We start from the raw sequence: 51,645 nt of genomic DNA, 5'->3' as shown, positions 1-51,645 counted from the left end.
GCCAACATGTAAATGAATGGCTCTGGCTACATTCCAATAAAGCAGGATTTATGGACACTGAAATTTGAACTTCATACTGTTTTCAAGCATCATGAAACTTTATTATCCTCTTTCATTTTTTTCAACTATTCAGAAAATATAAAAACCATGCTGAGCTTTTGGACCATACAAAAAAAGGCAGTGTGCAGGATTTAGCCAGCAGGCCATAGTTTGCCATCCCCTGCTGTAATAACATGCATGGGGAAAGAACGTGGTGATACAGGCAATCCAGGATTGGCAGAACACCCCTCTGGGATTTTCACTGGTTGGTTGGTTTTTGTTCATTTTTTGTGCTGTTTTAATCTGCCATTCTCCTAAGGGCTTTCTTTCACTGCAAACCAGGGATCCTGTTCCATCCCAGGCATCGGGCCACTAGGTTTAAGCATAGCTAAGGCAAGCCTGACACCTTGAGGTCGCGCTGCAAGTGGCAGGTTGCCGCTCTGGAAGTACTGGCAAGCCCATCTCCTGGGAAGTACGAATCCAGGAGGGGGCAGCCATGCAGGCCACACCCCACAGCGAGCCAGCCCACAGCTGTTTATTCTTGTTTTCGGAATGGGGCAGGATGAAGTCCAGAGACCACTAACCTGACTTCGCTCTTAAAAGGAACTTCCAAAAGGCTGTCTTTGGGGGCATTTCATCCTGTTAAAAAAAAACAAGCAACAAACAGAGCTTTCCCAGCTGAACCTAGAGGGCTCCAAAGACATTCAAGACTTTCCTGGTCGGGTTAAGTCTGCCACTTGCGGCCATTAATACATATCTAAGAGGAGAGGTGGGGGATCTGGACACAACCTCTCCACCCACTCCTCTCAGATGCTTATGAGAAAGGAAAGAAAACCTGCAAGATCCAACTGCAACTCACAATCAGATGTTCTACTCTGGGTGCCTAAATAGTGCCTAAAGAGCTTAAGAAGCGAAAACCAATAATCAAAATGTTACAACAGGCCTGAAGCAAAAGAGGATTACTCACTGCCTGCCCAGGTCAGACGCTCCCGGGGCTATTATACGGCTGTGCTGGGATGCAATGTTTTGTTAATTTTGGGAAAAGGATTACAGGGGCCATTCTTTCCATTCCCATGCCTCAGAAGTGTTTTTCTGAAACACCTGAGACTCAAGTTATTCCTATTTTGTAACTTATCCAGGGAAGATGATCGCAGCATGCTGGGTTGAGAAGTTCATCCTCTTCCTGGTCCGATTCAAAGCCATCCTTTCGTGTTTCTGAGAAAGCAGACAGATAGATGGGACACTGACTGGGAGGGAATTTGGCAGGGCTTCCCCCAGGTTCTGTGGTCACAAAAGGACTTTTGTGCCTGTGAGAGCCTCCTGTTTGGGGGTAACATACCCTGAGAAACTTGCACTCATGCTGAACCTCCACAGCTGGTGAAAGGCTTTCCATGGGCTCAGAAGAAGCAGGGATGACCTTAAGGGTCAGTACTCCCAACGCAGGCAGAGAGCTGGGCAGCTGCGAGTAAGCCAGCCAGCCAAAGACTTAAAGATCCTGATTGCAGTGAATCTCCCACACTAACAACTCAGAGTACTGGCAGAGAGGGGGGCGATGCTAGAACCTGTCCTTACGCTACAGGACCCTGAATGCAGTCCAGACCTGTACAGCTGAGACCAGGGTGTCATTAAGTGCTGCGTTTTGTGGTCTTGAGAGAGCACTGTAGACTGAGCCATTCCTCTCTTTTGGTTCAGTTCCCTCTCATCCCAGCGGATGTGGCAGTGTGGGACGTCCAGTCTGGTACAGGCAGCGGGCCTTGCAGTGAAGGGGGCTTGCCACCTATCATGAAGTCCCTTAGGCAGCTGAGCAGTACTCAGGTGGTTTTCAAGGCCAAACATGCAGTTCCTAGAGATCTGCTGCCCTCCCAGGGAGGCGCTTACCTCTCAGCTGGGGTGATTCCACTTTGCTGCCAACCTCCCCTCCACAATTTACCACTGTGCTTCGCTCTGCCCCCAAGTCTCTGGACCAGGCAGGTTGAGTCCTGGTCCAGAGAGTCCTTAGTTGAATTAACCAGGTGGTATTTTTCCCCCATCCCTAGAGTGGGGTGAAACTGTGGTTTTTAATAGAGAGCACGATTTTAGTATGACCTTTCCCACCCATTTCCTTTGCGTTGCAAAGAAAAGCTCCGGAACCTTCTCCAAGGGCCTCTTTTCTACACAGAAGGATCCCCGAGTGACTGCAGGGATCCGAACACTGTCGCTGGGCCAGTGCAGGAGCCTCTTCGGAGGATGTGCCCTGGGACTTGAACTGAGAGGCGAGCGAGACCCGGGAGTCCTGGGGACTCCGCCCCAAGGGCCCGCCCGGCATTGCAGGAGTTAATGCGGGACAGCGCGGAAAGGGAAGGGGAAAGAAGTCGGAGTTGACACTTAAGGGGGGGTCGAGGGGGGGCGAGTCTCACTGACTCCTGATTGGTTTTACATTTCATCCAAAAAAATTTTTTTTCTCTCCTCTCCTGCTCCCTCTTTGCAGTTTCTGCCTCTGATCCCAGGGGAGGGGAAGCGGGAATAGTGAGAGATCAAAAATAAACCTCTTATGTCAAAGCCGGGAAGGAAGTATAAATACGGAGGGCCCGGCAGCCCACTCGCTGCTTCCCGGGTTGGGGAGGAGGCTGCAGGCGGCTGCGCGGGGCCGGCGCGCGGGGCAGGGGCACCAGCTGCTCGCGCTCGGCCGGGCGCCCGGCGACCTCGCGGACGTCCCCTCCCGCGGAGAGAGCGGCCGGCCGCGCGCGCCGCCAGCACCTGCCCGGGCCCCTCGCCGCCGCCGGAGCCCCCATGCCCCGCGCCGCCCCCCGGTGGCCGCCGCTGCTGTTCCTGCTCCTGCTGCGGCCGCTCGCGCTCGGCGCCCCGGCCGCGCCCGGCGCCCGGCGGCGGGCCTCGGAGCCGGTGGGGGGACCCACGCGGTTGCCGGGCAGCGCGGGCGAGCTCGCGCTCCACCTGTCCGCCTTCGGCCGGGGCTTCGTGCTGCGCCTGGCGCCCGACGCCAGCTTCCTGGCGCCCGAGTTCAAGATCGAGCGCCTCGGGGGCTCGGGCCGAGCGGCCGGGGGCGAGCGGGCGCTGCGCGGCTGCTTCTTCTCGGGCACGGTGAATGGGGAGCCCGAGTCGCTGGCGGCCGTCAGCCTGTGCCGCGGGCTGAGCGGCTCCTTCCTGCTGGACGGCGAGGGCTTCACCATCCGGCCGCAGGGCGCGGGGCGCTCCCTGCGCCAGCCGCACCGCCTGCAGCGCTGGGAGCCCGGGGCCCGCCGCGGGACCCCCGGGCTCGCCGCCGCCTCCGAGGCCCACGCCCTCCCTCGAGCACCCGAGTGGGAGGTGGAGACGGGAGCGGGTCTGAGGCAGGAGAGAGGAGGCCAAGGGCAGGAGGAGGAGGAGGAGGAGGCGGGCAAGGAAGAGGAGGCAGAAAGCGCCAGCGAGCTGCCCCCGCCCTTGGGGGCCACGAGTAGGACCAAGCGGTTTGTGTCTGAGGCTCGCTTCGTGGAAACGCTGCTGGTGGCCGATGCGTCGATGGCTGCCTTCTACGGAGACGACCTGCAGGTAGGACTTTTTGCCTGGAGGCCCCCCGTCACCTCCCAGGGTGTCCACTCCCTCTGAGAAAACCCTTCACCCTCCTCATCCTGCCAAGACCCGTCCCGAACGAGGTCCGTTCCTTCCTTCCTTCCTGAGAAAGTTCAGTGATTCTTCTTAACCTCAGATGCCCGGGCTGCCTATGGCCCCTCCCCCACGCCCCTTCCAGTCTAGGTTGGGGATCCTGGCCTTCCTCCTCGCTGCTGCTCGCCCCGTCCCTGCAGCCTGAATCTCCTGCAGCACTTGGCAAACTGAACCGACAGTGGGTTTTAAAGGCCCCCTCCCACCTCCAAGCACCTGCCTCACCCAGTAGAGATCAAAATTGGACATGTTGGAAGAGCATCCACCCCAGCCCCCATTTCTCAGTCCCCTGCTGGTACCAGATGTGAGAGGCTCTCAAGGAAAGGCAGCTGGAATGGAAAGATGTGGCCATCTCATTCCCTTTGGGTACTGAACTGAGGTTGCCATAAGTGAAAGACATCGCTTGGAGGGAGTTGAACCTAGAAAGGGGCTGCCCAACTTCTGTGTGCCCAGCTGGTTCTGATCATGGGCTACCTTGCCAACCTGGCGCTGCGCCCTGGTGGAACTTGGCACTGCCAGCATCAGCACCAGAAGGGAGGGGAACAGAATTTCTGCCTAGGGGCTCAGTCAGGGAAACTGAAGCTTCAGTGGAAAAGGGAGGGGAAATGGGAGTGGAGATGTGAGCTTTCAGCTAATGTTCCTGGTGGGGCCAGAACCCTACTTGGTCCAGCCCAGCTGCCCTCAGCCCAGACAGCGATCTGGTGAGCTGGGACAGGAAAATTGTGTCCCGGGGACAGCTCCTATCTCCAGACTATTTCTAACTAGATTCAAAGACGGTGCAGGCTCAGGAGGAATATCTCCTGTCGCCTGATGCCCCAACACCTCCTGCAAAGACCAGGTGACAGGTAAGGGTTCCAGCAGCAGACTGCATCTTCTCTTCCCCTGGAGAGCCCAGACCAGAGATGGGCCAGGTAGAGAACCGACCTGCCCAGAGGTCACAGTGCCCTGAAAAAGGGATCTTGGCCACTGCAGCAGCTCAGTTAACACTTTTATTTTTGTGAGGACAATCTTGCCCAGGGATCCTATTCTAGGTTCAGCCTGTGCCCCACTGTTTGGGTCACCCAATGCTTCCACATCACCTGTGCAGAATAGTCTAGATAAGGCACAGTCAGCCCTTTTGTTTCTCACCCCATCATTCTCATGCTACAATCACTGGGAAATGCATTCTAGATGGAGTGAGGGGTCCGTGTGATTGCTTCTCGGGCTACTGCAGGGCCTGGGCAAACCCTGGGCAGGCTCCCCTGTACAGTATTGGGGATTTGCTTCTCCCACAGCATAGGAAGACAGCTTTGAGCCATCAGTGCAGTCTTCCCAACAGCTTTAGGTCTCTGCTGATTTAATAACTGTTTCCCTGCTTCCCTAAGAGCAAGGGGAGTCACCAGCTGCCTTCTCTCACTCTGTTCCCCAAGCAAGTCCTCCCATCTTAGGTTAAGCTTCTCCCATCTCAGGTTAAGACCATCACACTTGGCTACTAGGGGGCTCCACCAGAAAGAGAATGGAATACCTTCATTGCAACCCCAGAGGTGAGATGCTGAGCCCTCCCCATGCATGGACCAGTTTCCAACATCTGCCTGAGAACCAAAAGATAGGAAAGCCAACAAGAACATGGAGCAGAAACAGTAATTGCTTTTCAGTCTTCAGAATCATTATGTCCCCCTAATGCCTTCCTACCATCTCACTCTCTCAGCTCATCACCTAGACACTTAAGATACTGAGTATTGCCTCAAGGACACATGTGGCATCTCCAGACATCAGAGCTATCTAGAGCAACATGCTTTGGTTCTAGACTCGAGGACTCCCAGGCTGCTAAAGCAGGAGGCCAGGCTGGGTTTTGTCCCAGGTTTGCAGCACCAGACAGGTTGGCTTTTCTTCACAGAAGCTGCTCAGGAGCATTTCTAGTCTTGCGTGACTCCTGGCTGATGACCTAGTGCATGCTAGTCCCATTTCCTCCTGCTGCACATGCACAGGTTTCTGAACCTTTCATAGACATGCACCTCCACACCCAGCCAGCCCACATGGTTCCAGACCACACATCAGACTAGGCATTAGGGACCTGTGAAGGCTGAGTTCCTCTCCCTAGGAGGCCTGCTTTAGGTCTTACACCTGAAACAAAAGTCCTCTCTCGGCTAGACCAACCCTGTTATCACTCCCTCGGTCTCATTATGTCACAGCCCACCTGTACTCCTGCTGTCACTGTGCAGGAATGGAGTGGGGGCTGAGGCACAGCTGTTTCTATGACAACCCACCAGCCCCTCTTCCCTGGATGTTCCCCAGCTGTGGAGATGCCAGAGGATAGACTTGACCTTCTCAGTTCAGTCCCCTGGGCTTCCTAAACAGTCTGTGAGCTCAGCCAAAACAAGAATGAATATCAAGTTCTGGTTCCCCAAGACCTTGCCTGCCCAGACCCATCTCCCCAAAATAGAATCCAATTCCTTATAACTAACTCCCCAAGGAGTCTCATGCAGACTGCACTCACACAGACAGAAGGCACTTTGGGGTGTCCTAGCAACCTGGGGTGTGATGAGGAAGAAAAGACTTTACCCCCTCAAGGGCTTGAATTTCCTCATCTGTGAAGTGAGACACCTGGACTAGTCTAAGCATCTGTGAGGCTGCTTCATGATGAGTCTTCTGGAAAATTCAGCACTATGTGGGAAAGCCACTCCCTGAGTGCATTTGATTTGGAAGTGGTTTACACCCATCACCTCAGTGGAAATACCTGTGAGGGAGGCAGAGGAAGAAGGTGCGGCTCACAGAGGAAATATGACTTTCTCAAGGTCACACAGCTAGTAAGCCAGCAGGGCTGGGTCTGCAACCCACATCCCCTGCACCTGAGTCAGTGCTCTTTTTTACTGTGCCGTGCTGCTGCTGTAGCATGAGGAGGGTCTGTGACTGGCTCCGCTTACATCTCGACACCAGTCTATGTTGTGAGAATGGGTCATTAAATACAGCAGTCCAAAGATGCCCAGCCAAAGCGGGAGGCCTGAGAAGAAACCACCTTCAAGGCCAAGAGATTTATCCATGCCTGAGGCTGGTCTCACTGCTAAGTGATGATGAAGTTTTCCAGAACTCTGTGCACTTGGGTTCACTTAATCCTGTGACAGAAGGGGCCTCTGCCTGCCACCTTCTTATCTGGTTTCAGAGTTAAGGAGCACGGACAAAGGGGGTTTTCTGAAAGGAGGGACCCCCTCAGAAGAGACCATTAACTCTGTCTGTCTCTGGCCACTGATGATTGTGCCCTGGATGAAACTGGAACAGGAAGGCAGTGAGTGGCAGCTGAGCATTGCCCCACACTCCATCGGGGAAATCTATCTTGCCGGTGCATCAGTTGCGGGTGAGCTTCTGATTCTCTGCTTAGCAGAGACAGCCCTAGGAATGGCACCCATCTTCTGCACAGAAGACCAGAAGATACCCAAGATGTCAGGCTGCTAGCAAGCGATTTCAAGGAAGAGTTAAGCCACAGCCAGTTCATCTCACCCTGACAGTTCATCTCTGGGGAAGATGCCTTCCACAAGCCCTAATACGCAAGTGACCGTATTTCCCAGTTTGTCCGGCACAGTCCCGGTTTAGGCCTATTCTCGCATAATTAATCATAGCATCACCTCTCACTCTCAAAAGCCTCCTGGTTTGGATAACAACAGACACAGATCTGTGCCCCACTCACTCTGGAGCTACCCAAGTCTTCATGTGAATCATGCATACTCTCTGGCAAAAGAATGAGTCTTTTCTATCTCTTTGGTCTGCTGCACTCAGAATGATCAAGAACATGAAGTATTTCTCAAAGAAAATGTCCTAATATTCAAAATCTTTGCTTCACCACCTCTGCCTCCCGTGGTAGGAGGGAGGGGAGCATAGACAAGGTCAGGGGCAAGCTTTCTTGCATGCTTTAGGTCTGGTTGGGGTATGCTGTAGTTCTCCTTGCAGCAGCAAAGATGGGGGCAGTCAGTGCAATGATTTGGAGCACAGAGTTTGATGAGTAACAGAAATAATGGAGTGTGGAGTCTTGGGGAGCAAGTTACCAATTTATCTGCATGCCAATTTCTTTGGCAAAACAGAAACAGTTATACCAATGCCTTACCATTGTCTTGAAGATACAATAAAATATAGAAAGCAACTGACCTGGTGCCTGACACCTAGTAGGTGCCCCACAAAGTGTAGCTAATACTACAGCTGCCTTTGGAAATGGCTTCTGTCAGAATAGGAGGGCAGTGTGGTGACACACCATCACAGCCAGCCACGGGGTCATCTCTGTTGTCTCACATGGCTGAGAGGCCTTCGTTTTCAGCTTGCTTGGCTCAGAGTATTCAAGCTCGACTCCTTGTGGCTCCAGTAAGTGTGTGCTTTGGAGAGACGGCATCACTCTGTGCTGTTTTGAGAATGGGGCAAGATGAAAGACATCGGTACAGGCCCCTGCCTTTTCTCCTGTAACTTCTTCCTTCCTCCTTTGCTTCTCCCCCTCCTCCTCAGCACAGTCTCAGCCCCAGAGGGACGCTCAGGAGGAAAAGGAACAGCATGCATTGCTGAGGCAGAGGGTTTCCATGTTACCACTCTCCGTCTTGCCTCTCCCAGGTGCTCTGCAAGAAGTGGTAGGACCAAAGCATGAAGAGCCAATGAGCAGAGTGTAATGATGATGTTCTGAGCAGACAGAGCTGCTGGAAGTGTATCTGGCCCAGACCCGGCTTTTCCCTAGCCTCCCACCGTAGTTGGCCTTGGCTGACACAGGAGCTCTGTGGGAGGAATCTCCTTGTTTGTATCTCAAAGAATCAAAGAAGGCTCTGTCCCAGCCCAGCTGGCTGGGGTGTTGTTCTCTTTTCCAGGTCCTGGGGGCACCAATGGAGAAGGAGGCTCCCTGAGAAATGTCCCACCTCTTCCTAATGAGAATTAAGGGTAGGAGACACACACACACAAAGTCATTGATTCAAGATCAGGGTTGTTTGCCCACCCCTGGGGGCCAGTCCTGGGCTCCCACCTACCTGTTGTGGGTGTCAAAGGTTGTCTGCGGTGCTGGGGCCCCCACTCCACCAGGCATGGTCTTGTTCACATTCTTCAGAAAGCAGCCTGCACTTGTATGGTGTAGGGAGGTATAAATAGACACCAGGTGGTGGAGCAAGTTATCTGACCTTCTCTTTGGCCCCCGAGCCCGCTGTCTGTGGGACTGTAAGTCAGACCTGTCCCTTTGGCCAAGAATCAGAAGCTCACAGACTCATGGCCACCCGACTCCCAGATCCAGTGGTCTGTCCCCCTAGGGAACTATAGGGCGCACTACAAATGTCAGCCCCTACTGCCACCATTTCTCAGGGGAGCTCACAGTGGGGATGGCAGCCCTTCCATCTACAAAAGCTCAATGAGATAAGAGATGGGGAGGTAAGTGGGACCAGAACTTAAAATTTTAACAGAAACCCTGGCCCACATAGTCCTTGCAGCCCTTTTGCAATGGAAACTATCCTCTGAGATGGCAGCTGGATGGATATCAAATACCCTCAAATCTAACCCACCACCTTGAAGGAAAGTAGTTTGATCCAACTCAGCCTGACAGTTATTTGGTTTCTGTAGAAGATGCTTTGCACACCCTGAACTGCAAAGAAGACTCCCAGAAAACCTCAGTGCTGGGAAGTCCCCCATGCCTCACTTCATCCTTTGTGCAGCAGTTGATACCCATGTGTCTCTGGTTTCCCCTGGGAATGTGGCCATTGCATGGTCTCTGCTCAGCTGCGTTGCCTGAGAGCCTAGTCTGATTGGGTCAGCCTGGGAACAGAGGCCCTACCTAAACCTCCAATCTTCTGTTCCTCATGACTGGCCTTCTGAGACCAATGCTGAGCAGTGGGCATTTCTTATCTTGACACCTTCTTTGTAAGGTGTCATCACCCTGATTTTGTGGTTATGAAGCTGAGGCTTGAAAGGAAGAAATCTTGTGAGAGGAGCTGCAGATAGCCTCAGAAGAAATTCCAGGAATTGGTCCCTGGCCCATTGATCTCTGGCCCTTCCTGGGGCAAGAGAGCAGGACGCTATGCCCCTGGCAGCAGAGGGGACCTGGCAGGAAGTAGCCTCAGCAAGCTACCATTCCTCAGCCCTCACCCCCTGTTGCATAATGATATGATTGCTTTTTTCCCTTAGGAATCCAAGTCCAGGAGCAAGTGCCAAGTTTCAGCTTTGCTGATAAGATGTTTACATCAGCCTAAGCATAGCTGGAGTGCTTGACACACTAAGTAACCTAGGAGCCCATTTGTAGGGCTTACAAATACCTGGCTTATTGCCAGAGAGGTGAACAGACAGATCCCATTCACAAATAAAGGGATTCGTCTGCAACTCCTACACATGGCCTCCACTGATGGAATGTTCCTTTCTGGCCTTTCACCCTCCTTTCCCCTCCTTCTACTCCCACCTTCCAGAGCACAGGAAAGGAGGAAGAGGGGTTCATGGGCGATGGCATCCCAGGGAACAGGTAGCAGGGCAGGTGAGTGGCAGTTCAGCCGGTCACACTCTTGACCCTTTTGTCTCTTCTGCAAAATAGTCCAAGAGGACTGGGCTTCTGGAGGTCCCTGAGGCAGGAGAGTAAACCCTAATCTGGCCTCCTCCAGAGTTTAACAAGCAGTTAGCAGCCCAGGGACAGGACAGAGGCCAACCAGTCATGTGGACTCCTTCAGCTGGGCTGGGTGAAACTGAAAACAGGTGTGCTCCTAAATGTCCAGGTCTCACTGGGCTCACTGGGTTCTCTCAGGCCCCAGGCAGAAGGGAATATACCCTTCAGGGCTGTCCAGGCAGGAATCAGGAGGCTATTCACTGGGAAACTTAATGAGAAGACTGTAGGCTACAGAGACAGACATGCCTGGGCTGGCATTCTGGCTTTAAGAGCTGTGTGGCCTTAGACAATTATTTGACTTGTGTGAACCTCCACTTCCTCATTCATAAGGCGGGGTTATAATACCTACTTCACAGTTGTTGTGAGCAGTTAATGCAGTGACATACATAGTGCGGGCCCTGTGACCGCTGCAGAGAAGCTATTGTTAGAAGTGATTATTAGAGCAGTTTTCAAGGTCTACAGTTCCCACCCTGAAGAGGAGAGGTTACCCCAACAGACATCAGGAAAATGCCCCCCAGGATGCCAAGAAGGAAATTACACCAAACTTGAGTACTCAGGTAATTGCTTCTGCGCTGAAAACCAAGAGGAGATGCAGGTGGCTGACAGGGAGATGGTTGGTGTCTGGGTTAATACAGAATAACCAGCACAGTCCTGTAGAACTTTCTGTGACCATGGAAATGTTCTGTCTGCTCCATCCAGTCCCGTCACCCACTTGAAATGTGGCCAGCATGACAGAGGAACTTTGTTTTTAATTTCTTGAATTTTAACTAATTTAGATTTACATAGCCACATGTGGTAGGCCAAGATGTTAAATGCACATGCTTTAGAGCCAGGCCATCCAGGTTCAAATGCTGCCTCTGTACTCATTAGCTCAGTGCTCCTGGGCCAGTTTCTGAGCCTCAATTTTCTCATATGTAAAATGAAGCAAAATAATGCCAGAGCCTCTGGGGTTTTGTGAGCCTCCAGCAGGCTGCTGTCTATCAAATGCTCGGCACGGAGCCTGGCATGTGGGGCATAACAAGGGCAGGTGGCAGCAGCTGGCAGTGGCCTGGGGGCTTTACTCTTCACTCTTCCCTGCAGAACCACATCCTGACGCTGATGTCTGTGGCGGCCAGCATCTACAAACATCCCAGCATCGGCAACGCCATCAACCTGATGGTGGTCAAAGTGCTGATAGTGGAGGATGAGAAACAGGGCCCGGAAGTGTCCGACAACGGCGGGCTCACGCTTCGCAACTTCTGCAGCTGGCAACGGCATTTCAACCAGCCCAGTGACCGGCATCCTGAGCACTTCGACACTGCCATTCTGCTCACCAGACAGGTCTGTGGGCCAGCTCCCAAAGCCGGGGAGGCAGGGAGGCGGGCTGGCAGGTCAGAGGGCCATGAGGCCTGCCAAACTTGGGAGACATCTCCCTGCTGGCCCCAGTGGGACACCACGGAGCCGCGTGTGTGCAGTGAGGAGGAGGAGGTCAGGAGCCCAAGTGTGAGGCGTTTACAAGAGAAGGAGAAGAATCTCATGAGGGCTCTTGTCCAACCGTTTGTGACCAGCTGTCTGTTGAGGTCATAACAAGAGGAAACGGGCTCAGACTGCCTGGTGAGAGGTCTGGAGTTGGACTGAGAGGCAATCCAGCTGCAGTTGTTGATAAACATAGGGGCAGGTAGCCAGGGGGTTATACTCAAGATCACCCCCAAATCAGAAGGCCTGTCCACCTGTCTGGTGCAATTTAAGCAGATGTCTTCCTGTGGACTGGGCAGGGTAATAGCGTGTGCCAGGCCCTTGTCACTCTGTCAGACCTACCACACCCCTAGGGGGCAGGGACTGTTCTTAGGCCCATTTTACAGGTGAGGAAACTGAGGCACAGAGCAGCCACACAGCAGGGTCAGCAGTCCTAAGCACAATGCCCTCCTGCCTCCCAGAACAAGCTTTCAAAGGCCCAGCACACCCTGGGGCATGCCAGCACAGGAAAGAAATGCACTTCCTCACTCGTGGCCTTTGTGAGGAAGTGGGGCTTTGGGCTTAAAGTCTTTCCTTCAACTCAGGAAGAGCGGGAACAGGAAGATCTCCTGTCCCAGGCCCTCACACTTTGCTCTCTCCACCAAGCAGAACTTCTGTGGGAAGGAAGGGCTCTGTGACACCCTGGGTGTGGCAGACATTGGCACCATCTGCGACCCCAACAAGAGCTGCTCCGTGATCGAGGATGAGGGGCTCCAGGCGGCCTACACTCTAGCCCACGAGCTGGGTAAGACACGCCACACCAAAGCCTGCTTTGCTATGCCAGAGGGAACTGCCTCTCCCAAGGCAAGGCTGGCCCAGGTTCTGAGGAATATGACCAGTTTCCCCTAACAATTCAGACAGCGTGCTGATACGCAGTTAGATACTGTGCTTTCTCCATTCCCACCCTGAGAGTCAGGCCAAAATACTAAAATAACATCCCAAACCATCATCAGAGGTTGCCAGGAAGATGCCAGAACATGCAACAAATGCTCAGGGAAGGTTGTGACGCTGTGTCCAAGCTGAGCTGTAGGAATTCTAGGAAGATGGGTTGTAAGTGAGCAAATAATGGAGGTGAATATGAATTTAGGACAGGCTGAGGCAGAATGTGAGGAGCACCACTGCTCCTTATTCCTCTGAGAAAGTTTCTGGGAAGAGAAAAGCCCAGAGTGAAGCCTGAACCAGAAATCTTTAGGGAATAAGGGATGGCAGATCCCATGAGAAGCTGGTGACTGGTCAGCCCTTCAGCCCCTTCTCCTGCCAGTGGAGAGGGATGGGGTGCTGGGCCCTGTGGGAGCCCTCGGGGTAGGGCGGATGCTGGAGAGCAGGGAGGCCCTATAGGGTGAACTCAAGTCTCTGTCCATCCCCAGGGCACGTGCTCAGCATGCCCCATGACGACTCCAAGCCCTGTACCAGGCTCTTCGGGCCCATGGGCAAGCACCACATGATGGCGCCCCTCTTCGTCCACCTAAACAAGACCCTGCCCTGGTCTCCCTGCAGTGCCATGTACCTCACAGAGCTCCTGGACGGTGGGCATGGTAGGTGTCCCTCAGGCTGAGCTCTGCCAGGCCGGCCCACTTGCACTGCTGTTGGCACCTGCACTGTTTCAGCTGAGCTCCATCACAAAGCGCCGGGGACATTTTGGGTCAGAAGAGCCTTCTTCGGCAAAGTGTCCCTCCCCCAAGCCCCGTGCTGTGGTGGGCTAACCAGCCCCAAATCTTGCTCTCCTTGCCTCCTCTTCCCGCAGCCAGAGTTTTGGGCTAATTTAGATGATTAGTCACCAAGTGGGTAGAATGGGACCTAGAAGATTCTCTGGATGAGGAGGGTTTAAACAGAGCTTGAAGGAATGACGGAGGAATGTTTGTAATACAGCAGAGAGAAGAGAGCATTCCAGGCTGGAGGGACAGATCACAGTATAGCCTAGGGATAGCAGGGAGGCGGGGAATAAGTCACGTGAGAGTGACGAGTAAGGGTGAGGCGGGGGGGGTGGGGGGCCAGGTTATAGGAGTTTGACTTGTGTAAAGCACTGAGAACAGTTTATTCTTAATTTTTCTCACTAAAAAGCAGGGGCACATATGAAATAAAAAATAACAGATTATCCAAAACGTCAGTCCTTTGGCTGTATTTTGTATGCCATGGCCTTTGCGAGCCCATTTCTATCCAGTTAATAGTGACGGGGATTAGTATTACAATTAAGTGGTATTCCCTAGGTACACACTGAATGCGTATAAGGTGTTCTAAGGAAATTCAGTCCTAAAAAAATTTTGCTACTGATAGTCAAAAACTGGACCAGCTCCATATAGATGACTGTTAACAGTTTTTATTTATTTATTTTATTAAGGTACCATTGATATACAATCTTATGAAGATTTCACATGAACAACATTGTGGTTACTACATTCACCCATATTATCAAGTCCCCTCACACACCCCTTTGCAGTCACTATCCATCACTACAGTAGTAAGATGCTATATAGAGTCACCACTTGTCTTCTCTGTGCTTTACTGCCTTCCCCGTGAAGATTGAGGTCAAGGACACCGTGATGTCTAGCCTTTAAGCCCATCGGTAGGAATGGAGCTGTAATGTGGGAGGATGTGGAGGTCTGGGAGATGGAAACGCCTGTCCTTATTCTTGTTCCTCTGCTTCCTCCGTCTCTCAGGAGACTGTCTCCTAGATGCCCCCACCTCAGCCCTGCCCCTCCCGACAGACCTCCCAGGCCGTAGGGCCCTCTACGAGCTGGACCGACAGTGCAAGCAGATCTTTGGGCTGGGTTTCCGCCACTGCCCCAACACTTCTGTGCAGGACATCTGCGCCCAACTCTGGTGCCACATGGATGGCGCTGAGCCCCTTTGCCACACAAAGAATGGCAGCCTGCCCTGGGCTGATGGGACGCCCTGTGGGCCTGGGCACCTCTGCTGGGATGGCAGCTGTCTGCCTGAGGAGGACGTGGAGAGACCAAAGGTGAGGGTCGGCCACCTGGGGCTGGGGAGAGGGCTGGGGAAGGGCTGTTTTCAAGGAGGAACCCCACCTGAGGGTCATGAAGAGACTCTGGGCCAGGCTGCAACTATGACTTCCCATCTTTTAACAAACAAAGCAAAGCATATTTATCCACATGCGGGAGGAGCCCTCGGAGGCTGTCCTCATAGCGGACAGATGACGCTACCAGTGTTCCGGGCACCTTGGGAACGCCCCCTTTGGACGTGCTTTGGAGCTGACTTGAAGGCTTGTGAGGCTTTGCGAGAGGTGTGAGACACTCCAGCACAAAGACAGAAGGCGGCCACCCAATAAACGGAAGTCGTTATGAATTCTACTGTAAACACATGGAGTGGCAGCAGAAGGGGAACATTCCGTCAAGAACCGAGGGCAGAGTACTCAGGTCCTACCCGTGTCTGAGCTGAGCTCCCGCTGAGAGGTCCGGAGAATGAGGGTAGTCGGGGAATTCCACACTTAAAGGGGAGGAGGGGGCAGAAATCAGAACCGCCTCCAAACCAGGCAGAGAGAACTTGGCCCAGGATGCAGTAAACTTACAAGAAAAACTGAAGCAATGCCAGTGAGCGTTTTTAAACAATTTGCTTCTTTGCCCTGCCCTTAATGCTTCCAAACCAAGAGGCCGATCACGTTTCTTTTACTGCAAGTCACTGAGCCTTTATGAAACAGCGGCTGCCGAGTTTTGCAGCCTGGTCGGGGCCTAGCACTGAACCAACGGGGTGGCCTGAGCACCCATTCTCCAGAGGGCCGTCCTCACAGGCATGTCCTTTGCCCTGAGCCTCAGGCACCAGCTTGTCCAGGAAAGCCACACTCTCTTTCCAAGCCTGAGCTGGAGCAGGTTTCACAGATTCCTCCTTAGCCACCCCCACCCTCCCAATTCAGACATGAGCTTCTCTTCTAGATACCCACCCTCGCCTATACTGAGTGCTTCACAGAGTACTGGGGGCAGGGGACTGTCCAGTGTCCCCCAGCACAGGGCCAAGCTCAAGGCAGGGAGGGGTGACATGGAATGATCATGGAATGATGTTCATCATCTATTTTTAAGGGGAAAAGACAGATTACAAAATACTATGTATACATATATGACAGAATCATATCTGTGTCAAATAAAAACATATTTATGATCATATAGTCAGAGGAAAAGAATGAAAGGATATTGATGAAAACCACGTCAATGGTTTTACCTGGGTAGTTGGCATGTTTTTTAAGGTGTTACTTTCTATTTTACACTTGTTTATATTTTTCATTTTTTGTATAATCATGTATTTTGTAATTATTCAAAAATTACTTCCACTTTGAAAACTCTGAATCCATCAAGGACAAAGCTTTGTTCTCCTGGGGTCTATTGTAAAGTTGGAAGCTATTCTTGGCTTCCCAGGCATTCTCTTGCCACCCTGGAACTGGTAGCTGGCAGACCAATGACAACACCTCCCAGCGATTGTTCCTTTAGACCAGACTTCCCAACCTCGGCACCAGTGCCACGTGGGCTGCATAAGTCTTGGCTGTGGGACTGTTTAGCAGCACCTCTGTTCTAGAGGCCAGAACAGAACATATGCCCTCCCCTGTTGTGACAACCAGGATGTCTCCAAACATTGCCAGATGTCCCCAGAGGATGAGATTGGCCCCAGTGGAAAACCACAGCATTAGATCCAACCTTATTCCCATATAAGAGTTTCATTCAACAACTAATATTGAACACCTTACTAAGGCTGGGCCCTGTTTAGACACTGCAGAGTCAGCCATAAGCAGGCCCAGCATGGTCATTATACAAATGAAGAGGGCGATTTGCCAAACTCCATGCACCAGGCTGAGCATAAAGAGAGGAGTCAGGGCCGGGATGCCCTGGCCCGCCCCTGGCACACCAGGAACTGAGGCCATCCCAACTCTGCTCCTGACTTGTGTGTTTCAGGCTATGGTGGATGGAAGCTGGGCCCCATGGGGACCCTGGGGAGAATGTTCTCGGACCTGTGGAGGAGGAGTGCAGTTTTCACACCGCGAGTGCAAGGACCCTGAGCCTCAGAATGGAGGAAGGTACTGCCTGGGTCGGAGAGCCAAGTACCAGTCGTGCCACACGGAGGAATGTCCCCCTGACGGTGAGCGCCACTTAGGGCCCTGCCTGCAAGAGCAGCTGATCCCCAGCAGTGGGGGGGCAGGGGGAGGTCTCCCAGGATGCAGAGCTATCCTGTGACCCAGACAAAAATGGACTCTGCAAGGCCCCAAGTTTCAGAGCAGCCCTTAGCAACCCAGGACAGCTCTCATTGTGCTGGAAGAGGGTTCTGAAGTCAGAAACAGAAAATGCTCTGGTCTTCCAAGCTACAGAGATAGAGGACGTCCCTCCCAACCACACTTAGGGTACACAGGGGGCCTCTGAAGGGGGCTAGTGTCTAGGATTATAATCCTCATGGAGGCATCTGAACCCTCATCTGTGTGCAGAATAGAAGCGTTTCCAAAGCAAGTGTCAGAGCCAAACCTCCAATGTCTTTCCATCCAACATTCAGCCCAGGGCAGGGGGGGATTTCTGAATCTGATTCTGCTGCACATTCCTCTGGAGAAGAGTTGTTCGTTTTCCCTTGGGGCTATGGCAACTGCCTGATGGAACCTTCCCAGGAAGCAACACCACCTCTACCTCCCCTGACACATTCCTACTCCAGTACAGGCTAGAAAGCACACACATTCACTCAGAGGCACTCAGGGGCATCTCACATCTAGTGAAGGGGGAGTTTTTTTCCCACCATCCCATGCAACTCCCTTTAGTGCCTCCCCTTCGTGCAGCTCCAGGAAGTACTGGCAGGCAGCAGAGTTTAAGAGAGATTCACCCAAGTGCAAAGATGCACTAGCACTGAGGTAGTGGGTAATGGGGGAAACTGTAGACTTTGCAGTTTTGCAAGACAGTTAGGATCCACAGTGGTGTGGGGCTCTAGAAACTTTGCCCTGGAATTGTGAGAGTTTGCCTAGCATACAGGGTGAAGGGTTCCTGGGGGAGCGAAAGGTGACAGGGATGAATAAAAGGTACAAGGTAGGCATGGACAATAGGTGATGTCATGATCTCAAATGCACCGGGATCAGCCCTCTTAATCAGCAAGTGTTTTTTAGTGCCTCTGTGTGGCTAAAACTGTGATGGATGTTATAAATGACATAAAAGATGCACAAAGCATGGTCTCCATCCCCAAGGAACTTGCAGTCTAGTTAGAGATCCAACTAAACCTTTTACAACTAAAATTTAATTTATGTGGCCTGGGTCCCAGACTTACGAGAAATTCAGACCAGGGAAAAGCCTGGGCTAGTCAGCAGCTTCATGGGAGTTTAGGCTGAGCGGGGCCTGGAGGACTGAGATGGTAAGGAGGTGCGGGGGGATGTCCAGGAAGGGGGCTCTGAAAGGGGCTGAGATTCACTCCGGCAGAGTCAAGCAGAATGTACTAGCGTTTTAAGGCCAGACCACAAAGGTCCATGGGAGCTAAAACGGCACCTGGAGGTCATCTGTGTCAGCTGGCCTGTCAGGTCACCTGGAAAGCTTTTTCAAGCACAGGGGCCCAGATCCCCCAGATGTTCTGAATCAGAATCTCAGGAGTAGGGCCTGACCATCTGTTTTGAAAAGTCTCCAAAGGCCATGCAGATGTACAGCTAGGGTAGAGAGTCTCAGTGGGAAGAGCAGGTTTAATTTCAGGATCGTGAGGGGGGGAAGCCCTATGTCTTACTTCAGATGGATTGTTCTAGAAGTAGCATGCAACAGGAGGAGAGGGGAGGCAGACTGTGTAGGAGGCTGGGCAGCAGGTCTCCCATGAAACCACAAGGCCCGGGCTTGTGGGAGGATGACAGAGACTGTGGGTGTGTAATGGAGACATTTGGAGTCACAGATTGTCCTGAGAAGAGGGTAGGACGAATAACAGATTAGAAATAGTGGATGCAGATGCTCAGATGCTCAGAAGAGAGCAGATTCCACTCTCAGGCTGGAATATGGTGGCGTCACCAAATGAAAATCAAACCAGCTCATGGAGGAACCGCATGGAACTGGGCCTTGCAGAGCTGGAGTGCTGGAGGTCATTGCAGTACCACCAATGGAGTCCCCCACCCACCAGACACCTAGAATTACAGCAAGTTGGGGGTACAGGCAAGCTCAGAAGTAGAGATGTAGCCCTGGGAGTCTTTGGCCACATGTTCAGCATCACCATGGAAGTGAAGATAGAGCACAATTAGCAGAGGCCCAAAAATATAACTCCATGTGTGATCCTATGCCCTCCAAGCTTACCAAAGTGTCACTTGTTCCTAAGTTTATTCATCTTTAAAAGAGAAGCAATAGGGGAAAGATATTTATCCCAGGAAGCCCAGCTGAGGCTGCATGTTCCTTTCCTTGCTGCTATGAGCAAGGGTCATGCGTGAATCTCTGTTGGATGTGGCTAGGAGCATTGGGCTCAGATGGCACTGAATCTGTGTTCTGAGGTTGGGTCAGAACCAGGAGGAAGAAAGGTGCCCTGAGTCAAGCTTTCTCCAGCTGAGTCCTCCCGGCTTTAGCTCAGCATGTTAGCTCCATGCTGTTTCTTCCTCTTTTCAGGGAAGAGCTTCAGGGAGCAGCAATGTGAGAAATATAATGCCTACAATTACACTGACATGGATGGGAACCTCCTGCAGTGGGTCCCCAAGTACACGGGAGTGTCCCCCCGGGACCGCTGCAAGTTGTTCTGCCGAGCCCGGGGGAGGAGTGAGTTCAAAGTGTTCGAGGCCAAGGTGAGAATCCTTCTGCAGCTCAGATCCACACAGATGGGAAGGAAGGCCACCTGGCCCCCCTGCAAGCTGCCTCTCTGACCTCTCCTTTACCTGCTGCAGGTGATCGATGGCACCCTATGTGGGCCGGAGACTCTAGCCATCTGTGTCCGAGGCCAGTGTGTCAAGGCTGGCTGTGACCACGTGGTGGACTCACCTAGGAGGCTGGACAAATGTGGGGTGTGTGGGGGCAAAGGCAACTCATGCAGGAAGGTGTCCGGTTCTCTCAGCCCCTCCAGGTGAGCTTCCCCGGTAGTTCTGTACCAGGTAAAAGAGCAGAACAGGCTTTGGAATCACATCTGCCTATGTTTAATTGTGGCTGCTACTTAATAACCACGAAGTACTGAGCTTCCATTCCTTTAGAAAATATCTGTCCTCTCCATCTCAGAGTCATCGTAAGGAGTGCTGAGGTGGGCGGAGCACTGGACACAGGGTCTGGCCCATAAAAAGGGCAGGGGAGGCCACATGGACAGGGATGTGTCATCTCTGATTCAGCAGAGCTGCACTGAGTAACCAGGACCTTTGCCAGAAAGCAGTCCTTCCAGGCCTGTTTTGGGAAAGACATCTCCCCCGACACCTGGCAAGTGCCATCCTTTCTGCAGGTGGCTCTTCACAGAGGGGGACCTTGGCAGCCTCAGTGCTTTCATGAGTGTAAGAATTCCAGATGCTTTTTCTCATCGTAAAGCCACACATTCATAAAGCTCTTAGTGTTTGTCTAAGTGCTTTCACTTCTGTGGCCTCATCTGATTCCTAAAATAAGTCTATCACGTAGGCAGGGCCATTGCAATTATTGCCCACTTACAGATGAAGAAATTAAGGCACAAAAAGATTACCTGACTCTTCTGTGGTCACCTTGCTAGCTGATGACAGCCAGGAAGAGAGCCCAGGTTTCTTCATTCCTGGGCTGTCATTCTCCCGCCATCACATGCATTGCCAGAGAGGAGGGGAAGCATATATGCTGTATGGCCACACTGTACCCCGCTCTATCTGTCTGTCTCTCTCTCTCTCTCTCTCTCATCTCATCAGGCTCAGAGAACAACAGTTCACCACAGACAACTTGGGAGCCTTTTCAAACTTTAAAAATATAGAAACAAGAAGTGCTGGACATGGGATATTCAGATACAGGGTCCCTCAGCCAGCTTCCTCCTAGGCATTGGGCATATGGGCCTGTGGACACTGTGACAACTGCCTTACACTAGGCAGCCAGCCTCCCCTGGGTGTAAGGCAAGAATGGCAAAAAACCCACTGACTGTCCTCAATCCTCCTCACCTTCCTCCTGGCCTAGCTAACCCGAACATTAATCCCCGAAGAGAAGAATAAGAACTAAAGTTTCTCCATCTCACATAAAGCCCAGATCTACAGTAGAGTTGGGACATTTTCCCCAACAGCATGCTGTGCTCCAAACAGCACACAGCCCATGGTGCCTGGGCACGTCCAGAAGAGGGCTCCTCAGAAGCAGCTTTACCACCCTGCTTCCTGCCCAAGAGCCATAGCAACCAAACACGGGGACTTGATTGACTTTAAGAGGCGGAGTGAGATGTCTGTCCTGGTCGGGGGCCGGAGTGAATGTGTGGAATAGATTTTTCCACATGGGTTTGAGCTCTGTGTGTGAAAGTGGCCAAGTGGAGTTTCATGCCAGGGCAAGGAGCTAAATGTGTTTGGGATCTTGCTGGAGCCACACGCCACCAGCTTTGGCAGCACCAGTGTGGTTCTTCAGACCCCTCTGGGCTGCCTTCCTCTCTGTGCTGTTGTCAAGACCCACAAGTCTAAACTCCAAACATTTAAAATAGAGTTGCCAGGCAGAGCAAAAACCCTTGACAATCCCAATGTACGAAACATTCCTGGTGGCCTCGGCAGCTAATTTATTTGGAACTTCGGGGCGACTAGTTTATTACTTGCTGGTGGTTTTTTCTGCCCACCGCAGTCCAGCACGCTAACCTCCTGAGGCACCAGTCTGGGTAGCCACTGGTCCTGAGGGTGTTTTTCTGTTCCTATCATAGTTATGGCTACAACGACATCGTCACCATCCCAGCTGGTGCCACTAACATTGATGTGAAACAACGGAGCCACCCAGGGGTCCAGAATGATGGCAACTACCTGGCATTGAAGACGGCTGATGGGCAGTACCTGCTCAATGGCAACCTCGCCATTTCTGCCATAGAACAGGACATCTTGGTGAAGGGGACCATCCTTAAGTACAGCGGTTCCATTGCCACCCTGGAGCGGCTACAGAGCTTCCGGCCCCTGCCCGAGCCTCTGACCGTGCAGCTCCTGACAGTCCCTGGTGAAGTCTTTCCCCCCAAAGTCAAATATACCTTCTTTGTTCCGAACGACATGAACTTCAGCATACAGAACAGCAAAGAGAGAGCAACCACTAACGTCATCCAGCCCCTGCTCAATGCGCAGTGGGTCCTGGGGGACTGGTCTGAGTGCTCGAGCAGCTGTGGAGCCGGCTGGCAGCGGCGGACTGTGGAGTGCCAGGATGCCAGTGGCCAGGCCTCCGCTGCCTGCAGCAAAGCTTTGAAACCTGAGGATGCCAAGCCCTGTGGAAGCCAGCCGTGCTCCCCATGATCCCATCTTGTGCTCATAGACTCGGGGTGCTGGGGTGCAGACAAGGGTCCCCATAGTGGGACCTAGGGAGATGGTATGGCCTACCCAGGCCTCCCATTGCCACAGCCCCTCCAATTTGGCATGCACTCATAGCAGGGAGGAAAAGAGAGGATACGGATGACAGATCCCAAAGTCAACTACCTAGTGGACTGGACCTTGCTTGAGTTAAAGGGTAGAAACTGCACTTATTGACCCAAACAGGAGACTCAGTCAGCCCATCTGCAAAAAGGACTGGCAGTGTTAAATGAAAAATAATTTTCTATTTGGTTTCTACCTCAAAGGGGACAAAATTAGGAAAAGAGTAGCATGGCATGGGGGGTGGATGATGAAAGTTAAAGCAAGATCCATAACTGCATCCCAAGCTCTCTTGAGAATGGATTGTGCCTCTCATCAGTATCCAAGTCCATCTCCTAAGGGGCTGTGGAGCTCCAGGATTACGGAAAGCCATGTGCTCTCGGGCTTCCACCAGCAAGGTGGATCCATTTCAAGTATTTATGCAAATGTGTCTCTGAACTAAAGTGTGATCTTGTGCCAAAGCAGTGGTCTGATCTAGTTCAGTATTTCTTTGGAAAGGGCAGTGGACCGAGGGCCCCAGGACAGCGGCTAACACTAGGTCACCTTACCTTAGGGTAACACACATGGGGAAGCCGGCACCTTGCCTGAAGCTTCCGTGGGCCTGCTGACTGCAGCTTATTCAGGCAACTCTGCATTTGCATAATCTAGACCAGTGGTTCTCAAGCTATCGTGGGCATCATGATCATCTAGAGGTCTTCTTACAAACAAGTTCCCAGGTGACGTGGAGGCTGTTGGTTTGGGAGCCACACTTTGAGAACCACTGCTCTGGTGGAAACTTCCAGCTCGGAGGTTACAGTGGTTGTGTGATGCCTCTGAACTTGTTATTCCTGAGAAAGACTATCCCGTTACACTCCACATACCTCCCCACCCTCACTTTTACATACCGACCAGCTGGAGATACAAGGCTCCCTGAGGTCCCAAGACATGCTGAACCCGTATCTAAGCAATGCCATCCCAGTGACCTCAGATCCTCTCTCCACACCAAACTTCATGCCCAGTTGTCACCATCAGCCCCGTACCCAGAATGGCATTCCCCTCAGCCACCTGCAACCCACCTGAGAGCCCCCAAGATCCCCTTCTGCTCCATGACTCCCCACCCCTTCCTGGCCCAGAGGAAGTCTCTGGCTCAGTCTTCCATGTGGTCTGGTGTAGAGGGACCTTAGTTCTTGGTCATAAGTGGATGAGATGAAACAAGTGACATCAGGAAATGACATTCCAGTGAAAAGAAGGAATATATCTCAATTTGCATCTTCTCTTTTTCATCACCTTTGTTCTTCCCTTTCTCTTTCCTCTCAAGACCCCTTCAAATAAATGCTGACAAGGGCAGAGAGGATGCTCTCTGGAACCCTTGTATGGATGAGGTACAGATGCCCTCTGGAACGACTCAGGCCCTTGGGGCACCAGTCAAGGCAAATGTGGTTTCAGCCCCTGCCCTGTCCTCAGCCGGTCACCTGTGCGTGCTGCACAGCTCTGCATGGCGGCCATCGACAGAGAGTTGACAACTCTTTCCTGTCTGCTGGCACTTCAGCAAGTGGGAGGTCAGGCGTACCTAAACCTAAACAGGACACACAAAGGCATGTCGACGACGACAAGTAAAACCAGACTTTTCTTGCTGCGCACCAGTTTTGTTGAGGCTGACGTATGTTTCTGCAACTCTTCATCTCCTTCCCCTTCTCACTCTCCCCAGAATAATCAAGGCCAAGTGTGTGCCCCATTAACTGCCCATGCCAGTCCAGCTGTCTCATGCCTGCTGCCTGCATTGTTAGCAGGCACAGTGTTTGCCCTGGAGTTCAACTGGCAGCTGAGCTGCTGATGCACAAAGCAGAATGGAATCCAGCTTGGCTCAAGCTTGCTGTGTGGGCTCAGCGAGGCTCACAGAATACATACTTGTTTGTGTCTGGAAATTCAGCAGCTGCAGCTCAGGGACTCAGAAAACAGATCTGCAGAGACAGACCACATCATTATTTCCCCCAGCCAACCATGACCACCCTTTTAGCCCAAGGAAGGGAAGACTGCATTTCCTCTGCCAAGACTTTGCATTTTCTAGCTCATGTTAATGGAAACTGGCCCTGGTACCTCCATGGAATCCCCTAAGGCCCTGACTCAGCAGGTAACTTGGTCATTCACTTGGATCCTCCAAGCATCTGCCAGAACAATTTCAAAGGGGGCACTTTAGCATCAGAGTTCATTTCCAACTTTTCATTCTTAAGATAAGTGAGTCCTTATCTGGGGTTTATTCTCTGCCCTTTATTCCCTTATAGATGACCAGAGGGTTTTATGAATTCATTTTTTAAAAAATGCAACATCACTGTTCCCTGACCCACAGTAGCAAACCACCCTTTCTCCCAGGAATATTTTCCAGGAGTGATGAGACCGTCTTCACACTAGTTCCACATCTTGCTCTCTGGTGATATCCACTGGGTTCTAGGTCCGTTGTGCTTTGGCTTTTTAACCATATGGTCTGTCTTCATGAGGATTGTTCCTCCTTCCAGGCCTCCAAACATGTAGTTCTTCTTGCTTTCCCCTGAAGCCTTCTTCATTTTTTCCGTGCCTCCCCCCACAATCAAAATAAATGACAAGAACTATAGGAAAGTTATTACGAGTATGTTGGCTTTTGCTTTGTCTTGATATTTTCTACTTGTGGTCCAGGGCAAGTAAAGAGAAAGGCTTTGCCACCACTGCATTCTTGAAAAGCGGTGAGGCAGCACTGCCACGTGCCAGCCTTCCACACAAGCCCAGACCCAGGGCCTGACCGCCCCTGGTCATTGGAAGGGCAGCATGTGAGCCCACAGTGATCTCTGCCCCACATGCTCCGCCCCAGATCACCGAGCTTCCCGGGAGCAGCACCAGCCCCTCTGCTGTTTGGAAATTAGGAATGGTTGGTCATTAAGAGTAAACAGAAATGTTCAATTTACCAAAGAGAATCAGAGGTAATATTAGCCATGGATTTCCAGCTTTCAGCTGCCACAGCCTTATCACTTCCATTCACCTCTAAGGTGAGTTGAGGTGTAATTACTGAATATGTAGCCAAAAACAAAAACACAAACAAAACCATGAGGCGCAGTGAACACGAGGAAGACAGAGAAGGTAGAACTGTAGGCACGGTTAAGTTCCTGGGCCTGACCCCTGACCTCCTTCACCCCAGCTCTGCTCTTCATAGAGTGAGAGGGGATTCCCTGAGTAGAGGGAAGATCATCCCTGCAGCATTCCCCACCCCTAATCCCACCGCCCACCAGACAGTCAGCCACCCCACGGCCCCGAGCCAGCACTGCCATGAGTGATGGGAGGCCGAGAAAGGAAGCTGCACATTGGCACCCCTGTGCTTGAGAGACGTAAACAAGAGTGTGCTGGTGTTCCCTGGCTGAAGCTCAGTGTGTCTGGATGAGCGAGTGGCCTTCGCTGAAGGACAACGTCTGGCCCTGCCCGCTTCCCTGGGCTGCTCTGCCTGAGCTTGCGGCTTCAAGAAAGCTGCAGGCAGAATGGGAGAGAGAAGTCTGCCATATAAGCAAACCGCTTTTGCTGGTTCAATCTAGATAATCACTCAAGTGACCGATTGTGGTCATATCGAGCTTACGTGTGAACAAATTCTAAACAATACAAAATAACACACTACAGGGGAACTGAAAGTTGGGGCACTGATGGAGCAAGCAGAGTGGCCGGCTGTGACCCCCGTGCTCTCCCTGCCTTGCCAGCACCACGTGAGCCCCTCCCAAGCACCTGTCTGCTTTCCCAGTTAACACTTCCCAGCAACTGGGCCAGCCTTATCAGAATGGTTATAGCTTGGTTCATTCTTCTGCAGGTGGAGGGTCTCTCTTATATTCCACTTAGTAGATTGTGGGCCTCCCTTGCTTAAAACGGGGTGCCAACTAGCCCACACCACCCAAGAACTGACAAAGGGGCTCCTCACAGACATGGCTCAAGAGCTGGGAAGAGAAAGATGAGACCCAGCATCCAAGAATACTCTGAACTGTGGCGCTAGTGCAGGGAGAGAGAGAGGAGCCTTCAGGCCACCTGGCTCTTCTAGGACATGCTTTCCCTCAGGCCCTGGGCTCAGCAGTGAGAGACAGGAAAGTTCTGGCTAGTCTTCCATCCCCATGGGCTGCCCAGCCGGTCCCTGGCAGATGTGCATCTGCCCCAGGAAAGGAGAGAGTAAAGAAGCCGGCCCCAGTCCTCACCGCTCCTCATTCCTAACATCTTGTAAGTCCCAGGGGCACTGGAAGAGTCTGTCCTCAGCCAAAGACAACTTCCTGTTTCTAAGAAAGAGAAGAAGAAAAATTGTTGAAAGGGTTTCTGGACACTGGAGATTTTGAGTTTCTGTAAATGTAAATGAATCAGACACATGTGGAATAAGTTTCTCCGGAAGTAAGAAAAGGTGCTGTGCATTCCTCTTGCTGGACCAGAAAGTGGGAAAAGGGTAGCTGAGATGGGAAGTCCATTTGATGCTGAAAGGAGAGAGAAAGCCAGTGAACACTGAATCAAAGAGAAGGTCCTGGTGACAAGGGTTATTCTGACTCTCCCAAAGCCACATCCTGAACTTGGTTATTACTCAGAAGTTCACTTCTGAAGTCATACATTTAAATACTCTACTCTAGCCACACCTTCTGAAACTTTCTGATCTCTTGCTAGCTCCCACTAAAGGTATTCTAGGGACCCCCAGATCCTTGACTACCCCCTATAAAAACATTCCCCTGTCTTCATTCCCCCATCACACTTCATCTTTGTGCTGCTTAGATTCCATGTTCCACACCCACCTTCCTTGTCAACATCCCCATCTCTCCTACCCATTGATTGACCTTCTATGGTCTCAACAAGCAGAGCCCACTCCAGACCCACTCAACTCTCTACCTCGTGCTTGTTACCATTATGCTGACATCAGGCTCCGCACCACTGAGGGCAGTTATGCCACTGAGCATATGGGTGCCACTGTAAAGCATGGTCTTCAGTGGAAACTCTGACCAGCAGCCCAAGCAGGCTTCCCAGTCAGCTCGGCTGCTACTTCTCTCTAAATTACACTATACTTTCTCCAGCGTCAAGCCGATGAGCCTGTCACATTTCCCCTTACCATGAGCAGATGGCCACACCTCCTACTACTAAGTCATACCCAGCCCTGCATCTCCCAGAATAGGAGGGAGAGAGAGGACAGTCTCCCTGCTTAACAGGTCAAGGTACCGACATGAATGTAGAGGAACATTATGACTCTACCTTATTGTGGATTCAGAGAGATATCCCACTTTCTAACAAGCCTATAGGAGGGTAAAAATACAGGAGATAATTTCTCTGCCTTCTTAAATTAATCTCTCTGCTCCTCTGAAGGGCACATTTCATCTAGACATCCAGGACTTACGTGGCTCAGCTTCCCCACCCACCATCCTTGTTGATCCCTCTGTCCTCTAACCACCTAGCCAGGGCAATACTCTTTCTTGAGCTTGGCCCCTGCTAGGATTTGTCGGTCATTCAGTTCTGTCTGTTTCATTGCTAGACGGAGCCCAGTCTTTGGATCTCAAGGGTGGACGAAGGGAAGAGGGAAAAGCCCTCACTTCACAGGGACAAGACGAAGAACAACGTATCTTAAGACAATAGATTTTCCACTATGCTAACTGGCTAGCTGCTGCCCTATCCCTGGTGTTTTGTGATGCTAAAACAATGTCCCTCCCTTCTCCGTTTTGGCTTCTATTACCAAAGACCCTACCTGTTTCCCTAGCCTCCAAATGAGCTCCATCTCAGAAAGTGAGATAGGGTGAAAAAAAACACCTGCCCTATAAGAAAATGAAAGTCATCCTACAAGAATGCTCAATTTCTCACCACCAGTCTTAAGGTCTGATTTGTAGCTACATCCAGCCTTTTAATATCAGTCTCCTTTCCCTGTTTCTGTTACGTGATACGTATTATCCTGCCATTAGAACTAATCCCTTCTAGATACCACAGCCTTCCACCTCTCAAGATCCTCAGCCCATGGACAAGCCCTTCCTGTCCTGCACATTCAGCTTCTCCTTCCCTGCGGGCTCCTTCCCATCAGCATCTGAAGCATCAGCTGCGTCATCGTGCTGCTGCCATTTTGCAGCTAAATCTCCCCTCCCCCGCTTGCTCACTTAGCTCCTGCTGCTTCTCCAAAATATGCACCCTTTTCTCCTCCAGACAGCCAGGTGTTTTCTCCCCTCTTCCTAAAATATCCTTTTCCCCTTTCCTTCTCCCAGTGAAGTTCTCCCATTTCAACAAGCTCCTACTTAACCGTCAAGTCCTAGATTCAAGGTCATGTCCTCAAAGAAGTCCTTGGGTTGAGTAAAACACCCCCTGGTGCTGTGCACATCGCTTTAGAAACGGCAGCACACTGCTAGTCCTTCCTGTCCTCACTGGTGGACCACGCACTCCGTGAGACCTGAACCACATCCTACGCCTCTTGAATCATTCATGTCTAGGCTAGAGTCTGTCATACAGAAGGCACTTCATAAATGAGAAAACAAGTGATCAAGTGTTTTTCCACCTTAAAAATAATATGTTCCCATTTCCCCATGTTGCTCTCTGCTCCTTCCGCAGTCACACTTGAGAGGATTGCTCCCTCCTTGCCCCCTAACAGGCCAGCTCTCTCCACATCACCCACAGGGATGGTCTTGCAAGGTTATCAGTGACCTTATGCTAAATCCAGCAGACATTCTTCTCTCCTACTGCCTGAGTTCTGGCTCTCCTTTGCAGTTTCTGCCCTCCCTATCACCCCTAAGTCACTCCCAAATGCTGAGGCTATGTCAGGGGTCCCCAAGACCACCCCATCATTCATATTCACTAGAAGAACTCACAGGACCGGACTCAGCATGTAGCTATACTCACGGCAGATATCTATCACAGACATTTAGTAAGGATACACAGCAAAGACGCAGGTGGAGTCGGGAGGAACTCACAGGAGGCTCCCTGGTGCTCTCCCTCCCGTGAGGGGCCACCTAGAGATCACTCTTTCCCCAGGGACATGTGTGTGATGGTTCTGCCCAGGGAAGCACATTTGAGACTCAGTGCTCATGGTTTTAACTGGAGGCTGGTCATGGAAGCAACCTCTGCCTAGCATGTACCAAAATTCCAGGCTCCCAGAAGGAAAGTAGGTGTTCAGCATAAATCGTATTGTCTGCACAAACAGTCTAGCCACAGGGAAACAGCCTTGTCAGTTAACTGTTGACTGGGATCACTCTGAGAGCCAAGTTCCCAGACACCAGCCAAGGGCCAGCCGTGCAGTAGGTCCTAAGGACAGCAGCAGCTGGCCTGCTGTGAGCACTCCTTTCTGCACAGGCATCTGTCTGCTGAACCACAGGCCCCTATGTCCCCAACTTTCCCCTAGACTCAGTGTCCTCAAGTCACCCTCTTCTTCCCACTGTGTGCCTATGCCCTACCTTCTGTGGCCCCTTCACCCCAACCATCCTACCCACTGGCCCTCAAAGGCAACTCTTCTCTCTTCCCCCCACTCCTCAGAGTCGCCTCACCCCATAGTGACTACACAGCCCTCAGAACAGCCACCCCGTTCTGCTGACATCCCTCCAATCTGTCCTCCCGTTACTCAGAGGTATCTTTAACATAAAAATCAGATCATTTCACTTCTCCACTTAAATCTTTCAGTGGCTCCCCAGTACACTAAGAATATAAATGAATTAAACCTCTTAACAAAACCTACAAGTTCCTAAGTGAACTGTCCCCTGACACATCTCTTTCTTATTTTTTTGCCATTCTCCCCCTCTGGGGACATTTGCATCACTTCCTCACCAAGCCCCTATGAGAAAGGGCTTCCCACGTGCCCTCCCCAAGCCCGGGGCTCTCTCTGCCCTGCTCACCTGGCTCCCCTCCACTCATCTTTGAGGTCCCAGGATGAAGTTCCTGCCCTCAGGAGGCCTCCCCTGCCCCGTCTTCCCCAGTCTAGAGGAAGCCCTGTTACTCTCTTTCACATTGGTAACAATATATCTCCTGGATGGACGGCTCATTTCACGCTCCCCCTCCGCCCCACTGGACTGCAGCCTCCACAAGGGCAAGGACTCTGCTCACTGCCAGTGCTGGCCACAGGGCTATGATACCTCCAGTGGCTCCGGTGCCACGACAAAGCACCATGGACTGGATGGCCTAGACAACCGAGATTTGTCTCTCACAGCTCTGGAGATGAGAAGTCTGAGACCAGGGTGCCAGCATGGTCGATTCCGGGTGAGAACCCACTTTTTGGCTTGCCGATGGCCACCTTTCTTTGACGCATGCTTGTGGGGGCAGGGGTGTAGGTGGGAAAGCACAGGCCCTCTGGAGTCCCTTCTTACGTGGATACTAATCTCATCTTGAGGGCCCCACCCTCATGACGTCAGCTAAACCTGCTTCCTCCTAAAGGCCCCTCCCCAAATACCATCACAGCTACAGGGTAGGGCTTCAACATTAGGACTTGGCAGGGGTGGGGAGTGGGAGTGGGGCACAAACATTCAATCCATGCATATGCTCTCAGTGCTCAGGAACAAAGTAGTGAACTTGTCACAGAGCAGCATTTCCGAAATGCATATCTAAACTTGTGACTCCTTTCCGCAAAGTCTGTACATAACCCCCCTGCCTGTTAGGGTAACTCCTGAGATCCTCAGCACAGCATCTGAGCCCATGGGAACCCTGCCCCACCTCCCTGTTCAGTGTCTCTCCACAGTGTCCCCTGGAGAGCTCCCCTTTGTCCTCCCAGACTACATTCAGGTCTCCTGGCTCCTTTGGTATCCTCGCCCCGTAGGGCTGCTCTCCTCTCTGGGGTGGCCTCCGACCTTGCTCGCAGATCCCTGACGGCACAGATGGCGGCAGCAGAGCCGTACATCTGAGGTTGCCTAGTGAACAGACGCAGTAAGACTGCCAGTAACCTGTGCTCCTAGCAGTGAGGAGGTGCCAGGGAGAAAACACCTCTGAGGGGAAAACAAGCCACGCACACGAGCTTGACCCGAGTCCCTTCCTCCTGGAGGGAAAAGGTTGAGACAAGCACTGTGTCTGTCACCAGTTACACAGCCCCTTCCCCCCTGGGAACTCCCTGTACCTGCTGGGCAGAGCAGACATAGTCCCACCATGCACACCAGCACCCCCCACCAGCATCACGTCCTGACTAACCCCAAGCACAGCCTGTCATATCCACACATGCTGTCCCCCCGAGTTCTGTGAGTGACTGATGGGTGAGCACACCACCTGGAGGACTCTCCCTATGTGTGTGTTCTTTTCCTCTCTTCCTAGTCCCCACATTGCAAGCCTGTCTCCTAACTTCCACATTAGACATGTGCTTCGAGGTTAAAGCCTTCCAGCCCTAGCACATCTCCGGCCTACTTTCCTCTGCCCCCTGGACAACTGGCATTGCTTCATCATGTTATGAACGATATCAGTGGATCATGTGGATAAATTGGTCCATAATCCCTTTTTTATGAATACCCTCAATCTATTGATGGAAATGAGGTTTGGGGAAGAATTTGCTAGAACTTCAGCCTCCCACCATATTCCAAACTAAAAACTGACTCTAACACATACATGGCAGAAGGGTTAGCATGTATTTTAGAGAAACAGGGGACTGATTGATAGTCAGATGATCGGGCTTCAAGTTTTGTCTTTATCATTTATCAAGCAGGTGACCTTAAGCAAGAACACATAGTCCCTCTGAACCTCAGTTTCTTCATGTAGAAAATATCCTGCCAACCGCAGAAACTTTGTGTAAGAAGCAAATGAAAGAATGTTCTGGGAAGGTGCTTTGCCAATTGTAACATGCTACAGAAATGCAGGGAATCCAGCACTGTGAGTCTTAGGGGACTGGAGGCATCACTTGTTAGAAAAGTATTTTGGTTACAACCACATCCCTGGGTTTGAGGAGGATGTTGGCAGAAGAGAAGAAATAAAAGGTAATTTTATATTACCTATTTTAGTAAACACTGGAATTCATAGCATAAATTCTTTGCATGATGGCAAGTTAAGGAGAATTAGTGGGAACAAAAGAGCCAACCTGGATGTGGTTGACTCAGTGGGCTGGGACTTAACATCCAGTGCTGGGATGGGCAGATACGTGGAGTGTGGCCCACACTCCTTGCCTCTCTGAGTGCCGAGCCCTTGGGAAATAAACACAGGATTTGAGGACCAAAATAACAACCTGGTTTTTTTTATAGGAGCAAAAGGTTGGAAACTACCACATGGAACTAAATTCAATTAATTAAGGAAATTCATTCAAAGAAATACTACACAGCCATTTTAAAAAGTGAAAAAAACAAGGTATTGAACAAAATCTATAGTATGCTACCAATTGTGGGAAAATGTATGTGCATGTGTATGCATTTATTTGCTAATGTATGTATAGGACACATGCAGAGGGATATGTGAGACACTGTAAACACTGGCTGCCTCTGCAAGGGGGGCTAAGAAGATGGGGACAGGAATGTGGGAAGACTTTCTCTATATGCCCCTTTGTGACTTCATAATTTGGAACTGTGTGGCCATGAAACCACAATGTGTGCACACATGTATGTATGTGTGTCTGTGTGTGTGTATGTGTGTGCATGCATGTGCATGTGTGTACATCATCTCTAGTGGAACAGATAAATGTCTTGGATCAGAAGTCAGTGAGCTCTCCACTCCCTAACATTTAGGTCTCCACCCTAAGTTCAGACTCCATGACCCACACATGAGGAAATCAACTCCAGACAGCAACGTGAGGGACAAGAGTGCCAGAACACAGGCCATCAGTCCCCGGGAAAGGCAGCCAAGGACTGTAGACAGCAGCGGGAAGACAGGGCTTCAAAACTCCTCTGACTGGATGTCCCCTCCCTGAGGTGGCAAATAAGGGAGGAAGGAGAAGCATTCTCCCTGCCGGGACAAGGAAAGCCAGCCTCAAGCGGAGGAGTAAAAGACGGGTCCCATGTGCGAGGTGGTGGGGCCGGGAGGTGACTGCCAAGAAGAAGCTGATAAGAGGCTGCGAGGCTCAGCTGAAGGGTTATGAGAAAAAACAAGCAGTGTCAGGGCGTCGTGGGTCACAGACTTTCACGAGGGCCAGAAAATGAGGGGATGGTCCCAGGCAGAGCCCAAATATTTCATGTTGCACCCGTTAGGGACTGAAGAGAGAAGGGGATGCAACCTTTGATCTGGGAAGATGGGACAATGACAAACACTTACCAGAGCATGACTCAATCTGATTTTGAGGAGCCCCCCACCCCGCCTTTCCTGACGCCTCACTGTTCTCCAATGCATTCCCGCCCCCCACACTCAGAAACATCTCTTCGTTCTGTGTTCCAATGATCTGTTTTACATTTGGTTTCACTCAGCAGCAGAGTCTGCTTAGCCAATTTCTGCTTAGGGGCCCATGCGCCAAGAAACTACACAAGAGCAGGGCCTGGGCAGGATCAGAAAATGCCAGAGATTTTGCCACCAAGCCTCATCCACCAAGACTGCCAGGAGAGCTTTGCAAATGGAATCAATCTGAATGTGGTTGATGAGAAACATCTGAATGAAAGAAGCCAGTACAAACAGAAACTGTTGAGCTTCCCACCACAGTAGCCTGGCGTCCCCAAAGTTTCTTCTCATATACATTAGCGTTTCTACCACAAAGAAGACACATGCTTCTTTTTAGAAGCTTCTCCAGAGCAGGCTGGTTAACTCTGACCTCACAAACCCCAGTCCACTCCACACCCCGTGCTATAATTTTCCCAGTGGCTATTTGTTCTTGTCGCTATGTTTGATATGTTTTTATAGGAGACAGGTGGAAGGTTGATTTTCTTCATAATATGGTGCCATCTCTTCCCTGGAATTTAAGAAGGTCGGAAAACCTCACACACTAACCAGGTATGTCCCCATCACCCCCAAATAAAAGGACCAAGACACCTGTAATTTCCTCAGAGAAACATACCTGATGTCAGACAAGCAGTGGCATCATTCACTGTAACTCATCTCAGACGAGGTTAAGATAAAGGAACATGATCATTTCCTAGAGCTGAGGAAAAAGAGTTAGTAAAACCTGGACAGAGGTTGTCAGGCAAACTCCATGAAAGACAGCTGATTCTCTTACTCCTGTTGGATCCTAGACTGCTGTGTCTTTACAGTGGGAAAGCAGAACACTCCTGAGACGGGAACTTCAGATAGATGTTGTTCTGGCAGTGCCCACACTCCTTTTCTTGGATCCATTTTCACCGTGCAGTCGTCTCAACTTTCAGGGAGAGCAGTTGGCCAGTCCCAACCACCCTGCCAAATAGTGGCCATTAGGTACCTTGACATTGTGCTTTATCAGTCCAGCACTCTGTTTAGCCAGCATGAATCTGGGCAAATGCCACATAGGGACTTGGCATCTTCACAGCTCTGGTCCAGCCCTAGGACCAATGCTGATTGATGGTGCTGTGATGCAATATTTAGGAACCTTCGAGCCACTAGTTCAGAAATAATTAAACCATTGGTCAGGGAGTTGGTCTGCTTCTTAGGTTCTCTGAAGGATAAGTTAGCTATGTGTTACTCTGGGCATAAACATTATGCTGACCTTGATCCAGGAATTTAAACAGTGTCTTTTAATGTAAACGCTAGCAAATACCTTCTTGCTGAAGGGGTCTATTTTCAGGATTGTCAGGGTTCCTTCTCTTCATGAGCACATTGGGGCACTGGATTTTAAACTCAGTCACATCTTCATTTCTTCTCTCATTTACATTGCTTGGCCTTACGAGCGTCACCACCAGCTTCTAAGGCTGAGAGAGCCCTCTGCTGATGGCTTGGGTGTAATTCCACAGCAAGGAGCAAGGAACCCTGCGCAAAGTCGGAACAGCTCCCAGGTCTGAGAACCCTAACCTGCCCTAGAGCTGGAGCAGACTTGCTGTAAAAAGCCAAGTTTTAAAGAAGTCCTTAATTTCCTCAAACTATCCACATTATTTCAGGTGTTATTCTTTCAGGAAATAGAAGAGAAAAGGTCTGGAAGGGGGTTCTCCCCCTTTGCATTGAGTATTCACACACACACACACACACACACACACACTGTCTGCAGTGTGGTGCCATGATCCACTACTGGAAGGTTCTGCTCTGTGTGTGTGTGCCTGGAGTGAAAGGAGAGCAAGGTGCCCAAGTATATATAGAATCCCAGCATCATGGGCCTGGATTTAGGAACATTTACCCTTTGTGGCATGTCCAGATGAAGAACTCTGATGAGGCCACAGCTTGAACGAGGAATTCTTCCCAGCAGCTGTGGCCTTGATGCTAGAGGTTAACAGCTTAACACCAGGGTGTGGTGCCCAATTCCAAACTCTGACAATTAATGGTGATAAGGGTGGGCTGCCTGCCAAAGCCTGTGGTATGAATCCCAAGAGAAGCGCCTTCTATTTTCAGACCTCTCTCAATCTGTGATGTGCTGTCCTGTGCTTTGAAGCAGGACCTACCTCTTTGTCAGTCTATATACTGCATTCTCCAACTGTTTAATTGTAAATTTCTTGAGCTTTCAACCCATGGATAGTGATGACAAGTTACTCCCTGAACCCATCTAATTCACCAAAAAGAATAGTCATGAATCAAATGCCTGATTCAGGTGTCAACAAGAAGAACCAATGGTCTAACTCTTCCCTTGCTAAAAACATCAAAGGAAAGAGCAGGGAAATGACAAATAAAACTCAAACTAAACCTGGATGGCAGCACAAAACCACAGTAAGGTCCTTTTCCTTGAGAGGGCTCTTCTGAAAAAGGAAAATAAAAGTGCAATCTCATGCCACATAATATGCCCCATAACTGTATATGCAAAAGGAAAATAAAAAGCTCAAAGGATGCTACTCCCCTGTTCAAAGATCTTCAGTGACTACCCATTGCCCATATTAAGTCTTAACTCTTTAAAAGTATATTCAAGTCTCTTTACCTCTCCTGCCCCAATCCTTACCTCCACTCCTACCTACCCTAGCACATGTACAAATGCCCCACTCTCACCTTAGCTGTTAAACCACCTTCATCTCCTGTATTTCCTGCTATTGTTCCTTCCTTCTCCGTTTGTCATGGGCCTGCTCATTCTTCAAGACTGAGCTCAAATATGATGTCCTCCATGAAGGCGTCTCCAGCTTTCCCAAGCAGAATAAATGTCCCCACCCCTATGATCCCAAAGCATTGGAAACTTGGGAACCTTCACCATCACCATACTTGTAGCTCAATCTTCTTATAGTTTATAAATTGAGATCAAGGCCACATACTCATTTTTGCATTCTCCCTCAAATTCCCCCTCCACCATGGCACTCCATACCTACCCCATTCCCAATCCTCATCCCTTCCACCAAAGGCATAACATAACACCTTCCACCTGAGACATTCTCAATATATTGTCTGTCCCATTAAATTAAATTAATAACTAAGAAATTAAAACAGAATACAGTTCACTCCAAATACAAAAGAAAGGCAATACCATGATAACAGGCAAGTGAGATATCACTTTGGATCCTAACTAATAAGGACTCTCATTTGGGCCATCTGCTAGAAACTTGTCATAAAAACTGTCCAAATATGCTGAGACCAGGGAGTGAGTACTGTTCCCTGGAGCTAAGCAGTGAACAGTGCATAAAGTGCTCTAAACCATACCAAGCTGAACAATTCCATTTAGCTTTTGTCCTTCAATGTACTGCCATAGGGGTGCATGCACCGTGGAGTCTGACAAATCTGAGTTCAAATCTGGGTTAACCATGCTAACCTTTAGTCTCCATACCTCCAAAATGGAGCTATAATAAAATCCTTCTTCACTAGGTTGCTTTTAGGATTAAATGAGATTTTGAATATCAAGTTCTTAATGACTCAGAACAAATGCTCAGTAAGTAGAAGTTATTGTTATAACAGTAATGCTTCTATAATTTAATACATTTCTGAAAGTTCTCTTTTGGAATTGCCTTCACAGCTCTTTTATAAGCCACATGCAAAAATCACAGAGTTTTTTTTTGCATCCCTTATTTTGTATTAACATATTACCCTATTTGAGTCTATGTTTTATTAACCAAAAGTCAATCCACTATTCAAAGTAGTTTTGTAACCACTGACTATATGTTTCAGGTTCTTATGGAATTCCAAAGGCATCTTTCAAAACCTAAATTTGTTATAAAAAGCATTTACATGATACAAACATCTCAGACATTCTCCATAAAATCTAGTAACTGTTCCTTGCTTATTTCAAATTATCAAGTACTTATTGAATATGAATATACAGACAGTTGTAAAAGTCAGGTCTTCTGAGTTCATAGCACAGAATCCCAAGAAACCTAAAACTTCAACCTGGACTATGAGTCAAGCTGACATCCTACGTGGCTCCAGGGAACTTCAGTGGAGTGATCTTCTCTGAGCTCCCTTCTGAACCCGAGAATAATTTTAATTATTACCTCATATTCCAATTTTCTACTGCTTAGCCAGAGAATGTCCTTGAAAGGTCACTGGACTCAGTAATAAATACTGCCAAAGCCCTGCTTTCTGAGAGTGGGTTATTATTCATTGGCTCAGTAAGCACTTCCTGGCTCCTCTTATGGAGAGAACATAATATTTAACACTGTAGGAGACACAAAGAAAATTGGGCATGACCCCTGACCTCATGGGGTTTCTGTTCTAGGGGAGACTAGAACTCCAATCTAAAACCTATCAATTCTAATCAGTATAAGATTATAAAGAATATATCATAAGTAATACTCATCAAGCAAATAGTAGAAACAATGCATGCTATGGACAGAAAGCTACCTGAAGATAGCAGTGGTCGTGGAGGTCCTGGAATTAAATCCAACCTTAATGGATAGGAAGGCTTTCAACTGTCAGAGAGAAAGAGAAATACATTAGGGAAGGAGACCACTACAATAATAGCATGGTGGTGTAAGTGGCCTCAGAAAACAGAAAGCAGACCAATCCTCTCAAATAGAAGCTAAAGTAAGGATGCAGTGGTTATAATATGGGAAAGGTAATTTGGGGCCGCAGCAAAGCAGCTGACTGGCAGGAATCCATACCTCATCCTATACAGACTAGGAAATGATGCTCTCCTGTGGCACGTAGGAAGTTGGGCAGAAGATATAGAAATGGTGGAACTTGCAATGGGCCTTTCTCACATTAGCTCTATAGTCACAGGGATTCACACGTGAGTGAGTCTGAATCTTCTGCCTCACAAAAATAGAAGAGAGAGATTTGGGGATTAGCTGTACATTTCAGGATCCTGTGATTACCCTGGAGTCTCTGACCAAGGGTCATCAGCAGTGGTCAGCTGAAGCAGGAAAAGCTGAAGAAACTCAAAGCTGCTGGTTCCTGGCAGTGAAAGCTGCCCCACCTATGCCTGGGATAAAGCAGTGGGATTGGGTGCTTTGCTGGGCCCCACGGCATGGTCTGTGGTGCTGTCAGCAGCCTTCCATCAAAGCAGGATGGTGTAACCCACAGCAGTGGCTGGTTTATGTTCTGGATATTAAATGCAGGTTTGTGTGTCCCTGTATTTATACAGGCACCCGGGCCTGCTGGATGACTGCCATACCATTCAAGTGAGATAAAATAAAACCCTCCCATGTAGCACAGTGAGACACACACCACACATTCCTGGAAGCAGCAGGCAAGACAGGGTTTGACCTCCAACCATAAAACGGAATCCAGTAGGAGAAACTACCCAGTGGCCTAACAGACCACAAAGAGAAATCCATCCTTGGAGTGTGGAAAGCTTCTGGGGATTTTGAATAAACCACACCAATGCTGAAAGATGGGAAAGCAAGATGAAGGGCACTGCCCGCTCCACCAGTTCACATCTGCTTCCTTGTCAGACTCCAGTCTTGTTAAAATCCTGCCCTAGGAGACCACATAGAGTCCACTACCTTCACTACCCAGTTCAGCAGGCACAACCCACAGCAGTCCTTCCCCAGACACTAAGGCAGTTTCAACCCCAAGGAAAACAGACTGCAGAAGCTGGGTGGTTGGTTGTGTGGGAACGGGCTAAATGGAGTTTGAAGGCCACTAGAGATATAACTGTTAAGTGGCTTACCGAGTTCACTGCCACGGTCAGTTCCCAAGCATCAGCCTCTCATTCCTCCCTGACTCCCATCCTTGACAATTTATAGCAAGACTCATATTTTACTTTACTGGCCACCTCCTTCCTAATGGTTTCCCAGATTCCTGGACCTGAATGCTTCCTCAACTGAATGCGTTCTAATCTCACTTTTCACGTACCTCATTTTATGTAATTATTTACATACACAGCTTTCCACCCCCACCACTGGTTTATAAACTCCTGTGGGCAAAATATAATTTCCTTACTCCACCCCTCCACATTACCTTAAACATCAGAGATACTCAATAAACTCTTACTGGAAATGTATATAAATTGTAAAACCTCAGTGGGTTTTGAATAAATAGTGCTGACTCGTTTTTTGACTGTTAGAGCAAAATGACATACTTAAGACCAACACAAATATTGCCCCAAGCGAAGATCACAGGGCAAATAGTATGGCGGTTTAGCCAGACTGACTCTCTCTGAACAGAGATGATTGGGAGCTGTTCAAATGAAGAAGTGGAGGGGCAGTCAGGCCTTGGGCACGTGACCACCAACCCCAAGGAAAAGTAGCAAATGTAAGGGTGCTGACTGCTGGCTTCCCTCAGAGATCCCTTCCTTTCCGTTGCAGCAGCCACACGGATGGCCAGTCCTCACCTCTCCTGTCCCCCACCCCGTGCTCCCTAATGGTCCCTTGAACTGTGGCAATAGTCTCCTAATGGGTCTTGCACTCAAGTAGCTCCAACAGTTTCCAATTGTTTTGTACATGATTTATGGTTTCCCCTACTTCCCACCCCCAGGTCTCTTCATTGTGCCTGCAGAATATTTTCCCCCACATCTACCTAGCCACATTTTATTTCCTCTCCAAAACCACTTTCCTCATTGAGGCTTTGCCTGAAATTCCCTCCTAGAAGCAATTTCTCTTTTTCTGAGCTCTCATAGCACTGAACACCTCCCCTGCAGTATTTAGCACATTCTGTATAACAGCTTTGCACACATATCTTCCCTCTCCAATTAAAATGGGAAGTCCTGGAGGCAGAAACTTTTGTCTCCCACAGTATCACACATTATTAATTTCAGGTACTATGTCCTCAATGAATATTTGTTGAGTGAAGGGAAGTATGAGTGAATGAGGATAGAAAACAGTACTAAATAATAGAACGGCTGGGATGGGTTGTCAGTATTTCCCACATATAAGGAAAAGGAAAGTCATACCAGGTATTTACCAGGTTGAATCACTTGCATTTACTTAGGTTGGTTTTATCAGCCTCATGTTGCAGACCAGGAGACTGAGGCCAACATAGACAGAGTGCCTTGTAAAGGTCACACTGCTCAGTGTAGAGCTCTTAATACCATGCTCTGTTGGTTCAATACCTGGCACATATTATCATGGGATTATCTTCATGGAGACCAGAGAAGATACCCCTGTTTTTTCCATGCTCTTCTCATTTACCCCCAAGTCCCATGCCTTCACAGGGTGTACAGACCAACACTTACTTATCATAGGATGATGGCCGACTCACTATAAACAAGTCACACCTGGTCTAAATAAGTTCAAAAGGCAAAAGTCTTTCAAGATCAAAAGTAATTTTCAGATTAGAGTCTACAGACACAGCAAGGAAGGAACTGTTATCAAAACAAACAGTGTTATCCAAAGAAATATGAGAAATCAGTCAGTCACAGGTGCCTCCTCCTGCCAGCAGGCAGGGTCAGGAAAGTGACCATCTACAAGTGTCCCTCTCTCCCCCTGTCACACCACCACCAGGGCCTCCTTGATGGACGGCTCCCCGGACTGGTTCAGAGCCTACAAATGGAGCTTCTCAGGGCAAACTTCGTCTTCTTGCTGCTGGCAAACTGCCACAGAAACATTCCAAACCCCTGGCTCCACTGGAGAAGCAGGCATCAGATTAAAAGAGTAGAGAATCAGCTTTTAGGGATAGAATGGACCCAGCTTGGTAATGGCCCCAAACCCCAAAAAGTGTGGAAACCACTGGAAAGGCTAATTCTGATAGAGTGGAAAGAGTTAAGCCTGCTCCTAGGAAATCTCTGGCAAATGTTCTTACAGTTTGATTTGTGAGAACAGCTGTTCCTGATAAAAGCTCCAGAGAAGATAGTTGCTATTAACACCCTTGGACTGAGGCCTGCACCTCTTTTGTCAGCCTTTCTGTATGGTAGACAAAGGTGCACAGATTTACGGGCAGGTGGTGGATTCCAGACACAGCCTGGATTCAAGAGGTGGATTCTTGCCCAGCCTTTTTAAGAGACACAGAGCTAAATGGCTTTGCCCCTCTATTTCCCTCAGCGTAAAATGGGTTTGCTCCTGGATTAGGACAGCTATGCTGGTGTGTACCGAATTTGTGCTCTATGTGTGTGGGCCTCATGTCCCCCAGCCACCTCCCCTGGGTGGGGCTCTGCCCAGTCACTCAAGGAGGCTGAGTCCTCCCACCCCACATTTAGTCTGGAAGCCACTGGATGGCTAAGGAGGGCTCTAGGAGCTTTGCTCCCTCCTGGCAGCCCCTAGGTCTCACCCAATGCCAAGAAAGAATGAAATTAAAACAAAAGAAGCAAAATCCACTATACACAAAATCAGTCAAGGGATACACCAAAAGTGCAGATTATGACATCTAATAGGAAAATTGTGGAGGAAGGGGGAGAAAAAGTCCCTTTAGATTGTGTTTGAAATAGAATAATGAGCAATTTAAGATAGACTATTATATAGTAAAGAAGCTATCCTTGAACCTTCAGCAATGACAAAACTAAAGCCTACAATAAATACACACAAAAATAAATAAACAAATTTTTCAAAGAGAGAGAAATCCAATTACAACACTAAGGAAAACTATCAATAACAAGAGAAGAATATAAGAGAGGAAGAAAGGAACAGAGAGGAGATATTTTTAAAAAGCCAGAAAACAATTAATAAAATGGCAGTAAATACATATCTATCAATAATTACTTTAAATGTAAATGGACTGAACGCACCAATCAAAAGACATAGAGTGGCAAAATGGATAAGGAAACAAGACCCATCTATATATTGCCTACAAGAGACTCATTTCAGATCCAAAGATATACACAGACTAAAACTGAAGGGATGGAAAAAGATATTACATGCAAATAATAGGGAGAAAATGGAATCTGGGTTCTTGACCACGTGCTATTCCATAGAATCCCTAGAGCTTGAAGAACAGTATCTAACATCTAAGAAATCTAAAAGATGAAAGACTGGCTTCTGCTCTTATAGCAAAGGGAAGTATCAGGGAAAACCCACATTTCCAGAATTTATCTGTACAAAATGTGGAGATATTTCCCATGGGCCAGTTGTGGGCCATAAGAGAGTATTTGCCTTTATGAGATCATCTTAGATCCGTTTAAGAGGGCCAGCTTCTATAAAAACTCAGTTGCTGTGGGAGAAATCTAAATAACCAGGTAGAAAAGATGCATTCTTCTACTTGAATGAAATTGCAGGTAACAGATTCCCAGAAATAGGAAGTCTCAAAAAAAAAAAAAAGCCTACAGAACTCCATGATAGGAAAATTCAACTTAAAATTTGCACCCAGCCCAGGGTGTTCTGATACCAACTAATAGCAATGCTGGCAAGCTGGACCTTCTTGCCCCTCTCCCATGCCCTGCTTTAACCCCAGAGGAGTCAGAGACCACCCAATGATTCAATGGGAGGAGGAAAAAATCTAGGGAAATAGACGAGACACATACCAGGCTGCCTATTCCCCTTGTAAGCTTTCTACCTGCTGCAGGCTCAGACTGGAATGAGATAAGCTTTAAGTTAGTGATGTTGGAAGTTTTGACTACTACCTGAAACTATACATCTTAATTCATAAGCTGAGACATTTTTTCATGATCAAGACTTTTTACTTGAAGTGGCCAGAAAAGTCAATGACTTTTCATTTATTCAGAGCAAGAAAGAACTAGACCCCCCAGCTCAGTTTAGAAGGACAGTAGCAGAAGGAAAATAATGACACTACCTGACTGTGGCCCATGGATCCTATTTATTTGAAGTATCAGACACCTATTATAACACAGCTCATTTAAATCTGCTAATATTACAGTTAGAAATCTTATATCTACATTCTTAAGTGTGAATAATGGGTAATTTCCTTTTCTTGTCCTTATCAGCTTTGGTATCAAAGTTATACTAACTTCATAAAAAGATATGGATAGATTTTCCCCCTTTTCTATCATCTGAAACAGGTATAATGTGATATATTGTATGTTGATGATTTTGTAAAGCTTATCTCTAAAAACATGTGAGCCTGGCAACTATGGAGGATAGGAGACTAATAATATAATATGTCATTCCACTTTAATACAGATAAGGTCGCAATTGCCTGGAAGCTAGCAAAAGATGGTGGTGCCATTATTCCTCTGCACTGTGGGACACTCACTGTCCTCTCAAGTACCACCAATGACCCAGAGTTCGTAGCTGAGAGTCAATTTGGATGCCAGTGTCAATTTGGATGTCAACTTTTAGTAAAGCTGAATTTCTTTTTTTTTCATTTTTAGATAAAAATTAAAGAAAAATTGAAGAGAAAGGAAAAATATTGCCTCCCCATACACCAGTGGAACTTCTTGTGCACCAGTCTTTGGAGACCTTTGCACCAGAGAGTGGACTGAGCCTAATGGCTAAAGAAATTCCCTCAGATGCTCCATGGGGTATGGAGAGGACAGGAAGAGGAACTAGTATTGGACAGTGATGATTGGCAGGTTTTTTTAACCTGTGGGAGGCAGCATGATATCGTGCATTTTCAAACTAGTTTGTTAATAATAATCACTGAGCACACTTGCTAACAAAAGAGATTCCCAGACTTTAACCCAGACTTATTGAATTGAAATCTCTAGGGGACTAGGGGAAGTGCACCTGAGAACTTGTATTTTTAATAAACACTCCAGGAAGTCTTGTAAATGTGCAAGATTAGGAAACACACAAAAGGAGAATAAGCATGGGCTTTGGACTTAGGCGAAGGTTGAATAATGACTCACTCTTTAATAGCTGTGGGGCTTAGAGCATGTCATTTAATCTCCTACGACTCCTTCCCTTATTTAGAAAAGGGACTTAATCACACCTCCCTGGTAGGGTAGTCAGTAAATATTAAATAAAAAGATATATGCAAAATATTCCACACACTGTCCAGCACTTGGTTAAGTGGTCATCTTCATTATAGACAGGATTCTGGGAGAAGACATGAGGCTTAAATTACCAAGCTACAAAGACATTCATTCCTGCATGTCTGAACAAAATGTGGAGATATTTTGCTCCTGAAGTTGAAATGAAGTTCTTCTTTGCTCAGCATCCAGTTCCATTTTTCTGGTAACAGTGCCCATTTTTTCTTGGAGAATCATCACCACCTTCTGTTGCTATTTCAGGTAGTTCAGGTTGATGGATTTGACCCCTGCCTTTCACCTCCAGGGGTGGGCACGATAAAGGCCTGACCAGTCAGCATACTCCGTTACCCGTGGCCATCATGATTGATTCAGAATAGAGCTGTGAACCTGGAGCTGGACTACCATCTTGCTGGGGAAGGGTATGGCCCACCAGAGAACAGAGGAATAGAGAAAGAAGAGCCTAGATATGGAGAGCGTGGGACCAAATCTTGAAGATAATTTGAGCCCTGGAATCTAGACATGCTGAAGCAATTCCATCCCGGGACTGTTCAGTTAGGTGAGCCAATAAAAATTTTTACTTAAGACAATTTTAGATTTTCTGTTACTAGCATTCAAAGGGTCCTGACAATAATTTTTAAGGCATTTCTTCTGTTTTAATTTCCAGATTACTGTGTAATCATGCAAGTCCTTTTCTTGTCTGGTACATTTCCTAACTTTATTAGTAAGAAGCAAGTCCATGGCCTTAGCATTTAGACTTGATGGATAATGGAAATTGCTAAGGCATGATCACTCTCTGGGGATTAGAAAACTCAAATCTTTCCATCTAAATGGATTCTTTTCTCTCAGGGTGAGAAGGAGTTGATATTTAGGTAGGTCTCTATTTTTGTTCTCCAAACTCTGAGAAAGGTTGCCATTAAAGGGCAACACAACAATTAAAAGCTGTTGGATATGAGAATGACAAGCTTGGCTGGTATGCAATACTGTGCAGCTGAGATGATTATTCCCAATAATGAGGAAACATTACACAATTGTCTCTTTCAAGTCCAGAGTGCTAATATATAATACACAATCAGAGGGCATTGTACATTGGAATATAACTCCTTAGCCAGTGCCAATTATTTACCCCCTAGAAATAAAATAGTCCGTTGTCTATGAAAGTCACAATTTTGAGTCTTTTAAATTTGCAGCTAAAGACCAGGTGAGGGATTTCCGCTTCAGAAGAATTGTGAATAGAAATTCCAATTGTAATTCATTATTAAGGCAAAACCAGTGGCCAGTAGAATGGTTTGGAGGAGACAGTGGAAGGCGGACTTTCGCCTCCCACAGCTCCCACCAGAAACTCAATTCAAAGACCTTTAGCAAATCTGGCTGAAGCAGCATCTGCCCTGCTAAGGAACATCCCATAATGGACATGTCCCTGTGTGACTGCCCAGTGAATACCAAATAGATTGGGTCATTTTATTCAAACCTGGAGGACTTGGCTGCCTGGGCACATGCTCTGTGGATGAACTCACTTTTGCTTTAGTCCCATCAGGCTGATGAGGTCTGAACAGCTCAGACAGCAAGGGAGAGAGGTGAGGAAATCACAGGGCAGGTGATCAGAGAAACCTAAGAAAGGGGATTGGATTACTGTCAGATCGCAGGGTGTGGGAAACTCTGGGACAGATTGATGAGAGAGCCTAACTGGCTCTCTGGGAGCTGACATTTGTCACAGTCGGTGTACAGAGCCGGTTGCCGTGCATGTGCATGCAGCGCGCAGGATAGCTGGGAGGAGGAAATCTTAGCAGTTACCAAAAACATTGGGCAGTCCATTGGCCCACCCAACTGGAAAACAAAGCATTCCTTTCAGACTCCAAATCCCCCAACCAAAGAGGTATCTACAGTGTTATCCAGTTTCTTGCTTCATAGGGCATGTCTCTACCAGTCTTTCAACAAACACTTATTAAGAGACCTCTAAATGTCACGGCTGTGCTAGGTGCTGGGGATATGCAGAAAATACATACAGTACTTCCCTCTACAGAGCTCACCATCTAGTAAACAATGACAAACCAGGAAAAAATGCAGTAGGAGCTGGGACAAAAGAGAACAGGTACTGCAGAAGCCCAGGAATCAGGCACCATGCAAGTTGAGATCTAAAGCTAAAGAATTTGTGAATATCTTCAAATGCACATAAACTACTCTTCAAATGCCAGTCAACATTATGCCCACCAATGGTTTTCTCTTATCCAATCCAGTCTCATATCCATGACTTCAACATGGTAAAAATACTCGCCGTAGCCATTAGGTCTAGTAATAATGGTTTGCTCTTCTCTGTGTATATTCTCGTATATGTTTTCACATCTCGGTCATCTTTATTTTTGAGTGTGTTGTTTACTCTGGTTGACAGAATATTATATTAAAAGATCAGGGCTTTAGTTTTGTGAACCATTTAGCTTCATGTGGAATGAGAATAAAGCTCCCATGGACAGAGGTTTACCCATCAATCTGAGCAAGAGGTCTAGCAAATGTCTATCATGTCCTTGGTTACTGGGCACCAGAGCAAGAGACCATAAATGGCTTGGTCCATTCTTATCATTACCAGATATTCGATCAGGAGGGCACTGCCTCTGGCAGGAGTGTTATATTCACATATCAGGGTAAATATGGGGGAGGGAGGCACATGTGTAATATTTTGCAATCTTGAGGGCAGCATAAATAATCGTTACTACCAATCTGTGAGCATAATCCCAGTTACTGACAAGGCACACTCCCTCACATTGTTTCATATCTCTGCTCAGTATCACCTCCTTGGAGAGCCTTTTCCTGACCACTACTGGGTCTTTTGTCATTCTGCTCAACATCCACCAAAGTAAAGCCTTGAACTTTTTAAAGATCACATTCTACCAACTGTATTAAGCAACACCCTTGGAAAGAAAGATGAAAAAGATATGAAAACATTTATAGGGAACATACACAGAGAGGAAAAACAAAAAAATGAAACTGTTACTAGACTTGAATGGCCTGTGGATATTTTAACCATGTTGAGATCATGAATATGAGACCAGATGGAACAAGAGAAATTGTTGGATGGTCCTAATGGAAGATGTGGCATGTGAAGACATCACAGACACCTTAGCTTTAGATCACAGCTTACATGCTCTGGTGCTATTTTCTGGGTACAATTCCTAGAACAGTGCCTGCCACATGGAAATGCTCAATAACTATTTATTGAATATCTAGGGAATTAAAGTTTCCAGTGGTCTTTAATGAAGCTTTAGTTTATTTCTTCTCATTTAATTTCATAAAAAGGTAGTATGTTGACATAGTTCAATATTTTAGTGTAAAAAGATGATGCAAAGTCTTATTCTCACTCCATTCCCTACCTATCCAGTTCCCACATCCTGCATAGCAACCTCCCCACATTACCATTTTTATTCATTTATTTATCCTTTCAGACTTTGTTTATACAAATCAAATGCAACTATATTTTTATTTTTTCATGCAAAATATAATATATAATATACACCCTGATATTAGCCTTTTTTCACAAAATAATGCAACTTGGATAAAAAAAATGTGATGCATGTACACACACACACACACACACACACAGACAATGGAATATTATTCAGCCATGAAAATGAGGAAATCCTACCACTTGCAACAATTTGAATGGACCTTGAAGCATTACATTAAGTGAAATAAGTCAGAGAAAGACAGACACTGCATGATCTCACTTATACGAGGAATCAAAAAAAAACACAAAATCATAGAAGGATAGAACAGATTGATGTTTGCCAAAGACAGGGGGTGATAGAAGTGGAATAAATGGATAAGGTGGTCAAAAGGTACAAACTTCTAGTTCCAAGATAAATTCTGGAGATACAGTGCACAGCATGGTAACTATAGTTAACAACACTGTATTGCACATTTCAAAGTTGCTGTAAGTAAATCTTAAAAGTTCCCATCTCAAGAAAAAAACTATATGAGATGATAGATACTAAATAAACCTATTATGGTGACCATTTTGTAATATATACATTTTTCAAGTCATTATGTTGTACATCTTAACACAATATTACATGTTAATTGTATCTCAGTAAAAATGAGGGGGAAATACAACTTGCAGATTCTTTCATATTCAACTTGGAGAGTGTCCTCATTGTTTTTTATAGTTCCAGCCAATTCCATTGTATGAATATTCCATCATTTATTAAACTACCCATGTGGATAGACATTTGTGTTTCTAATCATTTGCCATTAAAAAACAGAATCACTCTATACTATATAAGATAAATTCCCTGAGGCAGGATTGCTAGGTCAGTCAATGTATTACCGGTAATTTTATATATATTGCCAAACTGCCCTCCAAAGGAGTTCTACAAATTTATAGCCTCACCATTAATATAAAAGAATGTCTCTTTCCTCACAGCCTTCCCCACTGAGTTTTATCAAACTTGGATTTTTGCTAATTTAATAGGTTAGGAACAATTGTTTTGATTTGCATTTCTCTTGCTGTGACACAGAGCACCTCTTTATTTCTATGAATGAACACTTCAAAGTTACATTTCTTATGTTTCCATTACTTGGCTGATAAGATATTTGCACGTTTTATATAAGGAGATTAGCCCTTTCTCTGTAACGTGAGCTGCAAAAACTTTTTTCCAGTATTATGTTGGTTAACAATGGTTTCTGGAGGAAAAACAAAAACCCTGGTTTGTATCATTTGCCGATTTCTGTGATGTAAAAAATGTCCCCACCACGGTGAATTTCACGTTACCACCATGACATCTCTAAGTGTGGATCTGGGAAGAGGGGTACAGCAGCAGACCATTTTACATTATCTCCATGACATACACAAAAAGATGTAAATTATCTCAAGAGTATAGATGATAGTAAAATGTAGTTAAACAATTAGAAAGTGATCAATTTGCAGTATGTATTACCTTTGTAACATTATTTATTTAATTATAAATGCATATGACTTAATTTTAATAATGGCTATGTTTGACAACCAGTTTTCAAAATCCTGAAATTTTAATAATCAACTCCTGTGAGTCAGTGCAGGCCATCTCAACACATCACTGCCTTTCATGATATTAGTTCTTTGCCTTTTAACGTTTTTCATATGACATTTTTCACCATACAAATGTTTGATTTTGATGTAGTTTTATTAGTCATACTCTTAGGAGTTAAGAATTTTGAATCATGATTAGGAAGACCTTCCCCATTCCAAGTTTATAAAATAGTTTTCCTATGTTTCCTTCTAATATTATCAGGATTTATGTTTTACATTTAAACCTTTAATCCATTTGGAGTATCCTAGTGTATGGTGAGAGGCAAGGTTCCTACTTTTCTTTAAATTTTAGTTGATATACAACCTTATATTGGTTTCAAGTATAAAACACAGTGGCTCAACAGTTACCCATATTATTAAATCCTCACCCCAACTAGTGCAGTTACCATCTGTCAACATAGGAAGATGTTACAGAATCATTGGCTGTATTCTCCATGCTGTACCGCCATCCCCACGACCAATTTATATTATGATTGAGAATTTTTCTGCCCCTTTATCCCCCTCAACCTCCCCACTCACCCACCCAAACCCTCTGCCATGGTAACTACCAGTCACCTCATTTTTTTTTCCATGTGAAATTTTCTTTTTTTGGTATCATTAATCTACAATTACATGAAGAACATTATGATGACTAGGCTCCCCACTTCACCAAGTCCCCCCTACATACCCCTTCACAGTCACTGTCCATCAGCATAGTAAGATGCTGTAAAATCACTACTTGTCTTCTCTGTGTTGCACAGCCCTCCCCGTGCCCCCTGAACACTATACATGCTAATCGTAATGCCCCCTTTCTTTTTCCCTGCCCTTGTCCCTCCCTTCCCACCCATCCTCCCCAGCCCCTTTCACTTTGGTAACTATTAGTCCATTCTTGGGTTCTGTGATTCTGTTGCTGTTTTGTTCCTACAGTTTTCCTTTGTTCTTATACTCCACATATGAGTGAAATCATTTGGTACTTGTCTTTCTCCACCTGGCTTATTTCACTGAGCGTAATACCCTCTAGCTCCATCCATGTTGTTGCAAATGGTAGGATTTGTTTTCTTTTTATGGCTGAATAATATTCCATTGTGTATATGTACCACTCTTCTTTATCCATTCATCTACTGATGGACACTTAGGTTGCTTCCATATCTTGGCTATTGTAAATAGTGCTGCAATAAACATAGGGGTGCATCTGTCTTTTTCAAACTGGAGTGCTGCGTTCTTAGGGTAAATTCCTAGAAGTGGAATTCCTGGGTCAAATGGTATTTCTATTTAGAGTTTTTTTGAGGAACCTCCATACTGCTTTCCACAATGGTTGAACTAATTTACATTCTCACCAGCAGTGTAGGAGGGTTCCCCTTTCTCCACAACCTCGCCAACATTTGTTGTTCTTTGTCTTTTTGATGGTGGTGATCCTTACTGGTGTGAGGTGATATCTCATTGTGGTTTTAATTTGCATTTCTCTGATGACAAGCGATGTGGAGCATCTCTTCATGTGTCTGTTGGCCATCAGAATTTCTTCTTTAGAGAACTGTCTATTCAGCTCCTCTGCCCATTTTTTAATTGGATTATTTGCTTTTTGTTTGTTGAGGTGTGTGAGCTCTTTATATATTTTGGATGTCAACCCTTTATTGGATCTGTCATTTATGAATATATTCTCCCATACTGTAGGATACCTTTTTGTTCTATTGATGGTGTCCTTTGCTGTACAGAAGCTTTTTAGCTTGATATAGTCCCACTTGTTCATTTTTGCTTTTGTTTCCCTTGCCTGGGGAGATATGTTCATGAAGAAGTCACTCATGTTTATGTCTATGAGATTTTTGCCTATGTTTTTTTGTAAGAGTTTTATGGTTTCATGATTTACATTCAGGTCTTTGATCCATTTTGAATTTACTTTTGTGTATGGGGCTAGACAGTGATCCAGTTTCATTCTCTTACATGTAGCTGTCTGTCCAGTTCTGCCAACACCATCTGTTGAAGAGACTGTCATTTCCCCATTTATTGTCCATGGCTCCTTTATCATATATTAATTGGCCATATATGTTTGGGTTAATGTCTGGAGCCTCTATTCTGTTCCACTGGTCTGTGGCTCTGTTCTTGTGCCAGTACCAAATTGTCTTGATTACTATGGCTTTGTAGTAGAGCTTGAAGTTGGGGAGCAAGATCTCCCCAACTTTATTCTTCATTCTCAGGATCGCTTTGGCTATTCGGGGTCTTTGGTGGTTCCATATGAATTTTTGAACTATTTGTTCCAGTTCATTGAAGAGTGCTGTTGGTAATTTGATAGGGATTGCATCGAATCTGTATATTGCTTTGGGCAGGATAGCCATTTTGATGATATTAATTCTTCCTAGCCACGAGCATGGGATGAGTTT

General features: G+C 47.8%; 1 protein-coding gene across 1 annotated transcript; it reads left to right on the top strand.

The window, feature by feature from the left end:
* Nucleotides 1–2,692: 2,692 nt before the first annotated feature.
* Nucleotides 2,693–22,639, top strand: ADAMTS8 (ADAM metallopeptidase with thrombospondin type 1 motif 8). Its single transcript, XM_036930278.2, has 9 exons — nt 2,693–3,564; nt 11,333–11,572; nt 12,356–12,491; nt 13,114–13,281; nt 14,404–14,705; nt 16,642–16,825; nt 19,282–19,454; nt 19,554–19,729; nt 21,491–22,639. The coding sequence occupies exons 1-9, from the start codon at nt 2,809–2,811 to the stop codon at nt 22,059–22,061; spliced, it is 2,706 nt and encodes a 901-aa protein (XP_036786173.2). The 5' UTR covers nt 2,693–2,808; the 3' UTR covers nt 22,062–22,639.
* Nucleotides 22,640–51,645: the final 29,006 nt, after the last annotated feature.

This window comes from Manis pentadactyla, chromosome 13, assembly GCF_030020395.1.
Source record: "Manis pentadactyla isolate mManPen7 chromosome 13, mManPen7.hap1, whole genome shotgun sequence".
Lineage (NCBI taxonomy): Eukaryota > Metazoa > Chordata > Mammalia > Pholidota > Manidae > Manis > Manis pentadactyla.
The sequence above is the reverse complement of the archived record's forward strand: the minus strand, read 5'-3'. Positions and strand labels throughout refer to the sequence as shown.

What these genes read in the sequence shown, in the direction of transcription:
- ADAMTS8 (XM_036930278.2), top strand. Translation starts at nt 2,809, where the DNA reads ATGCCCCGCGCCGCCCCCCGGTGGCCGCCGCTGCTGTTCCTGCTCCTG. An exon ending in TCTACGGAGACGACCTGCAG is followed by an intron (nt 3,565 to 11,332) that starts GTAGGACTTTTT and finishes TCTTCCCTGCAG; the next exon opens with AACCACATCCTGACGCTGAT. An exon ending in CCATTCTGCTCACCAGACAG is followed by an intron (nt 11,573 to 12,355) that starts GTCTGTGGGCCA and finishes TCCACCAAGCAG; the next exon opens with AACTTCTGTGGGAAGGAAGG.